Source organism: Staurois parvus, unplaced genomic scaffold, assembly GCF_062004578.1.
Source record: "Staurois parvus isolate SC_StPar_1 unplaced genomic scaffold, SC_StPar_1.0 ptg000470l, whole genome shotgun sequence".
Lineage (NCBI taxonomy): Eukaryota > Metazoa > Chordata > Amphibia > Anura > Ranidae > Staurois > Staurois parvus.
This window is the reverse complement of record NW_028318266.1, coordinates 741969-802916: the sequence shown is the minus strand read 5'-3', so window position 1 is coordinate 802916 and position 60948 is coordinate 741969. Positions and strand designations below refer to the sequence as shown.

The following is a 60948-nucleotide window of genomic DNA, read 5'->3' as shown; positions in this document are numbered from 1 at the left end:
CTGCTGCCAGGCCCCTAATCTGCCATAGGCCCCTATATACCGCCTCCTCATGCTGCTGCCAAGTCCAGAGTCTCTCATGGGTCCCTGTACGGCCTCCCATTGCTGCTGTCTCCATCGCCACACTCTGCCATGTGCCACTTTCAGGTCTCCTCACACACTGCTGGTGTGTTCAATTTTTTGACATAGGGTGCTGGCAGATTACGGGCCTCCTATAGCTGCTGCCAGGCCCCTAATCTGCCATGGGCCCCTGTACCGCCTCCTCATGCTGCTGCCAGGTCCACAGTGTCTCATGCCATGTGCCACTTTCAGGTCTCCTCACACTGCTGGTGTGTTGAATTTTTTTACATAGGGTGCTGGCAGATTACGGGCCTCCCATAGCTGCTGCCAGGCCCCTAATCTGCCATGGGCCCCTATACCGCCTCCTCATGCTGCTGCCAAGTCCAGAGTCTCTCATGGGTCCCTGTACAGCCTCCCATTGCTGCTGTCTCCATCGCCACACTCTGCCATGTGCCACTTTCAGGTCTCCTCACACACTGCTGGTGTGTTGAATTTTTTGACATAGGGTGCTGGCAGATTACGGGCCTCCCATAGCTGCTGCCAGGCCCCTAATCTGCCATGGGCCCCTATATACCGCCTCCTCATGCTGCTGCCAAGTCCAGAGTCTCTCATGGGTCCCTGTACGGCCTCCCATTGCTGCTGTCTCCATCGCCACACTCTGCCATGTGCCACTTTTAGGTCTCCTCACACACTGCTGGTGTGTTGAATTTTTTGACATAGGGTGCTGGCAGATTACAGGCCTCCCATAGCTGCTGCCAGGCCCCTAATCTGCCATAGGCCCCTATATACCGCCTCCTCATGCTGCTGCGAAATCCAGAGTCTCTCATGGGTCCCTGTACGGCCTCCCATTGCTGCTGTCTCCATCGCCACACTCTGCCATGTGCCACTTTCAGGTCTCCTCACACTGCTGGTGTGTTGAATTTTTTGACATAGGGTGCTGGCAGATTACGGGCCTCCCATAGCTGCTGCCAGGCCCCTAATCTGCCATGGGCCCCTATACCGCCTCCTCATGCTGCTGCCAAGTCCAGAGTCTGTCATGGGTCCCTGTACGGCCTCCCATTGCTGCTGTCTCCATCGCCACACTCTGCCATGTGCCACTTTCAGGTCTCCTCACACACTGCTGGTGTGTTCAATTTTTTGACATAGGGTGCTGGCAGATTACGGGCCTCCTATAGCTGCTGCCAGGCCCCTAATCTGCCATGGGCCCCTGTACCGCCTCCTCATGCTGCTGCCAGGTCCACAGTGTCTCATGCCATGTGCCACTTTCAGGTCTCCTCACACTGCTGGTGTGTTGAATTTTTTGACATAGGGTGCTGGCAGATTACGGGCCTCCCATAGCTGCTGCCAGGCCCCTAATCTGCCATGGGCCCCTATACTGCCTCCTCATGCTGCTGCCAAGTCCAGAGTCTGTCATGGGTCCCTGTACGGCCTCCCATTGCTGCTGTCTCCATCGCCACACTCTGCCATGTGCCACTTTCAGGTCTCCTCACACACTGCTGGTGTGTTCAATTTTTTGACATAGGGTGCTGGCAGATTACGGGCCTCCTATAGCTGCTGCCAGGCCCCTAATCTGCCATGGGCCCCTATACCGCCTCCTCATGCTGCTGCCAAGTCCAGAGTCTGTCATGGGTCCCTGTACGGCCTCCCATTGCTGCTGTCTCCATCGCCACACTCTGCCATGTGCCACTTTCAGGTCTCCTCACACACTGCTGGTGTGTTCAATTTTTTGACATAGGGTGCTGGCAGATTACGGGCCTCCTATAGCTGCTGCCAGGCCCCTAATCTGCCATGGGCCCCTGTACCGCCTCCTCATGCTGCTGCCAGGTCCACAGTGTCTCATGCCATGTGCCACTTTCAGGTCTCCTCACACTGCTGGTGTGTTGAATTTTTTGACATAGGGTGCTGGCAGATTACGGGCCTCCCATAGCTGATGCCAGGCCCCTAATCTGCCATGGGCCCCTATACCGCCTCCTCATGCTGCTGCCAAGTCCAGAGTCTGTCATGGGTCCCTGTACGGCCTCCCATTGCTGCTGTCTCCATCGCCACACTCTGCCATGTGCCACTTTCAGGTCTCCTCACACTGCTGGTGTGTTGAATTTTTTGACATAGGGTGCTGGCAGATTACGGGCCTCCTATAGCTGCTGCCAGGCCCCTAATCTGCCATAGGCCCCTATATACCGCCTCCTCATGCTGCTGCCAGGTCCAGAGTCTGTCATGGGTCCCTGTACGGCCTCCCATTGCTGCTGTCTCCATCGCCACACTCTGCCATGTGCCACTTTCAGGTCTCCTCACACACTGCTGGTGTGTTCAATTTTTTGACATAGGGTGCTGGCAGATTACGGGCCTCCTATAGCTGCTGCCAGGCCCCTAATCTGCCATGGGCCCCTATACCGCCTCCTCATGCTGCTGCCAAGTCCAGAGTCTGTCATGGGTCCCTGTACGGCCTCCCATTGCTGCTGTCTCCATCGCCACACTCTGCCATGTGCCACTTCCAGGTCTCCTCACACTGCTGGTGTGTTGAATTTTTTGACATAGGGTGCTGGCAGATTACGGGCCTCCTATAGCTGCTGCCAGGCCCCTAATCTGCCATAGGCCCCTATATACCGCCTCCTCATGCTGCTGCCAGGTCCAGAGTCTGTCATGGGTCCCTGTACGGCCTCCCATTGCTGCTGTCTCCATCGCCACACTCTGCCATGTGCCACTTTCAGGTCTCCTCACACACTGCTGGTGTGTTGAATTTTTTGACATAGGGTGCTGGCAGATTACGGGCCTCCTATTGCTGCTGCCAGGCCCGTAATCTGCCATGGGCCCCCGTACCGACTCCTCATGCTGTGACGTTGCAACAAGGTGGAATTCAACCCTACATATGTTAGACCGCCTTTACGAACAGCAAAAGGCCATCACAGATTTCCTGATGTTAAAAGCGGATAAAGGTACTCCCTGTGTAACTTAGATGTCAGCCATTGGCAGCTCATGCGTGACACCTGCGCTTGCTCAGGCCCTTTGAGGAGGCCACGCTATTCGTGAGTCGGCAGGACTATGGGATGAACGACGTCATTCCTCTGTTGCACGTCCTGGAACAAATGCTGTTAACAATGGCTGGTCAGGGTGCGGTAGACGTGGCGCACAGATCTCAACGCCACATGACTCCTGTGGGGGCAGGACAGGAAGAAGAGGAGGAGGTAGAGGAGGACATTGGTGCTCAGGAATTATTGAGTGAAATGGGTGGTTTTTCAACTCAGCGGACAGGAGTGGAGGAGCAGGAGCATCTGGTAGAGGAGGAGGAAGAGGAAACAGAGGACCCAGACGCACCGTGGCAGTATGCTGTGGAGATGGAGGCAGGGAGTCCCTCGCATTCCTTGGCACAAATGGCCCATAGCATGCTCGCTTGCTTGCGTACCGACAGCCGAATAATAACCATCAGACAGAGGGATGACTTTTGGCTGTCCACCTTGTTGGACCCTCGCTACCGTTCAAAAATGGTGGCCTTTTTCACACCTGCTGAGAGGGAGGCCAAAATAACGTACTATAAAAACCACCTATGTAGTCAGCTGGTCTCTGCCTGTCTGCGCCAACGTCCATCCTCTGACACTGTGGGCCCTGTGCGCTCGCGTTCCGCTGCCATGGCAGCAGGGGAGGGGTGGGGTGGTAGGAGCAGTGGCAGCTCCACCAGCAGCAGCTGCCTCAGTCTGCAGTCGATGATGAGTAGCTTTCTTCACCAGCGCAGTGAGGAAACTACTAACCAGCCGCAGCAGCAGCAGCAGCAGCAGCAGCAGCAGCAGCATCAGGTGGACCTGGAGCAGGACCTCAAACAACAGGCTTAGGCCTACTTGGACAGCACCCTGCCAACCGAGGTAGACAATCCCCTTGACTACTGGGCAACGAAACTTGACCTTTGGCCCCAACTAGCTGAATTTGCCCTTGAAAGGCTGTCATGCCCGGCCAGTAGCGTGGCATCGGAGCGCGTGTTTAGTTCGGCAGGAGGTATTGCAACTCCGCGGAGGACACGACTGTCCACCCAAAGTGTGGAGAGACTGACGTTTGTGAAAATGAATCAGGCGTGGATTAGTCTGGATTTCAAACCACCAGTTCCTGACACAACTGACTAAATCCGCCATGAATCATGCCCCAAACATGTGCCACTTTCAGGTCTCCTCACACTGCTGGTGTGTTCCATTTTTTGTCATAGGGTGCTGGCAGATTACGGGCCTCCCATAGCTGCTGCCAGGCCCCTAATCTGCCATGGGCCCCTATACCGCCTCCTCATGCTGCTGCCAAGTCCAGAGTCTCTCATGGGTCCCTGTACGGCCTCCCATTGCTGCTGTCTCCATCGCCACACTCTGCCATGTGCCACTTTCAGGTCTCCTCACACTGCTGGTGTGTTCCATTTTTTGTCATAGGGTGCTGGCAGATTACGGGCCTCCCATAGCTGCTGCCAGGCCCCTAATCTGCCATGGGCCCCTATACCGCCTCCTCATGCTGCTGCCAGGTCCAGAGTCTCTCATGGGTCCCTGTACGGCCTCCCATTGCTGCTGTCTCCATCGCCACACTCTGCCATGTGCCACTTTCAGGTCTCCTCACACTGCTGGTGGGTTCCATTTTTTGTCATAGGGTGCTGGCAGATTACGGGCCTCCCATAGCTGCTGCCAGGCCCCTAATCTGCCATGGGCCCCCGTACAGACTCCTCATGCTGCTGCCAGGCCCGTAATCTGTCATGGGCCCCTGTTGTCGCTTGTTGGCATATTCCGCTCGTTCAGATGCTCCTTCTCCTGCTACTCCTCTTCACGGATTCCGTCAGCAGTCTTTCTTGGAATCCATTTCCAAGAGACAACAGTTTGCGAGCACGCACCCGACGGTGCAGAAGCTGAACGTCCTCCTGTCCAAGTTGCTGCTGCCAGGCTCGTAATCTGTCATGCGCCCCTGTACCGCCTCCTCATGCTGCTGCCAGGTCCAGAGTGTGTCATGGGCCCCCGTACCGACTCCTCATGCTGCTGCCAGGCCCGTAATCTGTCATGGGCCCCTGTACCGCCTCCCCATGCTGCTGCCAGGTCCAGAGTGTGTCATGGGTCCCTGTACGGCCTCCCATTGCTGCTGCCAGGCCCGTAATCTGCCATGGGCCCCCGTACCGACTCCTCATGCTGCTGCCAGGCCCGTAATCTGTCATGAGCCCCTGTACCGCCTCCTCATGCTGCTGCCAGGTCCAGAGTGTGTCATGGGTCCCTGTACGGCCTCCCATTGCTGCTGTCTCCATCGCCACACTCTGCCATGTGCCACTTTCAGGTCTCCTCACACTGCTGGTGGTTTCCATTTTTGTCATAGGGTGCTGTATGGCCTCCCATTGCTGCTGCCTCCACCGCCACACTGTGGCTCCACACTCTGGTTTTGGCCCCGTGACTGCCCAAATGAGTGAAGTGTGCGGTGATTCTAAGATCGACGGCACTCATCTGCATGTCATACTGACTGTCAGTATTATTTCTCTTCCCCAGCAGACTCCAAGGGCATTTAAATTAAAGGTACAGTGTTCTGCACTAATATAAAGTCTCTCTGAAGCCTAGAAACACCCTTTTATAAGTTAAATTCGCAGCGAATATATTCGACTCGAATCAAAATTTTTCCACGAATTCGCCGAATCAGTCGAATCGAATTTTTGAATACTTCGCTCATCTCTAATCACAAGAACAGCCAGGACTGCTGCATTCTGGTGCCAAAAGCCTTGGTGTGGGGTACTGCTTTCCTTGGACTCCACTGTGATGTGTGATTAAATCAAGTCATCTACTATACAGAGAGGTGGCCTTCTCCTGTGTCCTGTCCAGAGTCTCTGACCATCTCCTGTATCCTGTCCGCAGTCTCTGACCTTCTCCTGTATCCTGTCCGCAGTCTCTGACCTTCTCCTGTATCCTGTCGGCAGTCTCTGACCTTCTCCTGTATCCTGTCTGCAGTCTCTGACCATCTCCTGTATCCTGTCCGCAGTCTCTGATTTTCTCCAGTAGTATGTCTGCAGTCTCTTACCTTCCCCTGTATCCTGTCTCTGTTATCTCTTGTATCCTGTCTGAAGTCTCTGACCTTCTCCTGTATCCTGTCCACAGTCTCTGTCAGGAATGGATTCACCACTGGTGGTGGGACTCACCTGCCGTGTGGGCTGCAGTACCAGGGCTGGCCAGCGGGTGCTCTCAGCAGCCAGAAGCTCACTCCTGCAATCAAGCCATCACCTGAGGCTGATTGCAGGAGGTGTATTTAAGGAATGGCCAGGCCTGCAGTCAGTGCCTTGGTGTATTGTGCCCATGAGCCCGTGTCTGAACCTGATCCTGTTGTCTGCCTTCCTGATCCCTCTGCCTGACACCTGACATTGATTGAACTCTGCCTGCACCAACCCTGGCTATTCCTGACCACTCTTCTGCCTGCTCCTTTGGTACCTTGTCTGCCCGATTGTTCCTGACCCGGCCTGCCTGACCACTCTTCCTCTCCAGCCCTGACTACGCCTGTCTGTGTTCCTGCACATACTGTCATTAGTTGGAGGTTTGGGTTTTGTTTGTACTGTGCATTGTATACTCGTGTAGTTTTGAATAAATTATATTCTTATTATATCACTCATGAAGCCTGCGTTTCCCTGTGTCAGTCCACACATCTCTGGTCATACCTGGAGCCCTGACAGTCTCTGTTGTCTCTTGTATCCTGTCCGCAGTCTCTGTTATCTATTGTATCTTGTCTGCAGTCTCCGATCGTCTCCAGTAGTATGTCTGCAGTCTCTGACCATCTCCTGTAGTATGTCCGCAGTCTCTGACAATCTCCTGTATCATATCCGCAGTCTCAGATCAACTTCTGAGGTGGAGCTTTAATAGGAACCTATAGATTCTAAGGAGGAAAGAGCGGAGTTTACAGATGAAAGGGTAGATCTTAAACAGGAAGGGGTGGGACAAATTTAGTTGAGGTGTTAGCACCCAATTATAACCTTGCTTAGGGCAGCACTAAACTAAAATATACCACTGTATAAGGCCACTGTGGATGTCGGGCGGAGCCTCCCTCTGACTTCATCGTGCTGTCGGGCGGAGCCTCCCTCTGACGTCATTGTGCGGTTGGCCATCTTGAAAGCTTTTTATGAATGCTGATATTCCTCTGTATATTTGTAAGTAGGATTCTATTTCCACATGATACTAGTCCAACATCGCCAAGGGAATGGCTTATTGATTTAAGTGGATTCTGGGTCCTGGCATGACATGGAGGTCTGGATGATATTACATCAATACAAAGCTTATAATGACCCCCTATAGTTAAGGGGTCCTATAGTTAAGGGGTCTCCTTATCTGGTAAGCCTCCATTTCATTCACAGGGTGGTGGTCTGTTCACGTTGGCGATTATTTGGATGGAAAGAAGATTTGTTTTATTAATAGCGCATTAAGGAATGAAAGTTCTTTTTACAAATTATTTATGGAGGTTATTTTTCAAGTGGACATTCATTATATTGTCCGTTATATGGACCGTATATGATATCACTTTTATACACCATTTCCTTTTTATTATTATTATTATTATACAGTATTTATACAGTTTATATTATTATTACAATTTATATTATGTTTATAGTTGTTTAAACTAGTAATATGTGTATTTAACTGTATATATTTGTCACACATACACATTTGATTTCTATTTATTATAGGGGAGGATGTCCTCCTAAAGCAGTGGTTCTCAACCTGTGGGTCGTGACCCCTTTGGGGGTCGAACGACCCTTTCACAGGGGTCGCTTAAGACAACCAGAAAACACATATTTCCGATGTGTAAAGAGCAGCTAGTGTGTAGAAAGCAGCTGCTGTGTTGAAAGCAGCTACTCTGTTAAAAGCAGCTACTGTGTTGAAAGCAGCAGTATTGGAGGTAAATCGACACTCATGAATTATAATTACTGGGTAAATAATTTTATGGTTGGGGGTCACCACAACATGAGGAACTGTATTAAAGGGTCACGGCATTAGGAAGGTTGAGAACCACTGTCCTAAAGTGTTTGCAGGAGTGGGATCTCACCAACGGGTATTTGTGGTCAATAGGAAGAATTCCCTACTTACAGATACCTAAAACCATCTTCGGGTTCAGTGGCTTCTGATCTGAGAGGCACAAATTGCTCATTGCCTAAGGAAGCCCTAGCACCTGCGGGGGAAACCCATGTTGAGAATGGCTGCCCTAGTTGAAATATTTAGGCCTCATGCATACTGGAAGTTTTTTTTTTAAACTCTCCTAGAAGCCTCTTCCTGGCGACAAAAGTCTGACGCTTGTGAAAGTGCTAACGCGTTTCACTGTGTTTACCTGCTTTAAGCATTTATTAAATTATTTTGGCCAATGAAATGAATGAATGCCCAATTCATTCATTTCATTGGCCAAAATAATTTATTCTGGCAATCAAAATTAATTTAGTGGAAAAGTATACCTTATGGTGCCGCTCCATGCTATGGATGGAAGGAGAAGAGTCACCCCACCGGCAAGTGAGAAGAAGGGAGCCTGAGTCCGAGCGATTCTAGTGTCAGCCAATACAAGTGAAGGGATGGATGCTGCTCAGCCGGCCCCAGGAGTCAAGTATTGAGCAATGGCTTTCAGCTGCCGTTTTGGCCATGCCAGCTGACGCATTTCGCCCTGCCCACTGGGGCTTGGTCACATGAATGAAATAACGCTCAAGCGCTAAACACGCCTAGCGATAACGCACAATTACACATGTTTACATGCATTATAGCATATAAATAGTTTTTTCTGCTAAATGCCTCTGGCGATAGGTTTTTTCTTCCTGCCTCAACTTTCCTGCCACTACAAGTTTATGTGCGCATGGACACATAGCCAGGGGAATTTAGTGATCAGAAAAAAAAACCGCCAGATGCAGGGGCGGACTGACATCTCATGGGGTCCCCGGCAATTGGGGATCATGGGGCCCCTGTGTCCTTGCTCAAACTCAAAAAAGCCTATGAAAAAGGTACCAGGGGCATCTCATGGGGTCCCCTACTGACCCCGGGCCCTCGGGCAGTGCCTGAGTTTCCAAATGGTCAGTCCGCCCCTGGTCAAATGGCTAGGAGCAGCTGTAAAAAATATCCAGCGTGCATGAGGCCTTACATGTACCCTTGCAATTCTCTTTATGCTACGTGATACTTATTTATCATAACATCATAACGTATCACTCCTTAGTTCTTAACCATTTCCATACCGGGCACTTTTATCCCCTTCCTGCCCAGGCCAATTTTCAGGTTTCAGCGCTCTCACACTTTGAATGACAATTGCGCGGTCATACAACATTGTACCCAAACTAAAATTTTATCATTTTCTTCACACAACTACAGTTTTATTTTGGTGGTATTTATTCACCGCCGGGGTTTTTAATTTTGAAAAAAAACACACGTTTTTCTTTGTTTGTTATAAAAGTTTTCAAATAAATAATTGTTCTTCATAAATGTAGGCCAAGATGTATTCTGCTACATGTCTTTGGTGAAAATAACCCAAATCAGTATTTATTATTTAGTCTGTAGGAAAGTTATATAGTTCACAAACTATGGTATAGATCTGAAAATTGATCAATCCGGAAGTACTGACAGCCAATCTAATTTCTGGAGGTCCAAGAATGTCAGAACAGTACAGATATCCCCCCAAATGTCAGGACAGTACAGATATCACCCAAATGTCAGAACGGTACAGATATCCCCCAAATGTCAGAGCGGTACAGATATCCCCCAAATGTCAGAACGGTACAGATATCCCCCAAATGTCAGAACGGTACAGATATCCCCCAAATGTCAGAACGGTACAGATATCCCCCAAATGTCAGGACAGGACAGATATCCCCAAAATGTCCGAACAGGACAGATATCCCCCAAATGTCCGAACAGTACAGATATCCCCCAAATGTCCGGACAGTACAGATATCCCCCAAATGTCCGGACAGTACAGATATCCCCCAAATGTCAGGACAGTACAGATATCCCCCAAATGTCAGGACAGTACAGATATCCTCCAAATGACCACTTTTTGCAAAGTAGACAGTCCGACGTATTTGATAACAGCCATGGCGAGTTTTTTAAAGTTGTAATTTTTTTGTCATAATTTTTCGGAAAAAAAAAAAATTAAAAAAAAATTTTTTTTTTTTTACACATACTGTCACCAGTGCAGTACAGCGTCATCATATAACTGACATGGCGGTGATCAGGGACACTGACTGGTTACAGTATGAAAAAGAAAAAAAAATTGATAATTTTTTAAAATTGTATTACTTTTAATTTATTACATTTTCTCTTTAAGATTTTTCCTCATATTTCACTATGACCAAAGAAGTATAATGTTACCATAGTATGGGGAAGTGATCAGTATTTTTTTTTGTTACACAATTTGGTTATAACAAAGAATGACTTCACTATTTTTTTTTTTTTACATACTGTCACCAGTGCAGTACAGCGTCATCATATAACTGGCATGGCGGTGATCAGGGACACTGACTGGTGACAGTATGAAAAAAAAATATATAATTTTTTTATTATTTTTAATTTTTTATTACTTTATTTTTCATATTTCACTATTACCATAGTACAATGTTACCCTAGTAACATTGTACTACTTTGGGGAAGTGATCAGTATTTTTTTTTTTTTTACACAATTTGCTTATAGGAAAGAATTACTTTGCTATAAGCAAGCATTTACCTGAATGACAGCGATTCATTCAGGGGTTTTTTTTGTGCTTAGCTGTGATGTGGCCACAGCTAAGCACCAGTAAAAGTGACATAGTTTTTTTTTTTTTTTTTTAATTTTGAAGATATATTTTGGGTTTATTTTAGGCTTTCTGGTATTGTTTATATTAAAACGCAATGCATTGGTAATCACATCTGATTTCTTTATTAAAGTACAATTTTTTTAAAACTGCTTTTTTTTAAAAAAAAAAAAATACAATCACATTAATAATTGTATTTCTAAAGCAGACTTAGCATTCTTTTTTTGTATAATTGTGATCCTGATTTTAACAGCATTGGAATTTGACATCATTCAGGGCCGTGTCATCTCCACGTCCTTGGGGATCCTCCACTTTGGTCAGGATGCCACAAATTCCCTTTTGGCAGGTGGCACTCGGCCTTCCATATGATCCCCATTTTCCGGCAGAACCTGGCAGGACAGTGAAATCGGAGCAATGGAACAAGACATTGTTGGCTGCTGTATCGTCACCGCTACCAAGGGGCTCCTCAACTTGCAGAACAAAGTAATCGAGATACCCTGAGGGGCACCACTGTACACCAGTCCAACTTCCCCACCTGTAGTGAAAAACAAATATATTTATATCATCTCATTGCTGATTTATGGAGATTACTTACTTTGCTCTGCAGCAATGCTAGGCAATTGGCTTTAGGTTAGATTTGGACTTTGACCATACACTTAGATGCTTACAGCCACTGCTTGTGTAACCCATTGAAATGTTATTACTTACAATAAATGAAAATGGACATTAGATAGAGGTGGTCAGCCATTCAGGGTCACTCACAGGGACAGAACAGCCCTGTGGAACTTGTATGCTTGTAGCAGGACTGGTGAGCAGGGTGGTCAGGGACTACATTTCCCCGGAAGGGTAGTGTGTGGGTGGGGGCATATAAATATCAAAGCCCAGGAGAGCACAGGGAGAGACTGAAGGAGAAGGAAGTGTGCTGATGGCTAAAGTGCTGACGTAGGCCATAGAGCCAGGATTGGAGAGCGTAAGAGCAGAGCCTACTGACCACCTAGTCTGCCACGCTGACCAGCAGGCCAATCTGACAGCAGGAAACCATGGAAAGCCACGCCTGAACCAGAGAGTCTGGACCAGGGGTGGGCAAACTTTTTGACTTGAGGGCCGCAATAGGTTCATATATTGGACCCGGGGGCCGGACCAAGAGTAGATGAATGATGTGTATGTGTCATCCATAGTAAGTATAGTAATATTCCCCCATAGTAAGCATAGTAATTAATCCCCCATATAGTAATTCATCCCCCATAGTAATTCATCCCCCATATAGTAATTCATCCCCCATAGTAAGCATAGTAATTAATCCCCCATATAGTAATTCATCCCCCATATAGTAATTCATCCCCCATAGTAATTCATCCCCCATAGTAATTCATCCCCCATATAGTAATTCATCCCCCATATAGTAATTCATCCCCCATATAGTAAATCATCCCCCATAGTAATTAATTCCCATATAGTAATTCATCCCCCATAGTAATTCATCCCCCATATAGTAATTCATCCCCCATAGTAATTCATCCCCCATAGTAATTCATCCCCCATAGTAATTCATCCCCCATATTAATTCATCCCCCATAGTAACTCATCCCCCATATTAAGTCCCCAAGTCCCCCGTGTCAATTTACTTACCTTTGCTCCGCGCGTTCCTCTCGCCGTGTTCCCGCGCCGTTCCGGTCTTCAGGGCGGACTGTGAGAGGAGCCTAGCTCCCCTCACGTTCGTCACGCTGCCCCGCCTACACACATCCTGACAGCCATCCTGACAGTATCACGCTCCGCGGGCCGGATTAAAAGGTCCCATTTGCTGGTCTGGACTGACCCCATTTGCAGATGAAGATGGACTGCTGCGATCTGTTGGACTACAATGATCGGGCGAGAGAGAGACCCATACACCCAGGGGTGATTTACCACAAGGCAAACAAGGCATTTGCCTAGGGCGGCCTTTTTCAGGGGGGAAGAAGAGACGGAAGAAGGGACACATGTGGCATGGGGACCTGGTGAGTTCCAAGAGATGCTGTGGGTTTCATGACGGTGTATGAACAGCCCGACTCTCGTTGCTGGGGATGTCCGGAGCTGTGAAGATGAGTGTCTCTCTCGTCATGGGGAATGGTGGCTGGTGTATGGAGGGGCAGTGGTAGTGGAAGGCTTGGGTGGAGGGCAAGGGTGTTCTTGGTCAACACGGGTGGGGGGGGGGAGGGATTTGTGTGTTGCCTAGGGCAGCTCAAACACTAAATACACCACTGCATACACCCACTAACCAAGTGAATACTGACAGTTTGCCACCTCATCTACCTACCTACACATAGTTGTTCCTGCTCACTGGGGTTTCAGCAGTCCCCTCAGATTGGAGGCAGTAGACTATTTCTGAAAGCAGGCCTGCCAACAGTTGTTGCTGCTTTACTGTGAAAGTCTTTTCTTTGGCTCACAAATACCGAGTGTTTATATTTGCTGCACATATCAGTGTCATTTTGTTCTTTTTGACCAACTTACCTCTAATCCCAATATTAACTTCATACTGGTTTATACTAACTTGTGTGTGAATCCATATTACAGTTGTGATTTATTTTGGTCACGAGAGCACGGTGGTGTCAGCAGAGGTCGGGCTTTCCACAAGAAGTTCATATTGACAGGGAACCAAAAAAATACTAAGTAACCCTTAAAGGGGGTAGTGCTACACCTATATGAACCTTCCTTTCTGCTGTTCTCTGCTGCTTTGAAAAAGAGAACTCTGATGTAAACTTCAGGGCAATCTAAGAACTGCCCTGCATGGGAAGATCACAAGTCCTCTTTAAAAGACAACCTAACCTTTGGGGAAGCAATCAATTAATCCCCCCACCCACTTGGGAGCAGCTCACCTGGTAATGTACAAACATTCTACCCTAATCCAGTGATGTTCGCAGTGTGGCTTTAGCTGGCTCTTTTTCACACTATGCATGAGCCCTGAACCCCTACAGTATTCATTCTTACGGGGCAGTTGTGCTTTGCAGGACCATTGGAGGCCACCATCAATACAGCTATCCCATAGGAATGAATGAGGCTGTGGCTCACATATGCAGCCACCCTGCTCAAAACAGGAGCTACTGGTCAAATTTAGTTCTGCTGGGTGGTAGACAACCTAACTTATAGTCTACTTGTTCATTTGGTTTTCCCCTAGATTCAGTGAAGCTGTGATTTCTCCCAGTAGATGCCACTGGTACCTCTAGTATTAGTATAAGCAGCTACAGTAAAACTGACATGAATATTCATGCTTCCCCTAGCCAACCAGAAAGTTTCCCGGCCACTGGTGCATGCTGAGGGAGAGCTTGATTAGGCCTGCAGCCTGAGGCCTACACAAGTGCTTGAGTTTCTGTAATCTGGGAACCAGGTTGAGAACAGAGGAGGGAGGGGAGGAAGATCATTGCTCATAAAAAACAAAATGGCCAAAACCTTAACAAGATGGCTGTCACCTACAGCTTTCATATCCCTATTGTGTACAATTACACCTGGCTGCCCTGCTCACCAGCTGAGTCCTTCCTTTCAGCATACAGGTTCCACAGGGATGTTCTATCCTTGTGAGTGACAGACCACCACCATCTAATGTCCATTTTAATGTATTGTACGTAATAACATTTCTATGGGTTACAGAGAAATGGGGCAGCTCAGCTCATCTTTAAACCTGAGTCACCTTCCTCGAATTAGGAGTCATAACCAGGGGCGGACTGACAACTCATGGGGCCCCCGGGCAATAGGAGATCATGGGGCCCCTGTGTCCTTGCCCAAACTCAAAAAAGCCTATGAAAAAAAAGGTACCAGGGGCATCTCATGGGGCCCCCTACTGACCCCGGGCCCTCGGGCAGTGCCCGAGTTTCCATATGGTCAGTCCACCCCTGGTCATAACATATAATGGTGAGCCGTTTTCCATAGGTGGGGAGTTGGAATGCACAGAGTGTTTTTTCAGAATGAGTGGTGGCAAAGCAGGGGTAAAAAAGGCTTTTATTACGAATGACACAAAGTATTTTGGAAATATACAACAAGTTACAAACATAATTATTTTTGAAAATATTAGGGTTCTGTATTCTTTAGGAAATCCTTGGGCATAGAATCAGTACTGCTAATGTTAACACCTGGGAGGTTGTCAAATGATAGACACTATGCGTAGGGCACAGGACTGCCTAGTTTCCTATAGCCTCAACAATGTCATATGTCTGTTGTATATTCCTATCGGTAGCATTAGTGCTGCTCCAGGCAGTGTTAGCCATGGATCCAGGCTTACCAATGCTTTCACACTCCACCAAGAGGATCTATATTTTCAGGGACCTGGGAATGGCTCCTGCCTTACTCCTTGGAATGGGTCTCTTGCCTTGGCCAAACACAGTTGAAGGATCGCAATTTTCAGATTTTGTCTTTTAGATACTATCATGGTCGTATAGAACATTTGAAATGTGGACTTTCAATGTGAATAACTTTTGGACTCTGATGTTCTAGGTACTCACAAAAAAGCTTAGAACTTTTATTCCAAGCTTTCAGAAGAAAATAAAGTGTGGCTTGGGCACTTCAAAAGGGAAAGTCCTTTAAAAACTGTATACCACAGTTCTTAAAGGAGAAACACCAGGAAACAGACTAGATTGTCCCACAGTGGAAGAAAAAGTCACTCTATCCTGTAGCCTCCCTAGCAGTCTGTGTGATGGGAGTGACTTTTGGGGGTGGGGGACCACTTGGTCAGCTCATGTCCCCCTGATTATGTTTAACCCACCCTGGGCCTGTTAAGGGGTACAGTGTGTAAATGTGAATGTCCCAGTCTTGTGTATAGTGTGTGTTCCTTTGTCCCTGCCATGTGGTTGCCTATTGTTCTATGCCATGTGCTACCCCCCCATTGTTCTGTGTCTTGCCATGTGTTGCATTGTCTACTGCCATGTGGCTATTCCTTTGTTCTCGGCCACATGGCTGTCCATTGTTTGTTTGCCATGTGCTTCATCCCATTGTTCTGTGTCTTGGGTTGGTTGGGGTGGTTCCCTGTAGCTCTTCCCACTGATGGAGCGGGTTGATGATGTGTTTACTGTTCCTGGTTGTGTTTCCCCGCCCTCTGTATATATTCTGTGTTTTGTGTTAAAATAAAGTGTTAAAATAAAATAGGAAGCCATCCATTGTATACAACTCATGTGCCCTGTTGTGATTGGTCACAGCAGGTCACTTGGTACTGGCAACAGAGCTGGTAAACCGATCTGTCATCGGCCGTGTCCGGGGTACACGGCCGGTGACAGATCACGTCACTGCGCAGCTCTGCTGGCATGAAACTGTGCATGCCTGAAAGGACGCCATATGGCGTCCACCTGGAAGGACGAGGTTTTTTGGCAACAAACCATTCGGCCATAGGCCGGGCGGGAACTGGTTAAAAATGTTGAAGTTTTGGCAGGGAGTGATGCAAGTAGCTGGTCTTGCCTAAGGTGTTACATAGTCTAGCGCCGGTCTTGCTCAGAAGTAGAAGTAGAGTGGCTTCCCTCTTTGCCTTCAGGCTGGACAAGGTTAATAGTACAGTGTAGTGTGCCATGAGGAGCTGGTGGAGACAAGTCAGTTTTCTAGGCTACTTTTCTCAAAATGATTTTGTAGGGCTCTGGAGTATGGTATGGCCTCCAACCATTGAGTGTTGCTGACCCACACGGAACTAGTGTAAATTCCTAAAGACCTGTTCCCCAGTAGCCTTTGGAGGCACCTGCTAACACATGTGTGACCAGCTTTGGCATCTCAGAAAATCACACATGTATGTGCACCAGCTATTGGAATATCTTCTGATCCTTTCTGCACATTTGAGTTTTTTTTAGGGTAAAAATAAATGAATCTTCAACAGTTTAGAACTGTGGAAAGTATGTGATTCCCAAATTGCCCTGAAGAGAAAATATCCATTTTAGATGAAGTGGTTTTATGGTTGGGTTTTGCATAAGGTATAAGTGTATGGACATACCTTCCAGCCAATGACGTTCTTCCAAATCTAAGGTCTTTTTCACCAGGTTTGTTACAGTACAGTTTGATCGCATTTAGCGCAGTGTCATCATCTCCTCCTTGAGGTGGCTCCACCTTAAAAGGAAACAAAAAGTTTATGAAAATATCTTTGTTTAGTTCAGGGAGAATTATTTTTAAGTGCTAGATTTAGAGCTACTCTTGTGAGGGCAGCTAGAAGATTGTGGTCTCCAGAGGTTGCCCTGACCTTGCAAGCCTCCCAACACCTGACACCCTGGGTTCAGACATAATTCTCAAGAGATCACAAATGCAATGACACCAGACTATAGTAAAGCAACAATATAATTACTAAGGGTTCTTCAGTTCAGACAGTAAAGAATGTTAATGCAGATACTGCAGCTCTCAATGTAAACCTTTTAGTTGCGGGGTATAGAACACAGGTATATAATGCAAGAATGAAACACAGAAGATCAAACCGTGATTTCATATATGCACTGTAAGACCCTGTGACCCAGGTTAGAAAAAAGGGAAGAGAGCTTGGGAAGAGGGACCTAAACATGGCGCTGGCTGGAAGCTTGTGTTAGGAGATCTGTGAACTGCTGAGAGATGCTGGCGAGGGACTAAATACAGACATGCCTCTTAAGCTGAGTGTGGTGTTCAGGTGGTGTCTCTGGCTGTTGGGCCCCCTCGGCTTGACCGGAATGTGGAGCCTGCTCTGTGGAATGGGACAGAGGTGGGGACCTGTGCGGAGGTGGCAGAGGGCCTTGCGATAAGTATCACAAGGAATGCTGTGCAGACACCTGGGAAGCGTCCATGGCCGACTGGAGAAGGGAGAGGAGAGCCCGTCGGAGGACAGCCCTAGTCTCCCCATGGCCTAAGGAGGTCTGGAATGAAGCACTGTACACCGCCATTGAGGTCTCTGAATGGGCTGAAGAGCAGTTGGATAACCACAAAGCAGAGAGTGGTGAGTGCCTATTGTTACACAGCATTTAAACTTTTGTGGGTTCCCTAAAGATCTCCAGGTCTTTTGTGAAAGATTAAAACTGCAAATGCCAGAAATCCCAGGGTGGACTGATATAAGGGAGAAGAGGGGGCTGGAAGAAGAGAAGGGACACTTAATATCTAAAAAAAAAAAAAGATGGCAACAGATGTGAACTGAAGAAGACAAACACTTCTGAGAGACTATATAGTTGGGAACTATTTAATAGATGGAGTCCAATAGGAACCCAATTTGGAGTTTAATTCTAGGTTTCCTCCTGGTGGTCCCTTTTTTTTCTCCCTCTTGCCTTTAGGTAACATAAGGTGGCAGGAGATATATGGAATTGATGGATGGGGGGAGGGAGAGATCAATGGAGGTATGGAGTAAAAGGTGAAGCATAGGGGGGAATATATGAAGGCCAATACACTTCTGGATCCACACTACATAAGGACTGGGATGGGGTGGTGGGAGGTGTACATAGACAGAGCCTTACCCCAATTAGAGGGATCGACGGTGGGATTATTCCCACAACAGATCCAAGGGCTAGGAATGAGCCATTGGTTTTTAAGGGGACACCTTTACATTGTACTACTAAAAAGCACCCACTAGTTAACTTCCGTGTCTGGCAGTTGAGGGGCTAACTGTTAGCCACAGGCTCAGCTTCCTCCCTGCCAGTGATAGGGTGATGGAACATGTATGCAGAAGGGGTACAGGGATGGAACGTGTGCGCAAGGAGGGGATACAGAGATGGAACGTGTGTGCAGAGAGGGTACAGGGATGGAACACGTGTTTGGAGAGCAGATACAGGAATGGAACATGTGTGCAGAGGGAAGACTAACGATTAATAATGTGGGTTGTTGACAACTGAATCTGCACCACATTCCAATTTATATAGATATTTCTAAAACATCTAGATTTGGGACTTTGAGGCGCTTCTAGATACTTTAACTTGTATTAGTCTAAACCTTTAATAACGTTTAGATTACAAAGATAAAATATATTCATAAAACAAACATATATACAAATGGTCTACTTGTCCTCATTGCTAAAGCACCATCCCTCCATAAAGATCTGTCAGACACTGGAGTTGTGGTACACTATTCCACTATAAAGAGATACTTGTACAAATATGGTCTTCATGGAAGAGTCATCAGAAGAAAACCTCTTCTACGTCCTCACCACAAAAATCATTGTTTGAACTTTGCAAATGAACATATAGACAAGCCTGATGCATTTTGGAAACAAGTTCTGTGGACCAATGAGGTTAAAATGGAACTTTTTGGCCGGAATGAGCAAAGGTACGTTTGGAAAAGAAGGGGCACAGAATTTATTGAAAAGAACCTCTGTCCAACTGTTAAGCATGGGGTTGGATCAATCATGCTTTGGGGTTGTGTTGCAGCCAGTGGCACAGAGAACATCTCACGAGTAGAAGGAAAAATGGATTCAATAAAATTTCAGCAAATTTTGGATGGTAACTTGATGCCATCTGTGAAAAAGCTGAAGTTAAAGAGAGGATGGCTTCTACAAATGGATAATGATCCTAAACACACCTCGAAATCCACGGGGGATTACATCAAGAGGCGTAAACTGAAGGTTTTGCCATGGCCTTCACAATCTCCTGACCTCAACATAATTGAAAATCTATGCATAGACCTTAAAAGAGCAGTGCGTGACAGACAGCCCAGAAATCTCAAAGAACTGGAAGACTTTTGTAAGGAACAATGGGCAAAGATACCTCAAACAAGAATTGACAGACTCTTGGCTGGCTACAAAAAGCGTTTACAAGCTGTGATACTTGCCAAAGGGGGCAGTACAAGATATTAACTCTGCAGGGTGCCCAAACTTTTGCAGACGCCATTTTTTTGTTTTCTGTTATTTTGAAAGTGTAAATGATGGAAATAAAATCTAACTTTTGTTGACATATTCTAAGAATGTCTAATCTGTAATTTGATGCCTTTTGGAGATTTTTCCATCTTTCCTTGGCTTCTTTATGCACATTAATACAAATTTTTAGCTGGGGTGCCCAAACTTTCGATCCCCACTGTATATATATATAATCAGTTACATCTTTTTCTGTAAATATTTTATTGTACCCATTTGACTCTTTGTAATAAATCTTTCTTCCTGAAAGTGTTAGACTGTTTCTAAAGCGCTTAATTGCAATTTACGAATTCCTGCCTCTAAAGAGATGCTACTGTGTTTGTTTAATCCTCTGCCCAATCGGCCTGCGGTGACCGTATTGGACAGACGACTTTTCAACCATTATAGTGTATATTTGATAGAGAGTTTCCCCTTTCTCTGTACAAAAAAGAGGTGGTGGCAGTGTGTAAGGATCAGTTGCGTAATTACCCTGATCCAGTAACAAGCGCATCCAGGCTGCAGGCACGGATTGAAATCCATTAGCTGGAAATCGCTCTGTAGGGTGCAGCTGGGTGTGGCATTGTTACGCACATCACATCGCGGTCTGGATTGGCCAGTCCTTCGGTCACAAGTTTGGTGAGAAGGTCTGGGGTCTGACGCCTCGATTGTGACAAAGGGTGTTGCCATCAGAGTGATTAGTGAGCTGGTAGTCCATCCGCTCCTGGAGCTTTTCCAGAAGGGAAAGGTGCTAGGGTATCTGCTAACTCATCCACCGCAAGAGGGACATTTGTCAACCCTCAATTGTGGAAATTTCTTTTAATTTGCAAAAATAAGTTCCATAAGATGCCACCAGCACCAATAATAAAGACAAAATCAGTGTCACAGATGGACTGTATCTCTGGCTGGCAGTGGTAGGGTGACAGTTGCAGTGAGTGGAGGATGATGGACAGATCCCAGGCTGGAATTCCCCAAGCAATGGGGAAGGGGGCGGGGGGTGGGAGAAAAAAAAAAAACTGATAGCAGGCAGCCCAACCCACACACACATAGAATAGCTGACAGATCCGACACAACACACCACCACCGACACTAGAAGATCAGGCTGTGGGATTGTGATGATGTCATCACTCACTGACACATTATGATGGATGGCCAGTTGGCCGGAGGTTATCCAAGATGGATGCTGGACAGGGCTCTCTCCATTGCCAATTACAGGAATAGAAATGATTTGTTGAAGGGTAATACATATAACAATAATGTTAATAGACATCGTAGTAAATTAACCCTTTCAACACCACTCTGGAATTTTGGGGCAATCAGAAGCACTGTTAATAGATATTTGTTGGCTCTTTGTAAGAATCAGACATGTACTGCACCTCATGGAAAGTGTAATTATAGTTCCTAGAAGGGGACCCACATTAGGTCAGTCTTTATCCCCCCGTTTTTTCAATCAGGTGGGGGTACAGTTCACTACAGTACACGTATGTATGTAATAAAAGGATAGTGAGCGCTCCTAAAAACAAAAAAACAAAACAAAAAAAAGGTACCAAGAAAAAACCTTAATGGAAACAAAATAAAAGGTGTAGCGCTTAAGGAATAAATAATATATTGTGGTAAAAATATTAGTCAATATATTATCATATATCTCCTGTATATATGATAAACGAATGTCCACATGCAAAGTTCACCTATATATAGATGAATAAATCCCAATAGTAAAACCCTTAAGGTATGCAGGATATTCCGGTAAACTTTTCCTCTATGGTGCAGTCATCAAGTTGGTGGAATTAGTAAAGAAATCTGCTGGGTTCAGAGGTCCCCCTTAGGGATGGATTAAGGTGCTCAGCCTGAGTACAGGGCTCCTTTTCCTCTGGTCTCACTGGTATCTTTGGGGTAACCTTATGGATCCTCTACTGGTCCTACGCTGGGGCGGACTGACCATTTGGAAACTCGGGCACTGCCCGAGGGCCCGGGGTCAGTAGGTGGCCCCATGAGATGCCCCGGTACCTTTTTCATAGGCTTTTTTGAGTTTGGGCAAGGACACAGGGGCCCTATGATATCCTATTGCCCGGGGGCCCCATGAGTTGTCAGTCTGCCCCTGGTCCTACGTTGCTGACTCTGCCAAGTGAAAAGACAGCTGCTGGCTTACCCATGCGCTTCTGGTGAGTGCGCACTTTAACTATTGGTTGAAGTCACAAGTTAATCTGCTGCAGTTTTATCCTGGGATTTATTCAGCTATATGTGAACTTTGCATGTGGACATTCCTTTATCATATATACAGGAGATATGATAATATATTGACTAATATTTTTACCACAATATATTTATTCCTTAGGCGCTACACCTTTATTTTGTTACATACACGTATGTAGCTCTGGCTGTACTGACACAGGGGGCGTGCAGCGAAAAGTTTTGTTTTTTTTAAATCCCTGTGCAAATACTGTGTGGAATAAAAAATTGCAACATCCACCATTTTATTCTCTAGTGCCTTTGCTTTGATAAAATATATAATGTTTGGGGGTTCAAAGTAATTATGTTTTTCATGTAAATACTGTAAAAAGAGTCAGAAAAGGCTTGGTTTTCAAGTGGTTAGCTCAAACACCTCCAAAGGATCCCTGGAAAGTAGATACCCAAAGGAATTTGCTGAGAGGCATGGTGAGTATTTTGCAGATCTCATTTGTTGCCACAAATTTTTGGAAATTGAAAGAACGAAAATGTATTTCTTTTTCAATACCTTGTGAAAAAAAAAAAATAAATAAATATCTGCAAAATACTCATAATGTCTCTTAGGAAATTCCTTGGGGTGTCTACTTTCCAAAAATGGGTCATTTGAGTGGGGTGTTTGTACTATCCTGGCATTTCTAGGCCTCCAAAACTGATAGGTAGTGAGGAAGGGGCATGAGGAAATACGCCCTTTGAATGCCTGAAAGCAGTTATTGGATTTCTGCTCCTGTATGTGGCAAGGCTGCCAAAAAGTCTCACATGGGGTATCCTCACATTCAGGAGAAGTAGCAGAATGTGTTTTGGGGTATAATTTCACATATACCCATGGCATCTGTAAGCAATATATCATTTAAATGACAATATTTTTGTAATTTTTCCAAAAACTTGTGGCAAAAAAATAAAATCTTCTATGGACTCAACATGCCTCTTCCCTGTGCTGTCCGCAGTCTCTGGTCATCCCTGTGCTGTCCGCAGTCTCTGATCATCCCTGTGCTGTCCGCAGTCTCTGGTCATCCCTGTGCTGTCCGCAGTCTCTGGTCATCCCTGTGCTGTCCGCAGTCTCTGGTCATCCCTGTGCTGTCCGCAGTCTCTGGTCATCCCTGTGCTGTCCGCAGTCTCTGGTCATCCCTGTGCTGTCCGCAGTCTCTGGTCATCCCTGTGCTGTCCGCAGACTCTTGTCATCCCTGTGCTGTCCGCAGACTCTTGTCATCCCTGTGCTGTCCGCAGACTCTTGTCATCCCTGTGCTGTCCGCAGTCTCTGGTCATCCCTGTGCTGTCCGCAGTCTCTGGTCATCCCTGTGCTGTCCGCAGTCTCTGGTCATCCCTGTGCTGTCCGCAGTCTCTGGTCATCCCTGTGCTGTCCGCAGTCTCTGGTCATCCCTGTGCTGTCCGCAGTCTCTGGTCATCCCTGTGCTGTCCGCAGTCTCTGGTCATCCCTGTGCTGTCCGCAGTCTCTGGTCATCCCTGTGCTGTCCGCATTCTCTGGTCATCCCTGTGCTGTCCGCAGTCTCTGGTCATCCCTGTGCTGTCCGCAGTCTCTGGTCATTCCTGTACTGTGTCTGCAGTCTCTGGTCATCTCCTGTACTGTGTCTGCAGTCTCTGGTCATCTCCTGTACTGTGTCTGCAGTCTCTGGTCATCCCTGTGCTGTCCGCAGTCTCTGGTCATACCTGTGCTGTCCGCAGTCTCTGGTCATCCCTGTGCTGTCCGCAGTCTCTGGTCATTCCTGTACTGTGTCTGCAGTCTCTGGTCATCTCCTGTACTGTGTCTGCAGTCTCTGGTCATCTCCTGTACTGTGTCTGCAGTACATTAGTACAGAATTTTTTTTTTCCTGTTTTCTGCCTCTAAAACCTAGGTGCGTCTTATGGTCAGGTGCGTCTTATACGGCGAAAAATACGGTATATTTGTGTGAAAAAAAAGAACATAAAAATGTTGTTTGAGTACAGCATTGCATGACCAGTTGAAATATTGCAATAGCAAAAAATTGCCTGGTCAGGTCTGTTTTTCCAGGCAGACCCGATCCGAACCTCTACTTTCCTCTGTGGAGCGGCGAGTGAAAATGGACCCATGTCTGTTCACACCCGCCAACAAAAATGGATGGAGATCCGTTCCCCTTCCATTAAGCAGGTTGAAGTGGATGACAGTCAGATGGAAACAGACAGGTGGTCCAATTCTATTCGACTGCCCCACAGAGGAGAGCCGTCGGTGTCCTCTCTGCATACACAAAGCGGATAGCACCTCTCATCCGTCTGCTCAGTGGGGAATCAGTAGAGAGAACCCCTGATCAGCAGGGGGAACGCAGCCGCATGTCGCCCCATGTGAAAGGGGCCTAAAGAGTGCCTGTTACCTGCCAATGCTATCACATAAGGGCTTGTTAGCCCCATTGTGATAGATCTAAAATTTAAAAACAGTTCTATATAAAAAAAAAAAAGTTACCAATTTTTAAAGCCTCCCCGTCACCTCATATGAAAAAGCACAGCTTAGGGCAGGGGTGGGCAAACTTTTTGACTTGAGGGCCGCAATGGGTTCATATATTGGATCCGGGGGCCAGACCAAGAGTAGATGAATGATGTGTATGTGTCATCCATAGTAAGTATAGTAATATTCCCCCATAGTAAGCATAGTAATTAATCCCCCATATAGTAATTCATCCCCCATAGTAATTCGTCCCCCATATAGTAATTCGTCCCCCATATAGTAATTCGTCCCCCATATAGTAATTCATCCCCCATAGTAATTCATCCCCCATAGTAATTCATCCCCCATATAGTAATTCATCCCCCATATAGTAATTCATCCCATATAGTAATTCATCCCCCATATAGTAATTCATCCCCCATAGTAATTCATCCCCCATTGTAATTCATCCCCCATATAGTAATTCATCCCATATAGTAATTCATCCCATATAGTAATTCATCCTCCCTATAGTAATTCATCCTCCCTATAGTAATTCATCCCCCCTATAGTAATTCATCCCCCCTATAGTAATTCATCCCCCATATAGTAATTCATCCCCCATAGTAATTCATCCCCCATAGTAATTCATCCCCCATAGTAATTCATCCCCCCTATAGTAAGTCCCCCCTGTGTCAATTTACTTACCTTTGCTCCGCGCGTTCCTCTCGCCGTGTTCCCGCGCCGTTCCGGTCTTCAGGGCGGACTGTGAGAGGAGCCTAGCTCCTCTCACGTTCGTCACGCTGCCCCGCCTACACACATCCTGACAGCCAATGTATCACGCTCCGCGGGCTGGATTAAAAGGTCCGCCGGGCCGTATACGGCCCGCGGGCCGTAGTTTGCCCATTGCTGGCTTAGGGCAAGGACATATATTATTATTATTATTATTATAGAAAGTTTATATAGCACCAAAGGGTTTACTCAGCGCTGTACATTAGAGTGGGGGACAAGACATGAAACAATACAGTAGCAAAACAGTACACGAGGGGTTCGAGGGCCCTGCCCTTTTGAGCTCACATACTAGGAGGGAGGGGATGGTGATACAGGAGGAGATGGCTGTAGGGGATGGAATGGAGTGAGGAGTGGAGGGGATTGGCTGTTAGGTGAGGGCGGGGTAGGCTTCCCTGAAGAGATGGGTTTTCAGGGTGCGCCTAAAGGTGAGGAGGGTGGAGGACAATCTGATGGATATATGTAAACATAAATTGCGCCACATGTGTGAGGTATCAGTGTGAACGTTGGAGTGAGAGCAATCATTCTAGGGCCCTAGTCCAGTTACTGCAACTATAAACTCGGTAAAGGCTTTTAAAGTGTTGCCTATGGAGAATTCTTGGTACTATAGTTTTTGTATATCTATGGGCGTGTCCCATTTAAAGACTTGACATGTTTGGAATCTATTTAGTTGATGCAACCGAATGTTTCATATTTTACAAAAAAAATAAAAAATTGGGTATAATATTGTGTTTTCATGAAAATTACCGTATTTTTCGCTCCATAAGATGCACTTTTTCCCCCCCCAAAAAGGGGGGAAAATGTCAGTGCGTCTTATGGAGCGAATATGGAGCGGCCGGTCCGGTATTTCCACCGCCGCGTCAGAATACCGGGCCGGCCGCTCAGCTCTGCAGTGTGACCTTATGGAGATGACTGCTGACCTTTGGGGAGGGGGGGGGGAGCGGGTACCTGAATTTGACAGGTACCCGCTCTTACTTCCGCGGAGTTGTTCTTTGAACTTACCTGTTCCTCTATCCAGCGGCGCGCTGTCTTCCCGGCTTCTGTAGTGTGGGCGCTCGGCATGACAGCCGGGTGCCCAGTGTGCATGCGCAAGAAGCAGTGCTTTTTGTGAATGGTAAGGCGGTACCTGGGACACATGACAGATCCCAGAAGCCGCCGGACCAATCACAAAGCGAAAGTGCTTCTCGCTCATGCGCACTTGGCACCCGGCTGTCAAGCCCAGCGCCCACACTACAGAAGCCGGGAAGACAGCGCGCGGCTGGATAGAGGAACAGGTAAGATCAAAGAACAACTCCGCGGAAGAGCGGGTACCTGTCAAATTCAGATACCCGCTCCCCCCCCTCCCCAAAGGTCAGCAGTCATCTCCATAACTGTGTCCGCAGTCTCTGGTCATCTCCTGTACTGTCCGCAGTCTCTGGTCATCCCTGTACTGTCCGCAGTCTCTGGTCATCCCTGTACTGTCTGCAGTCTCTGGTCATCCCTGTACTGTGTCTGCAGTCTCTGGTCATCTCCTGTACTGTGTCCGCAGTCTCTGATCATCTCCTGTGCTGTGTCCGCAGTCTCTGGTCATCTCCTGTACTGTTCGCAGTCTCTGGTCATCCCTGTGCTGTCCCCGCAGTCTCTGGTCATCTCCTGTACTGTGTCCGCAGTCTCTGGTCATCTCCTGTACTGTTCGCAGTCTCTGGTCATCCCTGTGCTGTCCCCGCAGTCTCTGGTCATCTCCTGTACTATGTCTGCAGTCTCTGGTCATCTCCTGTACTGTGTCCGCAGTCTCTGGTCATCTCCTGTACTGTGTCCGCAGTCTCTGGTCATCTCCTGTACTGTGTCCGCAGTCTCTGGTCATCTCCTGTACTATGTCTGCAGTCTCTGGTCATCTCCTGTACTATGTCTGCAGTCCATTAGTTCAGAATTTTTTTTCCTGTTTTCTGCCTCTAAAACCTAGGTGCTTCTTATGGTCAGGTGCGTCTTATGGAGCAAAACATACGGTAATTCTAGCGTATTTTTTACTGTAAACACGCATTTGATACATAACGGCACCAATATCGTCAAAAAAAAAAAAAAAAAACCTCTATCTCCTAGATTGTAAGCTCCAAGGAGCAGGGCCCTTCTTTCCCTCTTGTATTGAACTGTATTGTCTCCCGTTATATTGTAAAGTACTGAGCAAACTGTTGGCGCCATATAAATCCTGTATAATAATCATCACCATTTTATTCTCCAGGATCTCTGCTTTCAGAAAATATATAATTTGGAGGGGGGGTTAAATTAATTTCTAGCATAAAATGCAGATTTTAACATGTGCAGAATTTTTTTTTTTAAAAAGAATGCTCTGGCAGTCAAGTGGTTAACCATGAATAAGACCATCCACCACCAAGAGAAGATCTGAAGGACAAAAGGGCTCTGCACACCACATAACTGGCCTGATATCTGGAAAAGGTAGGCATTAAAAATGCATTAGGTGTAGCTGGAGATGGAAGTCTGCTGTGTGGAAAAGGGCTTAAAGTATAACTAAAAGGCAGAACTTTTTATTTTTTAAGTTTTGGACACAGTGGAGAGGGATTAGAGCCCTTGTCAGGTTTTTATTGCTGTCTGTTAGGGATTTTTTCCCTTCTATTTGTCTCCCTTACAAATTTTGGGTTGTCGCCAGAACAGGAATAGAGGGGAAATCATCCAAAGGGGACACTAGTTCTGGCGACTACTCACTTTGTAGGGATTTCCTCTCACTTCCTGCTTTGGCTGTGGGATAGGAAGTCAATGGAAATCTCCCCAATTGGACACGGATGGCAAAAAACAAAACAAAAAAACTTAGGGGGTTATAACCCTTCTTTACTCTATACAAAATGAAACCAATAATTTTGCTTTCAGTTCTGCTTTCAGACTAGACCTTCAGATTCTGGCACATGGTTCTCTTTCAGTCAAATCTAACATTTTGGGATCACTTACCAGCAAATCAAAGCCTGTTGCTACTGTTCCAGGAGGGCAGGTATCCATCCATCCCCATTTACCCCATTGACCACCATTGGTCACAGAAATCTCTAAGCCGTGGATCAGCGGGGAGTGGAGGAGCATCCAGCTCAACAGCATCTTCCTCACAATGGCTCTCAGAGTAGACCAGATATTCTGGGACCAGTCTACGGAGCTCCCATATTTATAGCACTGATACAATGTCAGCTGAAGGACACTGGGTGGGGCACGTACTGAGTTTATTATCCACTTCAAGTCTGGACACTTTCCCCCCCTTCCAGTCCAGACACTTTCCCCCCCTTCCTGCCCCCAGGCCAATTTTCAGCTTTCAACGCTGTCACACTTGAATGACAATTGAGCGGTCATGTAACACTGCACCCATATGAAATGTTTAGCATTTTTTTGAGACAGATAAAGCTTTATTTTGATGGTATTTATTCACCACTGGGATTTTTTTTTTTTTTGCTATGTAAGGGAAAAAGTCCAAAAAGTTTGAAAAAAGTGTTTTTCTTATAAAATTTTGCAAATATATCATCTTTCTTCATATATCTTGGCCAAAATTTATTAATTTATCTTTTAAGTAAAAATAAAAAAAAACAAAAATTAGTTTATAACCAAAACGTATACTTATAATTTAAAAAAAAATGTTTTTACATTTTTATTATTTTTTTTTTATTTTATTATTTATGTTTTTTTTTACATACTGTCACCCTAGCAGTACAGAGTCACCATAGTGACACTGTACTACTTGTGGGGGGTTATGAAGTTTTTTTTTTTTACACTGATTGCTTTTACACCCATAAAGGCTGTAAAAGCAATCATTTCTCCTTCTCTCTGGCTGCATTCTTGCAGCCATTGAGAAATACTGTGAGAGCTGTGATTGGTCACAGCTTGTCACATGGTACAAGGCTGTTGTGAATAGCCCTGTACCCTGTGATCTCTGTGATCATTCACAGATTTCACCCATAGAAGGCAATGATGTCACAAGTGACATCTTGCTTACTACTCTTCATGTGATCACTGATTGGCCAATCAGTGATCACATGATCGGGACCTCGCACAGAGGTCCTGTACAGCGATTGGTGTTCCACTGTGTCCGGAGGACACAGCGGGCACCGGATTGTGGTGCTGCATGCAGGGGGTGGGGAGGCCATTTATAAACGGCCACCCGCCGCTGAACTGCCACCGTCTGGCCGTTTATATACATGGGCCGGACGGGAAGTGATTAAATTATTAAATTGCAAACCCCAGCGACACAAGAAAAAACACCCCCAAAAATATTTTTTTAGTTGAGGTATTTACTACTTCTTTTGACCTTGCAGCCATGAACATATTTAACTTTGTTTCCCAGAAAAGGGTTAATGTGGAAGATATTTTTTTACAGAATTATGAACACACAGATTTAACCAAAGGTTTCAAACATGTAAAGAATTCATTAGACAAACAGGTTAGGGCATGGTGGGATGTCTCAACTCTTGTGAAATATATTAAGGAAGGGATTACACCTAGGAGGTTAAGGTGGGACATAGCTCCTAGTGATGGTCTGATAGGGAAAGAGTTGGATGAAGAATGGTTCTCTTTTTTCAGTCATGTGAAAAAAAAACTAATGAAATGAATCTCCTAGATTGTAAGCTCAAAAGAGCAGGGCCCTCGAACCCCTCGTGTATTGTATTGTACCGTATTGTCTCATGTTCTGCCCCCCCCCCCGCTATTGTACAGAGCTGAGCAAACCCTTTGGCGCTATATAAATACTGTATAATAATTGTGCAGAGAAAGAAAAGGAAATTGAGGATTTTAGAGGAAAAGATTCATAATTTGAGAGATAAAATGGCACCTTTTAGTGAGTCTAGTGAGACTTTAAAGAAAAGGCTACACATATTCAGGATTATATAAAAAAATTAGATAAGGACACGCAAAAGAAAATAATCAAAAAATATTCTAAGGATATTCAGGATTATAAATCCAATACTGTTTGCAAATGGCAGGAGTATGAAAATAGGGGTACTAGAGAATCTAGGAATTCATCAATAGAGAGAGTAATTAATGATCCCATACAAAGATCATCTCCATCCAAAAATAAACAATATACAATTAATAATTTCTCCCAAAACAGGAATAAAAACTCCTCCCCTATTGGAAAATGTAGAAATGTTAATGGGAATAATACACCTCTCTATAAAGTACCCACGAAAAATAGGTTTGAGCCTTTAACCTCCCTGGCGGTATGATTATTTCAGATTTTTGGTGCTGAAAGCGGTACCATTATTTTGCATGGAAATATGTAGTTTTTTTATTGTAGGCTGTAATTTTTAGGAATAACTCACTGAAATCTGTCCGAACAAGAGTCTATTAAACATCCCGGGTAGGATAAAATTTGAAACACGAAATCATAAATTATAATTTAATAAATAATCATAAAAAATAATATAATAATACATTTAATTCAATAATATAATCAAACCAAAAACACTGAAATGTGAAATAGAGCGCCAAGTTCGCACATCGCTGAGCAAAGTCGCAGAATCGTTTTCAGTGTCTGATGAGGAATTTCCCCACAAATCATTATCACTCAATTCTGCAAGTGGTTCTGATTTACTATCGCTGTTCTCTAGCCGGTCTAAAACCGCTTTTGACCTAAAGGGACGCTTTTTGGACGCCATGGACGTTTCTCAGTTTCCAGGCAGAAAGAACAGTAAAAATGCAGGCAGGGCGCCGGACAAAGCACTCGGGACAAAATGTATGTGAAATGGTTTGATACAGGAATGTTATACTATGTGATTTTAGTGTATTTAGTGAATGTCACTTTTTGTCATTTTCAAATTTCCTGCCAGTTCCGTCCCCCGTACGTCCCGACGCTCGCAGGAGACGGAACCCAGATGACAGATGCCAGCATCCACCGGAGGACATCACAGGGGACACTGCAGGAGGGACATCGCGGGAGCGAAGGACTATATTATAGTTATTATTATTTATGATTTCGTGTTTCAAAGTGTAACATACCCGGGATGTTTACTAGTCTCTTGTCCGGACAGATTTCAGTGAGTTATTCCTAAAAATTACAGGCCTACAATAAAAAAAATACATATTTCCAAGCAAAAAAATGTACCGCCTTGAGCACAGAAATATGGACATAATCAGACCGCTAGGGAGGTTAAGAGAGGAACTGAGAAACCATATCTACATACGAAGTTGAGAAATAAATCTGTATTTAACCCCAAGATAGGTAATAACTGTTGTGTGGATGCATTTAAGAAGATGGTGGAACACGATTTAGAAAATGTGTCTGTCCCTTAAATGAGAAGGAAACAGAACTTGATAAGAGGACTTCAAAAATGAGAGAAAAATAGAAATATCGTAATTAGGCCAGCGGACAAGGGTGGGGGGGTTGTGGTATTGAATAAAAGCGATTATTACGCAGAACTTCATAGACTAGTTGATGATGTTAACACCTATGAAGTTCTGAAAGGGAACCCCACTAAAAAATATAAAGGTAAGCTAGTGAAACATATTAAAGAAGGGGAGAGGGAAGGTTTACTTAATAGGGAGGGTAAATATTTGGTACCTAATGCCCCAAGACTACCTGTTATATACCAACTGCCAAAGATTCATAAAAATTTCAAGAAGCCCCCTGGAAGACCCATTATTAGTGGATTGATTCCCTGTTTTCTAGGCTGGGGGATTATGTTGACAAGTTTTTGCAGCCTGTAGTTCCTGTTTTTCCAGTTTATTTGAGAGATAATGGTGATCGGATTAGCTTACTTAAGGGTATTAGAGAAGGAGATTGTGTCATGGCCAAGTGTTGATGTGAATTCTCTGCACACAAATATTAGACATGTGGATGGGTTAGGATCAGTTAAATGGTCATTGGATACCAAATCGGGGTTGAAATCCAAGCAAAAAGATTTTATACTCAAAAGTCTTGATTTAGCTACATCACACAATTATTTCTGGCATTCCAGCAAGTTCTATAGGCAAGCAATGGGTGTGGCTATTGGAAGCCAAATATGCGCCGTCGGTGGCAAATCTGTTCATAAGCAGGTGGGAAAGTAAAGCCATTTTTGAGAATAGGAACCCGGAATTGTTGGTCTATAGAAGGTTTATATATTATTATAATATGGAAGGGGACAAGAGAAGGATTGGAGGAATATATTCAAAAAATGGGTTGTAACCCTTTAATATAAAATTTACTAATACCAGTGAGGAGGTAATAGATTTTCTAGATCTAACGATTTATAAACAAGGTAATACATTTTGCACCAAAACACATTTAAAGGACAGGAATGGATACATTCCAAGTCATAGTTGTCACCATAGTAACTGGTTAAGATCTATTCCCAAAAATCAGTTTATTAGATTGAAACAAAATTGTGATGAAAGTATTTTTCAAGGTCAATCAGACATTATTACAAAGGTTTAGAGAAAAGGGATATAAAGAGGATTAGATTCTTCTTCTTCCCCCCCTTCTTCCCCCTGTTATTTCCAGTACATAGGTAGAACTACTAGTAAACTCTTTGTAAGATTGGGGAAACATAAAGAAAGGATTTAAATATCATAGCTTGTCACATCATTTTAGAGTATGTCATAACAGGGATCCGACATCTTTAAAGTTCTGTGGGATAGATAGAATTGATGTCCCGTGGAGAGGGGGTGATATGGTCAAAAATATTTCACAAAATTAAACTAAATGGATATACCAAATGGTGATGTTGATCCCTAAAGGGTTAAATGCAGAGATTGACATTGTTTTTTTATCCAATTTGTAGCTAATCCAAGAGCAAATTAATATTTTATACATTTTGTTTTTTATTTTTATTCTTATATATGTGTATATATAATATCTATTTATTATTTTTGTACTTTTTCATTTGTATTATTTATTTATTTTTTAATTTCAATTTTTTTTTCATATTTTACTTTTTATTTTTTTATATTTTACATTTTTATATTTTTTATTTCATATTTTATTTTTTATTTTTACATTTACTATTTATATCTATTTTTATCTTTATTTTCATTTTTTCTTATTTTTGTTTTTTTTAATTTTGTTGTTTGAATATATATATATAATTAAAGGGGTCTGGAAAATATTATTTTCTCATTTTTTTCTTGTTTTTCTTCTGTTTTTATTGGGTCTATATGTTTAAGGTTTTCACTGGCTCAAATATCTTGTAGTGATTCTAGGATAAATGGTACTGATGTCTAAGTATATAATAAAATGTTTAAGGCTTAGAATAAATGGTTGAGAAAAGGGCGTGGCATTATACCTATTGGGATCAATTGACCTATGGGAGAAGAGGGGATGGTCTTTGTGTTATATAAGCGCCTGGAGACTGGAGGTGTGTGTCTTGACAACGCCCTGTGGGAGGGGCGAAACGCGTCGACACACTTCCTGTCTGCCGTCTTTACGTCCTGTGCAACTTCTGGTGAGTGGAACGCTCACGCTGAGCGGTGCGTTCCAAGCAGCCATCTTTGATATGTGTTGGAGACAGGGGCGGACTGACCATTTGGAAACTCGGACACTGCCCGAGAGCCCGGGGTCAGTAGGGGGCCCCATGGGATGCCTCTGGTACCTTTTTGATAGGCTTTTTTGAGTTTGGGCAAGGACACAGGGGCCCCATGATCCCCTATTGCCCGGGGGCCCCATGAGTTGTAAGTCCTCCCATGGTTGGAGATGCACTCTGTCATCCTCTGCAGAAAGGCTGTGAGGTTTCTGAAGCTCTCTGTGGATGTTATGGGAATTATGTTAGCCGGTGGAGGCAATAAAACAATACTTTTACTTACCTTTTGAAATGTAAGTGGCCTGGTATTATTACTAGCACTGCACGGGGTATTAGCAATATTACACTATATCATTTTTCTCTCTTGCACTGCTGTGGAGCTGGAAGGATAAAATCAGGAGTGAGTGGAAGGAGAATCCCAAGCCCTATATGGTGGAAAGGAGTCCTGGAGGCTATAGAGGGGCCTAGGATCCCTAAAATCCTAAAAGGCATGTTATTCACCATCATCTGGTGAGTGCGGTTTATGTTGGTTCGACACTGGTGGATGGTGGAAGCACATTTTAACAGGAGAAGGACTTTTATATAAGTTTTTTTTGTTAAGCACCAATAAATTTGGGAGGAAGGACATTATATATATATATATATATATATATATATATATATATATATATATATACACATATACATATATACACACATATATACACATAAATATAATATACCTATTTTTTTTTTTGGACACTTTTATTATTAAAAAATAATAATAATTTTTTTTTATTTTATATTATATATTTTTTGTTTATGTTATATATTTTTTTAATCATTATTTCATTATTCACTTGATTTATTGATTTGAGATTTTTTGTGTGTTGTTTTGATTTGCGCTGTTTATATTGGTTTATATTATTTGGGGAGGTGGTTAACCACCTCCCGCCCGCTATATAGTCCAATGACAGGCGCAAGGTGGTTCTCTCGTTCTGGGAGGACGTCATATATTCTCACTGCGCACACGTATAATAATAATATATAAATCCTGTATAATAATGATAATAATAATAATATATAAATCCTGTATAATAATAATATATAAATCCTGTATAATATTAATAACATTATTATTATACAGGATTTATATATTATGATTATTATTATACAGGATTTATATAATATTAATATATAAATCCTGTATAATAATAATATATAAATCCTTTATAATAATATTAATCATAATATATAAATCCTGTATAATAATAATATATAAATCCTGTATAATAATAATATATAAATCCTGTATAATAATAATAATAATATGTAAATCCTGTATAATAATAATAGTATGAAATAATATATATTCTAATAGTATCAGTGTGTATTTAATTTATGTTTTATAAGTTGGTAATATGTCTTACATAAGTAGATATTTGGTTATACAACATTATTGAGATATTATGTTGTAAAGATAGATTCTTAGTTATACTATCCTTTAACCACTCGCCCTTCACAGGATTCCCCCCCCCCCCTTCCTGACTAGGCCATTTTTGCGTTACGGCGCTGCGTTACTTTAACTGACAATTGCGCGGTCATGCAACGCTGTACCCAAATGACATTTACATCCTTTTTTCCCCCACCAATTGAGCTTTCTTTTGGTGGTATTTGATCGCCTGTGCATTTCTTATTTTTTGCACCAATTGTTTTAAGTTAGTGCCCAAAATGCATTGTCAGAAAGATGCACCATTTTGCATGCGTTCCCTGACATGCAGTAATGTGAACCAAGCCTCGGACTGGAGTGCCTTGAGACTGAAAATACTTTTGGAGGGGGGGGGGGGCATGACTGGAAAAAGTTTGAGAAACACTGCATTAAATCGATTATCTATTTCAGCTCCAGAAGGTTTTACTCCCTTCATGACCTGGACATTTTTTACTATTTAGCACTGCGCTACTTTAACTGGTAATTGTGCTGTCATACAACGCTGTACCCATAACAAACTTTATATCATTTTTTTTCTCACACAAATCAAGCTTTCTATTGGTGGTATTTGATCACCACTGGGTTTTTGTTTTTTTTGTGATATAAATGCATGTAGGCAAAAAACGCTAAATTGTTGGGGGTTTTTCTATAGCGCAAAAAATAAAGACCAACAATTTTGAGGAAAAAAAACAATATTATGGACTTTTTGCTATTAAACATGATCAGTAAAAACATTTAAAAAATCCCAATACGTGTAAATGAATTGGTTTACATGAAAGTTATAGCGTTTACAAATGGCGGTATAGATAATGGGATTTCTTTTCCACTTGTAATGGCGGCGATCAGCGACTTTTAGTGGGGCTGCGGTGGACATTCTGACACTGGGGGGGAACTAACTTGGTGTCACTAACACCCCAGTGACACCAATACAGTGATTAGTGCTAAAAAAAAAAAAAAGCACTGACACTGTACTAATAGCACAGGACTTTTCCAGAGCTTCCCCCATCCTCTGGAACGCTCTACCCCAATTTAGCAGACTATTGCCTACTCTGCTCACTTTTAGGCGCTCTCTGCAAACCTCCCTCTTCAGGGAAGCCTATCCTGCCCTCAGCTAATAATGGAATCTTCTACTCTTCCAACCACTCCATCCCCCACAGTTACTACCTTTTGTACTACTAGCCCCTCCCTCCTAGATTGTAAGCTCCCAGGATCAGGGCCCTCCTAACCCTCTTGTATTGAACTGTATTGTTGCTGTATTGTCTCCCTTTATATTGTAAAGCGCTGAGCAAACTGTTGGCGCCATAAATCCTGTATTATAATAATAATAATATATAAATCCTGTATAATAATAATAATATATAAATCCTGTATAATAATAATATATAAATCCTGTATAATAATAATAATATATAAATCCTGTATAATAATAATAGCACTGGGCAAGAAGGGGTTAATGTGAGGGGCAATCAAAAGGTTAACTGTGTGCTGGGAGTGTTTTACTAAGGGGCGGGGGGTGTGTTCTTCACTGTAAGCACACTGCTTGGGATGGCTGTACTGTGCACAGTCATCCCAAGCAGTGTACTAGAGCTGACTGGGAGGAAGATTGTTTGTAAACAAAACACTCTTCCTCCCCGTCATTGATTGCCGGTAATCACCGGGCGCTGGTAGGTAATTACTGGCCGGGACCCGGTGATTGATATGGTAGCACAGGTAGGGCGCACACCCCTCACCCAGAAATGCAAAATGACTTTGCGCATAGGTGCCGCGCTGTAGCAGTATATCTGCTATAGGGCGGTCCTTAAGCGGTTAAGCAGAGAAAATGGTCACATGAGTAGGCTGATGTAACATTGTCAACTTATGAAGCCATGTTTCAGATCAACAAGAGTGTTACCTATGTGCTTGTCAATCAAAAGACCACATATGTAATATCCTCCGGAATAAACAGTTTTTTACTTGTGAGCCACCGATTTATATATATAGATATACTGGATCGCTGACATCCCACACATCCTCTATTTATGTGCCAAATTATCCAAAACAAACTCAATAAACTGAATGTCATGCTCCTACCTCAGATACATAATTCTGTACAAAAAAATATAAATATAAAAAACTAAAATTATATTTTACTAAATATTGAACCCACAAACACAAAGTGCAAATCTAAATATGATAAAAAAAAAATTCAAATGCATAACATCAAATGACATAAGTCTCTGTGCAGTGATGGTGATATTCCCAGAGATTCAGGTAAAATAAAGAAAAACAAAAGGTGACTTCTTAAATATAATTCAGATGTACGCTCACCTCCTTAAAAGACTGTAACAGGCTTATTGCGCTTTTGTTCACTAATAGGAACATTTAACAGTAACAAATCCCCCTGGAGCTACCTTAACCCTTTCTGCTCTTCCTTCCCCCACTCTGGGCCTAGTCATGTATGTCCTGTGCTATTTCTTCTTTATGTCGCTACGGGCATTTCTTTCTGCTGGGCTGTGTAGTCCCCCTCCTGTCTGCTGTCTCTCATGGTGCTGCCGCCGGCGCCATCTTGGATCCCTGCCATGATGGTAGGGAAGAATTGTGTCAGTTTCCCCGGCTGCCCCGGGGTTTTCCTCCTGCAGGGCATAGCTGGTGAGGTTTGGGCACCTCTTATGCAGGTCACTGTGGGGTTTAAAAATCCCTGGGGTCTGAGTGAGCCACGATCGCTCTGGTGGATGGACGGAGCCTATCTCACTACACGTCCATTCGGGAGCCGGCCGCGCGTGCACCCCGTCAACATTATTTTAAACCAAGCGATTTTTGTACTGTATAAATGTGAGTGCATTGTAGCACTGAATAAAGTACTTCTTATTTAAAGGATAAGGCACTATTTGTTATTCTCTTTTTACACGGAGGATATATCTGAGGAGAAGTAGCCTTATGGGAGAGAGATCCCAGGAGGGATAGGAGACGGGGAGCCGGACGGGTGATACTTATCTGATCTAATCAGTGAGCTAAAGTCTACAAAGCCTGGTTTATGCAGGCCATAGATGGGGAGAAAAACGGCAGATTTTTCTTTTAAAAAACGAAAATTTGGTAGTTCAAGCGGCCGACGTAACCATCAATGGTAAAAAAAATCGGCCGATTTTCATCCCCTCTACAGCCGGCAAAAAGTGTCCCTGCAGAGAGCTCCGCTATTTCTGACAGTTCTCTGACAGTTCCTTGACATTTACAGCGGTTGCAACATTGTATCTATTTGTTTCCATTTAGGATACAGATGTTTTTATACAGAAACAAATAGATACATTGTTGCAACTGCTGTAAATGTCAAGGAACTGTCAGAGAACTGTCAGAAATAGCAGAGCTCTCTGCAGAGACACTTTTTGCTGGACTGGAATTCCTCTTATTTTCATCCTACTTCTTCTTCTGCATCCTCATCCTCTTCTTCTTCATCTTCCTCTTCTTCTTCATCTTCTTCATCTTCATCCTCATACTCATCCTCATCCTCTTCTTCTTCTTCTTCTTCATCATCCTCTTCATCCTCTTCAACCTCCTCTTCTTCTTCTTCTTCTTCTTCATCCTCATCCTCATCCTCTTCTTCTTCATCTGCATCCTCTTCTTCTTCTTCATCCTCATCCTCATCCTCATCTTCTTCTTCTTCATCCTCCTCTTCTTCTTCTTCTTCTTCTTCATCCTCATCCTCTTCTTCTTCTTCTTCTTTTTCTTCTTCTTCTTCTTCATCATCCTCATCCTCTTCTTCTTTTTCTTCATCCTCTTCTTCTTCTTCTTCATCCTCATTCTCTTCTTCTTCTGCTGCTTCTTCTTCATCCTCATCCTCATCCTCTTCTTCTTCCTCATCCTCATCTTCTTCATCCTCTTCTTCTTCCTCTTCTTCATCTTCTTCTTCATCCTCTTCCTCTTCTTCTTTTTCTTCTTTTTGTCTTCCTCTTGCAGGTCACTGCTCATGCGTACATTTTTATCTGTAAAAAATTGGCTGATTTGCCCACTAATTGCCGCGAAAATCGGCCGATCGGCAAAATCGGCCGAGTTTTTTCCAACTTTACCGAAAAAAAACGGCCAAAATCCCGAAAAACGGCCAAACAAATAGCCCACTAACGATCCGAAAATCGGCCGATTTTATTTTCGGCCGAAAAATTGGCCAATTTTCGACCCATCTATGGCCTGCATTAGGCTCTCAAAGAGAGGAGTTATTTCAAGGAGGAGGAGTAGCTGCATGGGAGAGAGATCCCTGGAGAGATACGAGACGTGGAGATGGCTGAGAGATACCCACCACACCTTACACTATGCAATAAATGTTCCTATTAGTGAACGAAAGCGCAATAAGCCTGTTACAGTCTTTTAAGGAGGTGAGCGTACATCTGAATTATATTTAAGAAGTCACCTTTTGTTTTTCTTTATTTTACCTGAATCTCTGGGAGTATCACCATCACTGCACAGAGACTTATGTCATTTGATGTTATACATTTGAGTTTTTTTTAATCATATTTAGATTTGCACTTATTTGTGTTTGATGTGGGATCAATATTTAGCAAAATATAATTTTAGTTTTTTATATATATATTTTTTTGTACAGTATTATGTATCTGAAGTAGGAGCGAGACAAGAATCACATGGCAGGACAATAAGGTCCACACATCTTTATGACTTCTGTTTTTATATTTTTGTTTTACATATTCACAATATGTTTTACATTGTTACTTTACGCCTTTGTGTGATAAAATAAAATCACACTTTATATTTACTTTAATTATCTGAAATCCCCCACCACCAGCCTGAAGCATTGATACAAGGCATGATGGATCCACCACACCATGACACCCCCACCACCAGCCTAAACCATTGATATAATTCAGGATGGATCCACCATACCATGACACCATCACCACTAGCCTGAACTGTTGAGACAAGGCAGGATGGCTCCATCACACCATGACACCACCGCCAGCAGCCTGAACGATTGATACAAGGCAGGATGGATCCACCACACCATTACACCCCCACCACCAGCCTGAACCATTGATAGAAGTCAGGATGGATCCACCACACCATGACACCGCCACCACCAGCCTATACCATTGATATACATCAGGATGGATCCCCCACACCGTGACACCACCACCACGTGCCTGAACCATTGATACAAGTCAGGATGGATCCACCACACCATTACACCACCAGCCTGAATCATTGATACAAGTCAGGATGGATCCACCACACCATAACACCGCCACCACCAGCCTGAACCATTGATACAAGGCAGGGTGGATCCACCACACCATGACACCACCACCACCAGCCTGAACCATTGATACAAGGCACGGTGGATCCATGGTTTCATGTTGTTTATGCCAAATTCTGACCCTACCATCTGAATGCCTCAGCAGCCAGTCTGCCCATTCTCCTCTGGCATCTGACATCAACAAGGCATTTTCCTCCACACAACTGCCCCTCACTGGATATTTTCTCTCTTTCAGACCATTCTCTGTAAACCCTAGAGATGGTTATGTGTGAAAATCCCACTGGATCCGAAGATTTTGAAATACTCACACCAGCCTGTTTTAACATGTGTGCAGACATTTTTTTTTTAAAGAATGCCCTGGCAGTCAAGTGGTTAAGCATGAATAAGACCATCCACCACCAAGAGAAGATCTGAAGGGCAAAAGGGCTCTGCACACCACATCACTGGCCTGATTTTTCTCTTTCAGACCATTCTCTGTAAACCCTAGAGATGGTTGTGCGTGAAAATTCCAGTAGATCAGCAGTTTTTGAAATACTCACACCAACCTATCTGGCACCAACAACCATGCCACATTCAAAGTCATTAAATCCCCTTTCTTCCCCATTCTAATGCTCTGTTTGAACTTCAGTAAGTTGTGATCACCACGTCTAGATGCCTAAATGCATTGAGTTGCTGCCATGTGATTGGCTGATTAGCAATTTGTGTTGCCAAGCAATTGAACAGGTGTACCTAATAAACTGGCCGCTGAGCCAAATAAAAAAAAAACATGTAGTGCACGCTGTATCTGCAAAACCTGCACCGTTCTCTGTTTTATCCATGTAAAGTATAACTGAAGGTAAAACTTTTTTTAGTTTTGTATAGAGTGGAGAGGAATTAGACCACCGTCAGGTTTTTCTGAGTGGTCACCAGTACAAGAATAGAGGGGAAATCCTCCAATGGGTGGCTACAAGAGATTTCCTTGACATTGGAGGAATTTCCTCTCACTTCCTGTTGTGGCTAAGTGAAAGGACATTTCCCCAAAGGGACACTAAGGGTTATAACCCTCCCTCACTCCAGGTTCACACTTACTACATGCGGATCTAGTTCATATCTGTGCATTTTTTTCAAATGGTTAGATTATTTTTTGTGTTTTTGATGCGTTTTTTTTGTTTTTTTTTACTATAGGAATATATTGCATTTGATGCCACTTTGATGTGGCTTTGGATGGGTGTGACTTTGATACGACTTTGATGCAATTTTGGATGGGTGCGACTTTCATGCACCTTTTATTTTTCTAATAGGTAAGTATGACACTTCTGTTCATGTAGTGTGACGTTGATGCGGCTTTGATGGGACTTTACACAAGTTGCATCAAAGCCATATCAAAGTAGCACAGGAACCTTTATGTGTTCAAGGTTAAATGTTAGGGATAAGGGCTAGTGTTAGGGTTAAATGTTGGGGTTAAGGGCTAGGGTTAGGGTTAAATGTTGGGGTTAAGGGCTAGGGTTAGGGTTAAATGTTGGGGTTAAGGGCTAGGGTTAGGGTTAAATGTTGGGGTTAAGGGCTAGGGTTAGGGTTAAATGTTGGGGTTAAGGGCTAGGGTTAGGGTTAAATGTTGGGGTTAAGGGCTAGGGTTAGGGTTAAATGTTAGGGTTAAGGGCTAGGGTTAGGGTTAAATGTTGGGGTTAAGGGCTAGGGTTAAATGTTGGGGTTAAGGGCTAGGGTTAGGGTAAAGGGTTATCGTTGAACATTTTTTGGGAAAATGGAGCAGCCATTTTATGTATAAATAAAATACATTGTTAATATGAAATACATTAGTATTGAATTAGATGGCCTAACAACCTATTTATTTTTCCTTGTTTCTGTATGAGAAAAACCAATTCCACACCTCATGCCCTCTCCTGTTGGCTTAACATCTGGTACTTTACTTCTGCTACCAGTTCCACAGCATTCTCACAACCTATTGACCTTCTACCGGTTCCACAGCATTCTCACAACCTATTGACCTGCCACCAGTTCCACAGCATTCTCACAACCTATTGACCTGCTACCGGTTCCACAGCATTCTCACAACCAATTGACCTCATGATTGTTGTCACAGCCTTTGAGGACCTGTCAATCTGGATGGACATTTACATGTGGACAAATAATCGCATCTCCAGACGTTTGTCCAAAAACACAGATGGCTCTTGACAGAAAGATCAGATAGTCAGGTACCACCCACTGGAAAGCATATATATTGTATTAAAGGGCCCTAGTTAGTCAGAGCATTACTTTGAATCCAACACCATGTATTGTTCTGCTCTCCCTGCATGGAGGTCTAGCTACATGCTTGTATAATAAACATCTACTTTTCAATCTGCCTTCAGCAGTCAAAATGTTACTGGAACCCCTGAGTTTTGGGTTTCCCCCTCAATTTGGTCCTTCGAAAGGGAAACTCTACAGACATCGTTTAGACACAGGACAGCACAACCTGGGAAGTCATCTCTGCTGGCAGTGGTAAGCTAACTTTCTGCTTACTATGATTTCCCCTTGTGCTGTGCCTTTTTCTGTAAAGTCGATGTTGTGGAAAAGTACCCTTTCCAAGAACCTTGACTGTTGATTTTTTTTCTTTTCTTTTTACTTTCCATACGATCTGTTACTTATTACTGTCCTTTTGCATGAATGTGTTCTGCTGAACGATTTGCCCTATTTCAGGCGCAGCGTGTGGTTAGGTAGGATCTCTGCAGTTCCTGTAACCGGGCGACTGGGCAGGTCAGGGATCGGGTCTTCTGACTCAAGATATCTTGAGGTATGACTGATAAGGTACTAAGTGTGGTGGGGCCATGTGGTTCATTGCCGTGGGTGACAGGCTGCTAAAAAAAAGACAGCACTGCTTGAAACATTAGTACCAGTTTCGATTGATAAAGCTTTCTTCTTTTTCTCTTCTGCGTGGCTCTCTATAAAGTCACACCATAAGTAGAGGAACTGTCTTTTCTATTCTACAGCAGTGTCTATAAACTGATGTGGAAGACTTTTTAGGGAAACAGCTGTCAGATACTATACTTTCTCTAAAAAGTTCTATAATCTTCTCCTATTGAAATTTTGGTTACTTTGGTTGTACTGTATTGATCTCTTTATGCGCTACCATGTGTTATACATATAAGTGGACTGTCTCTTTTTAGAAAGAAGTACTTTTTTTTACATTCCTGAATCCCCTCAGCCTATGTGACTGAGGTGTCCCTGTTCAGTCTGTGTGACTGATTTATGCATAGTATAGTCTGGTATATATCCTTGGCCAGGATTGGGGGCCAGGTATACGGTTCCTGCTATTATCTAGGTATATCGTATCTTTGCATTTGATCGTGGGGGCCTAGTAATACATGAATTCTGACATTATCTAGGTATATCGTATCTTGCAATTGATCGTGGGGGCTTAGTAATAGATTAATTCTTGAAGAAGTCTCACCACCGTGTGAGATGGGGAATTGTACCACCGTGTACACCCCAAATGGGTATCTGTGTGATCCCACTGGGAGCTCCTCCTGGATTTCCAAAGATTACATGATATATAACTTTGGAACTGGAGTGGCTGAATCCCTCAAGGAATGGAACCAAGGCACACCGGGGTTTAGTACCCCTAGAAGGGAAATTTCACCTTAAACTCTTGAAAGATCTTGAAAACACCCATAAAGGCTGTAAAAGCAATCATTTCTCTTTCTCTCTGTCTGCATTCTTGCAGTCATTGAGAATTACTGAGTGAGCTGTGAGTGGTCACAGCTTGTCACATGGTACAAGGCTGTTGTGAATAGCCTTGTACCATGTGACCTCTGTGATCATTCACAGATTTCACATGTAGTAAGCAATGATGTCACAAGTGACATCTTGCTTACTACTTTGCATGTGATCACTGATTCGCCAATCAGCGATCACATGATCGGGACCTCGTACAGAGGTCCCGTCCGACGATCGGTGTTTCACTGTGTCCGGAGGACACAGCGGGCACCGGATCACGGTGGTGCGCGCTCCCAGGGAGCGCGCACAGCTAGAAAAGGAGAGTGCCGTTTATGAACGGCAACCCGCCCCTGGACTGCCACCGCCCTGCCGTTTATCAACAGCAGGCAGACGGCAAGAGGTTAACACAGGTTAATTGCATGGTTTGTGAATGAGAACAGCTGTATGGTCATGCAAATTTACTGAGCCAAGTGAACTCTAAAAGGAAATCAGCTGTGAATAGTGAATTGTTATGTGTATTCACTATCTTGTGTTTGTTTTTTTCCTAGAAGATACAGTTTTGGAAGTTTCCAGTGTGTTCAGTATGGTGAAGTATAACTCTTGCAGACAAATAGTAGCTTACTAAAAGGTTTACATTGAGCTGCTCATTTTTAACCACGGTGAATAATAATAATTTGTTTTCTTAATGGTATACCATAAACAAAATCCACGTGGTAATAATTAATTTGACGTCAATTTTGGATATTAGAAAAGTGCACTGTTAGAACAACTAAGAGAGAACATTTTTAAAGTATGTACTGTATGTCTTGTTGGCGTTAGGCCATCTAATTCAATACCAATGTATTTCATATTAACAATGTATTTTATTTATACCTACAATGGCTGCTCCATTTTCCCTTACAATCCCTCCTCTTGGACACCATATTGTCCACACAATTATCCCTTCCTAAAAAGAAATTTGAGAAACATATTTGCTTTACAATTCCTCTCCTTTTTTTTTTTTTTTTGAAAAGTAGACCAACACACAGTTTTTTTTTAGACTTTTTGATATTTAGTTTTGTTTAATGTTTTGTATTTTTCAGCCTTCGTGAAGCAAAATTAGATTTTTTTTCTGCAGAAGTAAATTGGTTGTATAAATCAGGAGAAATATGAACTAGAAAGAAATATTAGGCAAACAAAGGGAAATGTATGAGAATTTAAAGGAGGGGAGGAATTGTAAAGCAAATATGTTTCTCAAATTTCTTTTTAGGAAGGGATAATTGTGTGGACGATGTGATGTCCAAGAGGAGGGATTGTAAGGGAAAATGGAGCAGCCGTTTTAGGTATAAATAAAATACATTGTTAATATGAAATACATTAGTATTGAATTAGATGGCCTAACAACCTATTTATTTTTCCTTGTTTCTGTATGAGAAAAACCAGTTCCACATCTCATGCCCTCTCCTGTTGGCTTAACATCTGGTACTTTACTTCTGCTACCAGTTCCACAGCATTCTCACAACCTATTGACCTGCCACCAGTTCCACAGAATTCTCACAACCTATTGACCTGCTACCAGTTCCACAGCATTCTCACAACCTATTGACCTCAAGATTGTTGTCACAGCATTCTCACAACCTATTGACCTGCTACCAGTTTCACAGCATTCTCACAACCTATTGACCTCAAGATTGTTGTCACAGCATTCTCACAACCTATTGACCTCAAGATTGTTGTCACAGCATTCTCACAACCTATTGACCTGCTACCAGTTCCACAGCATTCTCACAACCTATTGACCTGCTACCAGTTCCACAGCATTCTCACAACCTATTGACCTTCTACCAGTTCCACAGCATTCTCACAACCTATTGACCTGCTACCAGTTCCACAGCATTCTCACAACCTATTGACCTCAAGATTGTTGTCACAGCATTCTCACAACCTATTGACCTCATGATTGTTGTCACAGCCTTTGAGGACCTGTCAAACTGGATGGACATTTACATGTGGACAAATAATCGCATCTCCAGAAGTTTCTCCAAAAACACAGATGGCTCTTGACAGAAAGATCAGATAGTCAGGTACCACCCACTGGAAAGCATACATATTGTATTAGAGGGCCCTAGTTAGTCAGAGCATTACTTTGAATCCAACACCATGTATTGTTCTGCTCTCCCTGCATGGAGGCCTAGCTACATGCTTGTATAATAAACCTCTACTTTTCAATCTGGCTTCAGCAGTCAAAATGTGTTTTGGGTTTCCCCGTCAAACGTTAGGGTTAGAATGCTAACCCTAATATTTAACCCTAACCATTAACCCTAACATTTAACCCTTACCCTACCTAGCCTTTAACCCTAACCCTAAGATTTAACCCTTACCCTAGCCTTTAACCCTAAAATTTAGCCCTTAACCCTAACATTTAACCCTAGCCCTTAACCCTAACCCCAACAGGCAACTTTGGACACAAAAATGTTCCGTACTACTTTGACGCAACTTTGAGCCCCAGTTAGTAAGAGGCATGACAGGTTTTTAAGCTGTAATTTTTTATCACAATATTTTTGAAAAATTAAGACATTTTTAAAAAAAAAAATTTCACAATTTTTTCCCCTATTTTTCCATGCTGTCACCAGTGCAGTGCAGTGTCATGATATAACTGGTGTGGCGGTAGATACTGTGACCAGAGCAATACCATAGTATCACTGTACTACTCTGGGGAGGTGATCAGGATTTTTTTATTTTTTTTACACATTATAATATATTATACCCCCTTCCTTACCAGGCCAATTTTCAGCTTTCAGCGCTGTCGCACTTTGAATGACATGCAACACTTTTTTCACACAAATAGAGCTTTCTTTTGGTGGTATTTACTCACCACTGGGTGTTTTATTTTTTGCGCTATAAACAAAAAAAAGAGCAAAAAATTTGAAAAAAAGTTTTTCTTTGTTTCTATTATAAAATCTTGCAAACAGGTAATTTTTCTCCTTCACTGATGTGCGTTGATGAGGCTGCACTGATAGGCAGCACTGATGGGCACTGATAGGCAGCACTGTTGAGCTGGCACTGATGATGGGCACTGATTGGTGGCCCTGATGGGTGGTCCTGACTGGTGGCATTGCTGGGCACTGACTGGCAGCACTGCTGGGGGGCACTGGTGTATTGCACTGCTGGGTGGCACTGGTGGGCACTGATGGTCACAGGTGGATGGCACTGCTGGGCACTTGTGGGTGCCACTGCTGGGTACTTGTGGGCGGCACTGCTTGGCACTTGTGGGCAGCACTGGTGGGTGGCACTGCTGGGCACCAATCATCAGTGCACTGATCATCAGTGCCCTGATGATCGGTGCCGATCCCTCCTCTGACAACTGCCGGTTCTTGGCAGTACTTTCCTCACACTGTGACAGCATGAGGAAAGTGCAGCCGATAACCAGCAACTGCATTCCCCGGTGATCAGTGTGTCATTGGACACAGCTGATCACGCGGTAAAAGGTCACCGTGATTGGCCTTTTACCATACCACGTGATCAGCTGTGTCCGTCATATGACGTCTACCCAGAACAGCCGTCATTCGGCTATCTGCGGTCAGCAAGAGGTTAAAAACAATAATTTTCACTGAATGAAATTAATTAATTCAGCATGCATTATTGTGATTAGCTGTAATTGGCCCTACCTGTACCATGTGAGCACTATGACCAATCACAGCGAACAACACAATAGTACACAATGAATGGTATGAGTGGAAGCCATCCATTGCATACGATTGTCATGTGATCTGCTGTGATTGGTCACAGCTGTGGCATGGTCGGTGGGGCCTGTGCAAGGCATGTTCTGGGGAGTACATCATATGCAAATGTTTAGAAAAAAATACACTATCTTGAATTTTTGTGCACGCAAACATGATATAATACCCATTTTTTTAATAAAATATGAAAATAAGTAAATAGATACGTAACATGTCAAACTTAAAATGGGAGTGGAGCGGCGACAAACTAAGGTAGATTACCGCTTTAACAGCCTTTACGGTGCGGGTTACCAGTTTAGATATAAACAGGAGGTCAGGTGCTAGAATTATTGCTCTCACTCTGACCTCCATGCCTATACCACGTACTGTAAATGTGGTACATTTACACCAAGACAGGCAGGTGGGCAAACCGCATCACCCGTGATGAGATTGATTGAAGAAATTTCTTAGTAGGTGAATTGGGTGCGTAAATATTAGCAAGGATTAGTTCCTTGGAGCCCAGTTTGATATGGATGGTGGCGAGGTGACCCTCATCATCATAATCAGTGGAAATGATCGTGGCTGATAATCGCTTGTGGAATAATATGAGTACGCCTGCTTTGCCTTTAATAGAAGGGGAGCCTGAGACCTGACCTACCCATAGTTTCCTCATGCGCGGATAATCCGCACTAGTGAGGTGAGGTTCCTGTAATAGGGCAATGTCAGCTTTTAGTCGTCTGAGGTGACGTAGTACTGCCTTGCATTTATGTGGGAATCGGAGGCCCTTGACATTCCAAGATATGATGGAAATCATTTTAAAATTGTTTAAATGGTATATTGAAAGGTGCAACTGCCGCGTTTCAGAGGTAAAGGTGGTTCCTCCACTGCCCAATGCCGACATGGAAATAGGATGTGGTTCCTTAGCTCATGGGGTGAGGACCTTGGTACTTCAGAGAAGAGAGGGGTGAGCAAGGTGAAAGGGGGAGGTAGGAAGGGTATGGATATCACCCAACAGGGGTTCAGTATCCAACAAATGTGTGAACATAACCACCTAGGTAGCCTGGACTTTCCATGATCGTCGGTGATGTGGCTATGGAAAGGAGAACCCCGAGGAACATATCAAACAAGTAAAATCAACAGGATATGTCAAAAATTAGTAATAGCCACAGCATAATAACAGATTAGAATGATCATACATTTGCATATTAAGGATACGTTAACTGAGAACTGAGAGCCGCACACCTCAAGGGCTGAGCAAATGACAAACAAGAGGAGATCTCGGGACTGGAGATTGACACCGTCTCGTATAAAAGGGCCTGCAGAAAGGCCGGAATGTGTTTAAGTAAGTCGGAGCTTGCTTGCAAGGTGGTTCACTCTTTGCCTTTTGGGAGGATCTTTATGTGGGCTGCGTTGATCTCTGGGACCTTTGTCACAAAGGCAGTGTTGAAGGTTTGGTGGGTCAGTGATGTCATCTAGATAGGTGTGTATAAAGTAAAGTGCCTCCTCCGGTTGGACGAAGGTTTTGGCCTCCCCAGAGGATGTGGAGAGCTGTAGGGTAGCTGGGTATGTGAGGGTGAATTTCACGCCCCTCTGGTGCAGGGAAGCGCAAATGGGTTGAAAGGCCTTTCTTTTACGCGATACTTCTTGTGAATAGTCCGCAAAGATCAACAATTTGTGGCCATCAATTTGCAGTGAGCGGGAGTTGCGGAAAGAGTTTAAGATAGCCAGTCTGTCAGTGTAATTGATTTACTTGGTTATTATAGACTGTGGCGTGCGTCTGTTGTTTGATGGTGAGCCCAAGCAGTGCGCTCTTTCCACTATACATGGCACGGTGAGGCCCAAGGCCACAGGGATGCATGCAGAGCATAGATCCAAAAGGTTGCCTGCATTGAACAATTCGGGAAGGACAACAATGCGCAGATTGCTCCTGCGTGAGCGATTTTCCAAATCATCCAATTTATCTAGAATTGATTGCTGCATACGTGCAACTTGTTGAGTAGCTGCAGTAATGGAATGGACGTCATCCTCCAGATCCGAGAGCCGTTGCTCCGTTTCAGATAAGCGTTTCGCCTGTTCACTCAGCACTTTTCTGATTTGATCAATGCCTAGCGATACCGCGCGGTCCACAGCCAGCGTGATAATAGGTGAAAGAAGTGCAGCCACAGCCTGAGCGATTTTGTCATATTGATCTGCTGGAACCTGTGGTTCCTGAGGCACTGTGGCTGTGTGGTGTTGTGCTGCTGCTGTGGCTGTCTCCATTCCGTCAGCCATCTTGACTGCAGAGGAGGGAGAGCTGCACATGTCGGGCCGTGGAGCATGTACAGAGCCGGGTGGAGCCGGCAGAAGGTATCGCTCCATACAGCGTGGCACCGGGATGCAGGGGCTATGCGTGGGGGGGCCCAGTGTGTGAGTCCCAGAAGCAGGGAGCCGGTGTTGTATGCCGGAGGGCCTGGAGCTGCGAGTCCCGTGCCCCTCACATGCGGCACCGGAACCGGAAGTTTCGTCCCCATGTTAATAAGTACAAGGGCCTCTACCCCACAACTCTGGCCGGTGGTTGTGGGGGTGTCTGTGGGTGGGGGGGCTTATCGGCATCTGAAAGCCCCCTTTAACAAGGGGGCCCCCAGATCACACCCCCTCTATTTGAACATACACAGTACCCCTACCCATTCACCCAAAAAATTTAAAAAGTAAATAAAAACACAACACAAGTCTTTGACAAGTTAAAAAAAATCAAAAATCAAAAACAAATGTCCCTCGGTAGATGCATTGTCAATCACACCGCCCTGAAAAAAGACCAAAAAAAAGGACCTCCGGTCCCGATGAAGGCTCCCGCTGACTGCCAGCTCTTGAATAACCAAGGAGTGGGGCCATCTGGTGATGTCACTGGGAGACCCAAAAGACGTCACAAGGCCTGGTAAGGATTGGGGGGAACTCCACACCGCTTCCTGACCCACTCTTTAACAACCAGTGAACAAAAAAAACTCTGCTAAACACTGTGCACCCGCGTTTAGCATAGTTTAGGGGAATTTAGGAGCTGTCAGTGTTTTTTCTGCCAAAACGCTGCTCCTCCTGGACGCACTGGCCCTGGGGGTTTTTTTTCCTGCTGGTAAACGCTACTGTTACTAAAAGCTTCTAAGCCTCTATGTGTGCATGGACACATAGGATAACATGGAGGACCATGTAGAAGCTGTAAAAAAACCCCATCTGACTCCCCTGACAGTGGCTGAAAAAACACCCTGTGTTCATGAGGCTTTAAACACGTCACCATTTTTCTAGGTAAATATATTTCTAAAGGTGCTAGTGACATGACATTTTCACCACATGTTGGTAACAACCCATGCAATCCATACGTACAAAGAAACCAAAACAAATAGGTTCAGACTTTAAGTTATATGGAAGAAAATGAAAGAATGCCGGGAAAAAGTATTGAACACGCTGGCACTCTGCTGCATATGAGACAAGGCATGCGATCCTAGCACTTCAGCTACATGGGGTTGGGTACACGTGATCTTAGCAAGGACCTCTTCTCCGTTGTCTGAGCTACCTGACGGGTTGCTGCTGCTCTCTACAGGTTCGTATTCTGAAGCGAATTCTGTTGGAGAGGCTTTCCTTTCGCTCTCACCTGACATGCTCAGAATCCTGTAGGCCTCTTCACTAGTATTTCTTTGGACATTTTGGCCACTAATTTTATTACCTAGTGTGACTCATGGGAAAAGAGCTGCTGGCTGTCAGGGACTGCTGGAACCACTACCAATAAAATTCACCTGCTAGTGCTAGCAGAGGTCAGGCCTGATTCTGCTAATGCTGCAGTTTTGTGTGCAATATATCACACGTGACAGTGATCAGAAATTAAACTGACACTGCACTTCTTGTTTGGAAGGGGGGGTGGGGGCGGAGGGGCTAAACACTAGTGCTGGCAGTGAACGGGGCTGATTCTGCTAACACTACACTTTTGGGGACACTAATACTAAGGGTGCACTAGTATAGTTATTATTATTATACAGGATTTATATAGCACCAACCGTTTGCTCAGCGCTTTACAATATAAAGGGAGACAATACAGCATTAATACAGTTCAATACAAGAGGGATAGAAGGGCCCTGCTCCTTGGATCTTACAATCTAGCAGGGAGGGGCTAGTGGTAGAAAAGGTAATAACTGTGGGGAATGGACTGGTAGGAAGAGTAGAAGATTCCATTATTAGCTGAGGGCAGGATAGGCTTCCCTGAAGAGAGAGGTTTTCGGAGATCACCTAAAAGTGAGCAGAGTAGGCAATAGTCTGATAAATTGGGGTAGAGAGTTCCAGAGGATGGTGGAAGCTCTGGAGAAGTCCTGGAGACGATCATGGGAGGAGGAGACAAGGGAGCTAGAGAGTATGAGGTCTTGTGAGGAGCGGCAAGTACGGTTTGGGTGATATTTGGAGACAAGATCGCTGATGTAATTTGGGGCAGAGTTATAAATGGCTTTATATGTTATTGTTAATGTTTTGAATTTTATCCGTTGGTCAATGGGAAGCCAGTGGAGGGATTGGCAGAGAGGGGTGGCAGATACAGAACGGTTAGTAAGGTGGATGAGTCTGGCAGCAGCACTCATGATAGACTGAAGAGGGGATAGCCTGCGATGAGGTCGGCCATTGAGGAGGGAGTTACAATAGTCAAGGCGAGATATAACAGGGGAGTGAATAAGTTGAGAATGGGAGTATCTTGGAGATGTTGCGGTGGTGAAGTCTACAAGATTTGGACAGTGATTGGATTTGGAGCTGAAAGGACAGATGGGTTGCACCTAGCACCCTGGCATGAGGGGAGGAACTGATGATTGTGTTATTGATCTTGATGGAGAAATCAGGGGAGGGGGCACGAGCTGGAGGGAATACTAAGAGCTCAGTTTTGGAAAGATTGAGTTTGAGGAAGTGGAGTGACATCCATGTCGATATGTCGCTTAGTAGGTTAGTAATGTGAGAGGAGACTGAAGGAGTGAGGTGAGGGGTAGAAAGATAGATTTGTGTGTTATCAGCATAGAGATGATACTTAAAGCCATGGGAGTTTATAAAGTGACTAAAGGAGGAGGTGTAGATGGAGAAGAGTAGGGGCCCAAGGACAGAATCTTGAGGGACCCCTACAGAAAGAGGGAGTGAAAAGGAGGAGCCATAAGGAGTTATAAGTAACGCTGAAGGAGCGCTGCGATAGGTAGGAGGAGAACCAGGAGAGAGCAGAGTCTCCTAGGCAAAGAGAGTGGAGTTTTTTGAGGAGGAGGGGATGGTCAACCGTATCAAAAGCTGCAGAGAGGTCAAGTAGTAAGAATACGGAGTAGTGGCCATTGGTTTTATCTGTTAGTAGATCATTAGTGAGTTTTAGTAGGACAGTTTCAGTGGAGTGTAGTGAGCGAAAGCCAGACTGTAAAGGGTCAAGAAGGTTGTTGTCAGTGAGGTGGGAGCTCAGGCTATTGTAGACTAAGCATTCTAGGAGTTTAGAGGTAAATGGGTCTTAAATTGTTCAGGTTGGTGGGGTCCAGGGAGGGCTTTATAACTATGGGAGTGACGTGTGCATGCTTTAGAAGGGAAGGGAAGGCACCATTTGAGAGGGAGAGATTGCAGATGTGAGTGAGGGAGCATAGGATGGAAGAAGATTGTGACCATAGTAGTTGTGAGGGGACAGGATCCAGGGGGCAGGTAGTGAGACGGGCTTCTGAGAAAAGCTTAGTGACCTTTTCGGTAGTGGCGAGGTCAAAAGAGGAAAGTGTTGAGGGAGGTTTAGTATAAGGTATGCTAAGTGGGATGGATGTCTGTGCAGTGGAGATGCCCCTACGAATTGCATCAATCTTGCTTTTGAAATGATTTGCAATCTCATGAGCAGTGAGTGAGGTACTGGGTGGAGGTGAAGGTGGAGAAAGTAGAGAGTTAAAAGTAGAGAAGAGACGACAAGGACTGGATGACAAGCTATTGATGAGAGTGACAAAGTAGGCTTATTTGGCAGCATGGAGGGAGGAATTGTATGTTAAAGCAGATTTATATCGGGTGAATGCTTGGTGAGATTTGGTTTTGCGCCACAATCGCTCCAGCGCACGACTATGTCATTTAAGATTTCTGGTGTGGTCAGTCTGCCAAGGCTGTACTGGTTGGGGCCTGATGCTTTGCGTTGTTAGAGGAGCAAGTGAGTCTAGTGTGGATGAAAACAAACTGTTGTAGACAGCAGTGGCCAGGTCAGGGCAGGACAGGGGAGAGATTCTGTCATAGAGTTGGTCAGTTGCAGAGTGGAAAGGAGTCGGGTTCAAGTTGTGAAGGTTTCTGCGGGTAATTGTTTGCTGCTTGGAGGGATAGGTGTTTGAGGACGAGGACACTGTGAAGGTGATGAGATTGTGATCAGAGAGAGGAAAGGGGGTGTTTGTGAGGTTGTAGGGAGTGCAAAGATGGGAGAAAACAAGGTTTAATGTATTCCCATCAGAGTGAGTGGAGGACTGTATACATTGTGCTAATGCAGAAGATGTGGTTATGTTGATGAGTTGGGATGTAGCCGGGTTGTTGACATTAATAGGGATGTTAAAATCTCCAAGAATGATAGTGGGTAGTTCAGAGGAGAGAAAGTAGGGTAGCCAGATGGAGAAATCATCAAGAAAACGGGACACGGGTCCAGGAGGTTGATAGATCACTGCAATCCTCAGAGAAATGGGAGAAAACAGCCGGATGCAGTGAGTCTCGAAAAAAGAGAGGGATAGAGAGGGAGGGTTAGGGAGGACTTTTTAGTTCTGTTCCTGATCAATATATAGCATGAGTGTGATAGTGTGGGGGCAATCTAACGCTAGCTGATCCTGGCTGGGAGGGGCGATAACTGACTCCAATGCTATCTGATGTCGCTAGTGGCAGGAATACAGTGATCAGTGAAAGATTCTATATACTGACACTGTAGTAATGGCACTGACAGGGTGACGGGGCAATCAAAGGGTTAAATGTGCTAATCTACCATGTGCGTGTAAAATGTAGTGCTTTTCCTCACAGTTTGGTGTTCTCTCTTCTCTCCATGGACTGACAGGGGGTGTCAGCAGGGTACACACATATACGCGCTCACTCCTGGAAATTGCAACATAACTACTTGCCGATCGCCCACAGCACTTTTACTGCAGGTGGACGGCATGTACAGGCAAAGCGATGTACCCATACGTCATTTTGCCTGTAGTAACATTGGGGGGTGCTGCACACCTGCTGCGGCCTCTGTATCCACCAGACACAGCACAGTGCAGATCCTGGTACTCAGGACCCGGGGATCATGTGATCGCTACGCAGATTGGTTCCTGTAATTGCCCCCCTCTCCGATGCACCCACCACCTTCCCTGTGCACCATACATTTTCCTCCTTGCTGCCCAGGTCCCCCTGTGTGCCCCCACCTCCACAATGCTGCTAGCTTCCCTCCTTTCCTTCCCACTATCATCTGCGAGCACGCAATAGGATCCTACATTGAGGGAAGGGTCGGATAAATATGTCACATTTTCCAGCATCTCCTTTCATGAATGAACACAATGAGTGATTGGTATTGATCACTCACTGTGTTCATTCATAATGGAAGCATTGTCAACTGTTTTGTTTTTGGGGGGGCTTGTCAGGTTGGCTGTGTGGTGCCCCGTGGTTTCTAACAACAGCCCTGCTTATCAGCACTGTGTGTGTCCATGAACATACACAGCCCAGCTCGGGAGTGCATGCGCAGAGCAGACTCTCGGAGGCCAAGAGAGTGGAGTTTTTTGAGGGGGAGAGGATGGTCAACCGTATTAAAAGCTGCAGAGAGGTCAAGTAGTAAGAGTACGGAGTAGTGGCCATTGGTTTTATCTGTTAGTAGATCATTAGTGAGTTTTAGTAGGGCAGTTTCAGAGGAGTGTAGAGAGCGAAAGCCAGACTGTAAAGGGTCAAGAAGGTTGTTGTCGGTGAGGTGGGAGCTCAGGCGATTGTAGACTAAGCGTTCTAGGAGTTTAGAGGTAAATGGCAGCAGGGAGATGGGTCTTAAGTTGTTCAGGTTGGTGGGGTCCAGGGAGGGCTTTATAACTATGGGAGTGATGTGTGCATGCTTTAGAGGGGAGGGGAAGGCAGCATTTGAGGGGGAGAGATTGAAGATGTGAGTGAGGGAGCATAGGATGGAAGAAGAGGGTGAACGTAGTAGTTGTGAGGGGACAGGATCCAGGGGCAGGTAGTGAGACAGACTTCTGAGAAAACCTTAGTGACCTCTTCGGTAGTGGCGAGGTCAAAAAAGGAAAGTGTTGAGGGAGGTTTAGTATAAGGTATGCTAAGTGGGATGGATGTCTGTGCAGTGGTGATGCCCCTACGAATTGCATCAATCTTGCTTTTGAAATGATTTGCAATCTCATGAGCAGTGAGTGAGGTACTGGGTGGAGGTGAAGGTGGAGAAAGTAGAGAGTTAAAAGTAGAGAAGAGACGACAAGGACTGGATGACAAGCTATTGATGAGAGTGACAAAGTAGGCTTATTTGGCAGCATGGAGGGAGGAATTGTATGTTAAAGCAGATTTATATAGGGTGAATGCTTGGTGAGATTTGGTTTTACACCACAATCTTTCCAGCGCACGACTATGTCGTATAAGATTTCTGGTGTGGTCAGTCTGCCAAGGTTGTAATGGTCGGGGCCTGATGCTTTGCGTTGTTAGAGGAGCAAGTGAGTCTAGTGTGGATGAAAACAAACTGTTGTAGACAGCAGTGGCCAGGTGAAGGCAGGACAGGGGAGAGATTCTGTCATAGAGTTGGTCAGTTGCAGAGTGGAAAGGAGCCGGGTTCAAGTTGTGAAGGTTTCTGCGGGTAATTGTTTGCTGCTTGGAGGGATAGGTGTTTGAAGACGAGGACACTGTGAAGGTGATGAGATTGTGATCAGAGAGAGGAAAGGGGGTGTTTGCGAGGTTGTAGGGAGTGCAAAGATGGGAGAAAACAAGGTTTAATGTATTCCCATCAGAGTGAGTGGAGGACTGTATACATTGTGCTAATGCAGAAGATGAGGTTAGGTTGAAGAGTTGGGATGTAGCCGGTGTAATTGACCGCCTGGCGGTACCACTAGCACTCCACTGAATAGGCGCCCCCAGCGCACGGAATCTAAGTCCCAGGGTGCTTGTCAACCAGGGCCCCTGATGGTGGGGATGGACTTGGAGCCCCCCGAGACCAGGTCGTGGCTACTGTGTACGTCCGTCAGTGGTAGTGGTATGCGCCAAGGGCTCCCACGGGAAAGAGTCTGATATGAGGAGGTCAGAAGACCCCACTGTGAGGGATGGACGGATGAGCAAGGTCAGGCGGGCCGGGTCGGTAACAGAGAGGATGGTAAGGTACAAGGCAGCGGGCAGAGAATGGTCGGGTCACACGCCAGGTCAGCAACAGCAGGTCAAATCCAATAGGGGGCATCCAGGAAAGAGGTCAGGCAAAGAAAGGGTCAGGACAGGAGAAATTAGCAAGGTGAGGTACAATCCGGGTCAATAACTTACAGGGCACAGGTTCGCAGATTCACAGGATGCAGGAAAAACCAGAAGGCACTGAATGACAGCTCAGGGCCATTTAAATATCCCGCCCTGCGCTGCCATTGGTGCCCAGCGGGCCGCGGCTTCTACTGCGCATGCGCGAACTCGAACGCCGCGGCCGGCCCGGACCTAGTGCCCGTGTCCCTGCACAGGGCGGCGCACTGCGCCTGCGCCGGGACCATCGCGGCGGGGATCGAGGAGATCCCTGACAGCCGGGTTGTTGACATTAATAGGGATGTTAAAATCTCCAAGAATGATAGTGGGTAGTTCAGAGGAGAGAAAGTAGGGTAGCCAGATGGAGAAATCATCAAGAAAGCGGGACACGGTTCCAGGAGGTTGATAGATCACTGCAATCCTCAGAGAAATGGGAGAAAACAGCCGGATGCAGTGAATCTCGAAAAAAGAGAAGGATAGAGAGGGAGGGTTAGGGAGGACTTTTTAGTTCTGTTCTTGATCAATATATAGTGTGAGTGTGATAGTGTGGGGGCAATCTAACACTAGCTGATCCTGGCTGGGAGGGGCACTAACTGACTCCAATGCTATCTGATGTCGCTAGTGGCAGGAATACAGTGATCAGTGAAAAATTCTATATACTGACACTGTAGTAATGGCACTGACAGGGTGACGGGGCAATCAAAGGGTTAAATGTGCTAATCTAACATGTGCGTGTAAAATGTAGTGCTTTTCCTCACAGTAAGGTGTTCTCTGTTCTCTCCATGGACCGACAGGGGTGTCAGCAGGGTACACACATATACGCGCTCACTCCTGGAAATTGCAACATAACTACTTGCCGATTGCCCACAGCACTTTTACTGCAGGTGGACGGCATGTACAGGCAAAGCGATGTACCCATACGTCATTTTGCCTGTAGTAACATAGGGGGGTGCTGCACACCTGCTGCGGCCTCTGTATCCACCAGACACAGCGCAGTGCAGATCCTGGTACTCAGGACCCGGGGATCATGTGATCGCTACGCAGATTGGTTCCTGTAATTGCCCCCTCTCCGATGCACCCACCACCTTCCCTGTGCACCATACATTTTCCTCCTTGCTGCCCAGGTCCCCCTGTGTGCCCCCACCTCCACAGTGCTGCTAGCTTCCCTCCTTTCCTTCCCACTATCATCTGCGAGCACGCAATAGAATCCTACATTGGAGGAAAGGTCGGATAAATATGTCACATTTACCAGCATCTCCTTTCATGAATGAACACAATGAGTGATTGGTATTGATCACTCACTGTGTTCATTCATAATGGAAGCATTGTCAACTGTTTTTTTTTTGGGGGGGGGGCTTGTCAGGTTGGCTGTGTGGTGCCCCGTGGTTTCTAACAGCAGCCCTGCTTATCAGCACTGTGTGTGTCCATGAACATACACAGCCCAGCTCGGGAGTGCATGCGCAGAGCAGACTCTCGGAGGCCAAGAGAGTGGAGTTTTTTTGAGGAGGAAGGGATGGTCATCCGTATTAAAAGCTGCAGAGAGGTCAAGTAGTAAGAGTACGGAGTAGTGGCCATTGGTTTTATCTGTTAGTAGATCATTAGTGAGTTTTAGTAGGGCAGTTTCAGAGGAGTGTAGTGAGCAAAAGCCAGACTGTAAAGGGTCAAGAAGGTTGTTGTCAGTGAGGTAGGAGCTCAGGCGATTGTAGACTAAGCGTTCTAAGAGTTTAGAGTTAAATGGCAGCAGGGAGATGGGTCTTAAGTTGTTCAGGTTGGTGGGGTCCAGGGAGGGCTTTATAACTATGGGAGTGATGTGTGCATGCTTTAGAGGGGAGGGGAAGGTACCATTTGAGAGGGAGAGATTGAAGATGTGAGTGAGGGAGCATAGGATGGAAGAAGAGGGTGAACGTAGTAGTTGTGAGGGGACAGGATCCAGGGGGCATGTAGTGAGACAGACTTCTGAGAAAACCTTAGTGACCTCTTCGGTAGTGGCGAGGTCAAAAGAGGAAAGTGTTGAGGGAGGTTTAGTGGGATGGATGTCTGTGCAGTGGCGATGCCCCTACGAATTGCATCAATCTTGCTTTTGAAATGATTTGCAATCTCATGAGCAGTGAGTGAGGTACTGGGTGGAGGTGAAAGTGGAGAAAGTAGAGAGTTAAAAGTAGAGAAGAGACAACAAGGACTGGATGACAAGCTATTGATGAGAGTGACAAAGTAGGCTTATTTGGCAGCATGGAGGGAGGAATTGTATGTTAAGAAAGCAGATTTATATAGGGTGAATGCTTGGTGAGATTTGGTTTTACGCCACAATCGCTCCAGCGCACGACTATGTCGTATAAGATTTCTGGTGTCATCAGTCTGCCAAGGCTGTAATGGTCGGGGCCTGATGCTTTGCGTTGTTAGAGGAGCAAGTGAGTCTAGTGTGGATGAAAACAAACTGTTGTAGACAGCAGTGGCCAGGTCAGGGCAGGACAGGGGACAGATTCTGTCATAGAGTTGGTCAGTTGCAGAGTGGAAGGAGCCGGGTTCAAGCTGTGAAGGTTTCTGCGGGTAATTGTTTGCTGCTTGGAGGGATAGGTGTTTGAAGACGAGGACACTGTGAAGGTGATGAGATTGTGATCAGAGAGAGGAAAGGGGGTGTTTGTGAGGTTGTAGGGAGTGCAAAGATGGGAGAAAACAAGGTCTAATGTATTCCCATCAGAGTGAGTGGAGGACTGTATACATTGTGCTAATGCAAAAGATGAGGTTAGGTTGATGAGTTGGGATGTAGCCGGGTTGTTGACATTAATAGGGATGTTAAAATCTCCAAGAATGATAGTGGGTAGTTCAGAGGAGAGAAAGTAGGGTAGCCAGACGGAGAAATCATCAAGAAAGCGGGACACGGGTCCAGGAGGTTGATAGATCACTGCAATCCTCAGAGAAATGGGAGAAAACAGCCGGATGCAGTGAGTCTTGAAAAAAGAGAAGGATAGAGAGGGAGGGTTAGGGAGGACTTTTTAGTTCTGTTCTTGATCAATATATAGCATGAGTGTGATAGTGTGGGGGCAATCTAACGCTAGCTGATCCTGGCTGGGAGGGGCGATAACTGACTCCAATGCTATCTGATGTCGCTAGTGGCAGGAATACAGTGATCAGTGAAAAATTCTATATACTGACACTGTAGTAATGGCACTGACAGGGTGACGGGGCAATCAAAGGGTTAAATGTGCTAATCTAACATGTGCATGTAAAATGTAGTGCTTTTCCTCACAGTAAGGTGTTCTCTGTTCTCTCCCTGGACCGACAGGGGTGTCAGCAGGGTACACACATATACGCGCTCACTCCTGGAAATTGCAACATAACTACTTGCCGATCGCCCACAGCACTTTTACTGCAGGTGGACGGCATGTACAGGCAAAGCGATGTACCCATACGTCATTTTGCCTGTAGTAACACCAGACACAGCGCAGTGCAGATCCTGGTACTCAGGACTCGGGGATCATGTGATCACTACGCAGATCGGTTACTGTATTTGCTCCCTCTCCGTTGCACCCAACACCTTTCCCTGTGCACCATACATTTTCCTCCTTGCTGCCCAGGTCCCCCTGTGTGCCCCCACCCCTACAGTGCTGCTAGCTTCCCTCCTTTCCTTCCCACTATCATCTGCGAGCATGCAATAGGATCCTACATTGGGGGAAGGGTCGGATAAATATGTCACATTTACCAGCATCTCCTTTCATGAATGAACACAATGAGTGATTGGTATTGATCACTCACTGTGTTCATTCATAATGGAAGCACTGTCAACTGTTTTTTTTTTTGGGGGGGGGGGGCTTGTCAGGTTGGCTGTGTGTCAGAGTCTGGGATAACCTGGTCCTTCTGCGGTGAGAGGCAATGTCTCTTGTCACTGAGCTATCTGGAATGCTGGACAGCTCCCTTGACAATTCTTGGATAATCCTGCCTTGTGCCTTGATTACTCTTGAACCTTGAACTCCTTGCTCCTCCCATGAACTTCCTTATAAAAGCCATGTCCAT

The 60948-nt window shown here is 44.8% G+C and overlaps 1 protein-coding gene across 1 annotated transcript; it reads right to left on the bottom strand.

Annotated features, from left to right (window-relative positions):
• Positions 1–10885: 10885 nt before the first annotated feature.
• On the bottom strand, positions 10886–28065 carry LOC149452475 (vitelline membrane outer layer protein 1 homolog). The gene is made up of 3 exons (XM_089689336.1): positions 27898–28065; positions 16719–16831; positions 10886–11318 (listed from the first exon to the last, which is right to left on the bottom strand). Exons 1-3 carry the CDS (start codon positions 28036–28038, stop codon positions 11030–11032), a joined length of 543 nt encoding a protein of 180 aa, XP_089545462.1. The 5' UTR covers positions 28039–28065; the 3' UTR covers positions 10886–11029.
• Between the last annotated feature and the right edge of the window lie 32883 nt (positions 28066–60948).

Coding starts and splice junctions, on each gene's coding strand:
- LOC149452475 (XM_089689336.1), bottom strand. CDS start 28,038: ATGCTGTTGAGCTGGATGCTCCTCCACTCCCCGCTGATCCACGGCTTA. Junction 16,832..27,897: donor CAACAGGCTTTGATTTGCTG/GTAAGTGATCCC, acceptor TTTCCTTTTAAG/GTGGAGCCACCTCAAGGAGG. Junction 11,319..16,718: donor AGAACGTCATTGGCTGGAAG/GTATGTCCATAC, acceptor TTTTCACTACAG/GTGGGGAAGTTGGACTGGTG.